The sequence below is a fragment of the Monodon monoceros genome, unplaced genomic scaffold, assembly GCF_005190385.1.
Source record: "Monodon monoceros isolate NGI ecotype Baffin Bay Population unplaced genomic scaffold, NGI_Narwhal_1 Super_Scaffold_3, whole genome shotgun sequence".
Taxonomy (NCBI): domain Eukaryota; kingdom Metazoa; phylum Chordata; class Mammalia; order Artiodactyla; family Monodontidae; genus Monodon; species Monodon monoceros.
In genome coordinates, this window is record NW_021703780.1 from 59,018,786 (window position 1) to 59,090,874 (window position 72,089).

The following is a 72,089-nucleotide window of genomic DNA, read 5'->3' on the forward strand; positions in this document are numbered from 1 at the left end:
CAAATGTAGATACTTGTACCAAACGGGGTCAGTCCCAAGGGTACGTGAACATAGGGAGCTGAGCTAGAAGGACAAGTGGTCTTGGGGTCTGAGGGAACCCCCTGAGGGCTGCCGTGATGCTCACTGTGAACCTCAGTGAATGGGAAGAACTCCAAGTCTGCAGGGCTGGCAACTGTAGCAGTCAACACAGCAGAGAGTGGAAACCATGAGGATCCAAATGGCAGAGAGAAATGAGAGTCATTAAAATCTCCCAGAGTGCTTAAAATAAACCCTCCTTTTCATAATCTAGTTTGAGCAGTTTTCTATTCCTTGCTAACCAACAACTCCAAGATAGGGTGGACTAGGAAGATGCGGAGTTTGCGTCTCCTCACAACTAGGGCACCTACCAGGCACTGGTGGGGGAACCACAGACACCTAAGGAAGTACTCCTGAGTGACGAGGTAGGACGTTTGCATGGGGGGAGGGGGAGAGGAGAAGTGGAGGCGGGACAGGACTGGTGACCCTGAGGGGTGGCTGGGGGAGGGGAGGGGTTCCCACACCCAGAGGGGCCAACCCATGGTGAGGGAATTTAACAGGGATGGGGAGAGACCCTTGGGAGATTGGAGGAAAGGAAGGAAATGGCTCTAGCATTTGCCCTGCCCACTTGGGCCCCGGGGAACCTGCTGAGGTCCTGGGCCTAATCCTCCGCCCTCTGAGGATCCCTCCAGCCGTGCTGTGCCTAAGCCCCCCCCCTGCACCCCCACCCAGAGCCTTACCTCCAATCCGAACTCCACACTTCAAGGCCCCCTCAGGCCATGCTGCCCTTTCCAGCCACAGGGATCCTGAGTCTAGGCCCTGCCCACACCCTAAATCCCGCCCCCACCTAAGCCCCACCCCTGCCTAAGCTCCATCCCCAACAGGTAAGGCCTCTTCCAGCCCCCACCTCTTTTTTAAGGTTGTGCTTCTGTTTTACCTTGTTGTTTCATTTACATTTTTTTTCTTTTTTTTGCGGTACACGGGCCTCCCACTGCCGCGGCCTCCCCCGCTGCGGAGCACAGGCTCTGGACGTGCAGGCCCAGCAGCCACGGCTCAGGGGCCCAGCCGCTCTGTGGCATGCGGGATCCTCCCAGACTGGGGCACGAACCCGTGTCCCCTGCATTGGCAGGCGGACCCCCAACCACTGTGCCACCAGGGAAGCCCTCATTTACATTTTTATTTTTCTAATAAATTTTTTATTTTTCTAACGTTATTTTACTCTTTAGTTTTCTAATATTATTTTACTCTTTATTATTATTCTGCCCCTTTTGGCTTGTTCCCCCCAACTTTTTTTTTTCTGTTGTGATTCCGTTTTACCTTGTTGTTGTTGTTTCACTTACATTTTTATTTTTTCTAATAACTTTTTTATTTTTCTAACTTTATTTTATTTTTTATTCACTGTTATTGTACTGCTCCTTTTTTTCTCTCTTTTGCCATACTGTGAGGCTTATGGATTCTTGGTTCCCAGGCCAGGGGTCGGGCCTGAGCTCCTGTGGGGGGAGCATTGAGTCCAAACCACTGGACTAACAGACAACCTCAGACCCCAGGGAATATTAATGGGAGTTAGGTCTCCCGGAGGTACTCATCTCAGCACCAAGACCCGGCTCTACCCAACTGCTTGCAAACTCCAGTGTTGGATGCCTCAGGCCAAACAATCCGTAAGATAGGAACACAGCCCCACCCATCAAAAAAAAAGAGAGATGACAAAAAAATATGTTACAGATGAAGGAGCAAGGTAAAAACCTACAAGACCAAATAAATGAAGAGAAACAGGCAACCTACCTGAAAAAGTATTCAGAGTAATGACAGTAAAGATGATCCAAATCTTGGAAATAGAATGGAGGCACAGATCAAGAAAATACAAGAAATGTTTAACAAAGACCTAGAAGAACTAAAGAACAAACAAACAGTAATGAATAACACAATAAGTGAAATGAAAAATACACTAGGAGGAAACAACACCAGAATAACTGAGGTGGAGGAGTGAATAAATGAGCTGGAAGACAGAATGGTAGAAATACCTGCTGAGGAGCAGAATAAAGAAAAAAGAATGAAAAGAAATGAAGACACTCTCAGAGACCTCTGGGACAACATTAAATGCACCAACATTCGAATTATAGGGATCCCAGAAGAAGAAGAGAAAGAGAAAGGGTCTGAGAAAATACTTCAAGAGATTATAGTCAAAAACTTCCCTAACATGGGAAAGGAAATAGCCACCCAAGTCCAGGAACCGCAGAGAGGCCTGTACAGGTTGAACCATAGGAGAAACACACCAAGATACATATTAATCAAACTAACAAAATCAAATTCAAAGAAAAAAATTAAAAGCAGCAAGGGAAAAGCAATAAATAATATACAAGGGACTCACCATGAGGTTATCAGCTGATTTTTCAGCAGAAACTGTGCAAGCCAGAAGGGAGTGGCAGGATATATTTTAAGTAATGAAAGGGAAAAAGCTACAACCAACAATACTCTACCAAGCAAGGCTCTCATTCAGATTCAACAGAGAAATAAAAAGCTTTATACACAAGCAAAAGCTAAGAGAATTCAGCACCACCAAACCAGGCCTACAACAAATGTTAAAGGAATTTCTCTAGGCAGGAAACACAAGAGAAGAAAAAGATCCACAAAAATAAACTCAAAACAATTAAGAAAATGGTAAGAGGAGCATACATATCGGTAATTACCTTAAATGTGAATGGATTAAAGGCTCCAACCAAAAGACACAGACTGGCTGAATGGATACAAAACCAAGACCAATATATATGCTGTCTACAAGAGACCCACTTCAGACCTAGGAACACATACAGACTGAAAGTGAGGGGATGGAAAAAGATATTCCATGCAAATAGAAATCAAAAGAAAGCTAGAGTAGCAATACTCATATCAGATAAAATAGACTTTAAAATAAAGACTGAGATAAGGAAGGACACTACATAATGATCAAGGGATCAATCCAATAAGAAAACATAAGAATTATAAATATGTATGCACCCAACATAGGAGCACACCTCAATACATAAGTCAAATGCTAACAGCCATAAAAGGGGAAATCGACAGTAACAAACTAATAGTTGGGGACTTTAACACCTCACTTACACCAATGGACAGATCATCCAGACAGAAAATTAATAAGGAAACACAAGCTTTAAATGACACAATAGACCAGATAGATTTTATTGATATTTATAGGACATTCCACCCGAAAGCAGAAGAATACACTTTCTTCTCAAGGGCATGTGGAACAGTCTCCAGGATGGATCACATCTTAGGTCACAAATCAAGCCTCATAAAATTTAAGAAAATTGAAATCGTATCAGGCATCTTTTCCGAACAAAACGCTATGAGATTAGAAATCGATTACAGGAAAAAAAAACTGTAAAAAGCACAAACACATGGAGGCAAACAGCACCCGGCTAAATAACCAAGAGATGACTGAAAGAGGAAATTTCAAAATACCTAGAAACAAATGACAATGAAAACACAATGATCCAAAACCTATGGGATTCAGCAAAAGCAGTTCTAAGAGGGAAGGTTATAGTAATTCAATCTCACCTCAAGAAACAAGAGAAATCTCAAATAAACAATCTAACCTTACACCTAAAGCAACTAGAAAAAGAAGAACAAACAAAACCCAAAGTTAGTATAAGGAAAGAAATCTTAAAGATCAGAGCAGAAATAAATGAAATAGAAACAAAGAAAACAACAGCAAAGATCAACAGAACTAAAAGCTGGTTCTTTGCAAAGATAAACAAAATTCATAAATCTTTAGCCAGACTTACCAAGAAAAAAAAGGGAGAGGACTCAAATCAATAAAATTAGAAACAGAAAAGGACAAGTAACAACTGACACTGCAGAAATACAAAACATCATAAGAGATTACTACAAGCAACTCTATGCCAATAAAATGGACAACCTGGAAGAAATGGACAAATTCTTGGAAAGGTACAACTTTCCAAGACTGAACCAGGAAGAATTAGAAAATATAAACAGATGAATCACAAGTAATGAAATTGAAACCATAATTAAAAACCTTCCAGGGCTTCCCTGGTGGCGCAGTGGTTGAGAGTCCGCCTGCCGATGCAGGGGACACGGGTGCGTGCCCCGGTCTGGGAAGGTCCCACATGCCGCGGAGTGGCTGGGCCCGTGAGCCATGGCCGCTGAGCCTGCGCGTCCGGAGCCTGTGCTCCGCAACGGGAGAGGCCACAACAGTGAGAGGCCCGCGTACCGCAAAAAAAAAAAAAAAAAAAAAAAAAAAACCCTTCCAATAAACAGAAGTACAGGACCAGATGCCTGCACAGGTAAATTCTATCAAACATTTAGAGAAGACCTAACACCTATGCTTCTCAAACTCTTCCACACAATTGCAGAGAGAGGAACACTCCCAAACTTGTTCTACGAGGCCACCAGCACCCTGATACCAAAACTAAACAAAGATATCACAAAAAAAAAAATTACAGGCCAATATCACTGATTAAAATAGACGCAAAAATCCTCAAAAAAATACTACCAACCAGAACCCAGCAACACAGCCAGTGTCCTTGTCCCCATGGTGAGCCACAGCCACCATCAACCTCTGCAGCAGACCCTCCAACACTAGCAGAAATCAACAGAGAACACCAGCCAATCCCCAAATGCCAAGTCTGTTCATGCCATCTCTAGTCTTCCTTATTGCCCTGGCTCAGCTACTCTGATCCAAGTAAGAAAGAAGACCACTGGCTGTGGGGATGACAGGATTTTGATGCTCCAGCCAGACATCAGGGCTGTGCCTCTGAGGTTGGAGAGCCAAGTTCAGGACACTGGTCCACAAGAGACTTACCAGCTCCACGTAATATCAAATGGCGAAAATCTCCCGGGGCTCTCCATCTCAATGCCAAGACCCAGCTCCACTCAACGACCAGCAAGCTACAGTGCTGGACACCCTATGCCAAACAACTAGCAAGACAGGAACACAACCCCACCCATTACCACAGAGGCTGCCTAAAATCATAATAAGGCCACAGGCACCCCAAAACGCTCCACCAGATGTGGACCCGCCCACCAGAGAGACAAGATCCAGCCTCATCCACCAGAACACAGGCACTACTCCCCTCCACCAGGAAGCCTACACAACCCATTGAACCAATCTTAGCCACTGGGGGCAGACACCAAAAACAACGGGAACTATGAACCTGCAGCCTACAAAACGGAGACCCCAAACGCAGTAAGTTAAGCAAAATAAGAAGACAGAGAAACACACAGCAGATGAAGGAGCAAGATAAAAACCCACCAGACCTAACAAATGAAGAGGAAATAGGCAGTCTACCTGAAAAAGAATTCAGAATAATGATAGTAAAGATGATCCAAAATCTTGGAAATAGAATAGGGAAAATACAAGAAATGTTTAATAAGGACCTAGAAGAACTAAAGAGCAAACAAACAGTGATGAACAACACAATAAATGAAATTAAAAATTCTCTGGAAGGGATCAATAGGAGAATAACTGAGGCAGAAGAATAGATAAGTGACCTGGAAGGTAAAATAGTGGAAATAACTACTGCAGAGCAGAATAAAGAAAAAAGAATGAAAATAATTGAGGACAGTCTCAGAGACCTCTGGGACAACATTAAACACACCAACATTCGAATTATAGGGGTCCCAGAAGAAGAAGAGAAAAAGAAAGGGTCTGAGAAAATATTTGAAGAGATTTATACTTGAAAACTTCCCTAATATGGAAAAGGAAATAGTTAATCAAGTCCAGGAAACACAGAGAGTCCTATACAACATAAATCGAAGGAGAAACACGCCAAGACACATATTAATCAAACTATCAAACATTAAACACAAAGAAAAAAATATTAAAAGCAGCAAGGGAAAAACAACAAATTATATACAAGGGAATCCCCATAAGGTTAACAGCTGATCTTTCAGGATGAACTCTGCAAGCCAGAAGGGAGTGGCAAAACATACTTAAAGTGATGAAGGAGAAAAACCTACAACCAAGATTACTCTACCCAGCAAGGATCTCATTCAGATTTGATGGAGAAATTAAAACCTTTACAGACAGGAAAAAGCTAAGAGAATTCAGCACCACCAAACCAGCTTTACAACAAATGCTAAAGGAACTTCTCCAGGCAGGAAAAACAAGAGAAGAAAAAGACCCACAAAAACAAACCCAAAACAATTAAGAAAATGGTAATAGGAGCATACATATCAGTAATTACCTTAAGTGTGAATGGATTAAAGGCTCCAACCAAAAGACACAGACTGGCTGAATGGATACAAAACCAAGACCAATATATATGCTGTGTACAAGAGACCCACTTCAGACCTAAGGACACATACAGACTGAAAGTGAGGGGATGGAAAAAGATATTCCATGCAAATAGAAATCAAAAGAAAGCTGGAGTAGCAATTCTCATATCAGACAAAATAGACTTTAAAACAAAGACTATTACAGGAGACAAGGACACTACATAATGATCAAGGGATCAATCCAAGAAGATACAACAATTGTAACTATTTATGCGCCCAACATTGGAGCACCTCAATACATAAGGCAAATACTAAGAGCCATAAAAGGGGAAATTGACAATAATACAGTCATAGTAGAGGACTTTAACACCCCACTTTCAGCAATGGACAGATCATCCAAAATGAAAATAAATAAGGAAACACAAGCTTTAAATGATACATTAAACAAGAGGGACTTAATTGATATTTATAGGACATTCCATCCAAAAACAACAGAATACACATTCTTCTCAAGTGCTCATGGAACATTCTCCAGGATAGATCATATCTTGGGTCACAAATCAAGCCTTGTTAAATTTAAGAAAACTGAAATCATATCAAGTATCTTTTCCTACCACAACGCTATGAGACTAGATATCATTAAAGGAAAAAATCTGTAAAAAGTAAAAACACATGGAGGCTAAAGAATACGTTACTAAATAACCAAGAGATCACTGAAGAAATCAAAGAGGAAATCAAAAAATACCTAGAGACAAATGAGAATGAAAACACGATGATCCAAAACCTGTGGGATACAGCAAAAGCAGTTCTAAGAGGGAAGTTTATAGCTATACAAGCCTACCTCAAGAAATAAGAAAAATCTCAAGTAAACAATCTAACCTTACACCTAAAGGAACTAGAGTAAGAAGAACAAACAAAACCCAAAGTTAGCAGAAGGAAAGAAATCATAAAGATCAGGGCAGAAATAAATGAAAAAGAAATGAAGGAAACGAGAGCAAAGATGAGTAAAACTAAAAGCTAGTTCTTTGAGAAGATAAACAAAATCGATAAACCATTAGCCAGACTCATCAAGAAAAAAAGGGAGAAAACTCAAATCAGTAGAATTAGAAATGAAAAGGGAGAAGTAACAACTGACACTGCAGAAATACAAAGGATCATGAGAGATTACTACAAGCAACTATATGCCAATAAAATGGACAACCTGGAAGAAATGGACAAATTCTTAGAAATGCACAACGATCTGAGGCTGAACCGTGAAAAAATAGAAAATATGAACAGACCAATCACAAGCACTGAAATTGAAACTGTGATTAAAAATCTTCCAACAAACAAAAGTCCAGGACCAGATGGCTTCACAGGCGAATTCTATCAAACATTTAGAGAAGAGCTAACACCCATCCTTCTCAAACTCTTCCAAAATATAGCAGAGGGAGGAACACTCCCAAACTCATTCTACGAGGCCACCACCACCCTCATACCAAAACCAGACAAAGATATCACAAAGAAAGAAAACTACAGGCCAATATCACTGATGACTATTGATGCAAAAATCCTCAACAAGGGCTTCCGTGGTAGTGCAGTGGTTGAGAGTCCGCCTGCCGATGCAGGGGACATGGGTTCGTGCCCCAGTCTGGGAAGATCCCAGATGCCGCAGAGTGGCTAGGCCCATAAGCCATGGCCACTAAGCCTGCGCGTCCGGAGCCTGTGCTCCACAACGGGAGAGGCCACAACAGTGAGATGCCTGCGTACTGCAAAAAAAAAAAAAAAAAACCTGAACAAAATACTAGCACACAGAATCCAACAGCACATTAAAAGGATCATACACCACGATCAAGTGGGGTTTATCCCAGGAATGCAAGGATTCTTCAATATACGCAAATCAATCAATGTGATACACCATATTAACAAATTGAAGGAGAAAAACCATATGACCATCTCAATAGATGGAGAGAAAGCTTTCGACAAAATTCAGTGCCAATTTATGATAAAAACCCTCCAGAAAGTAGGCAAAGAGGGAACTTTCCTCAACATAATAAAGGCCATATATGACAAACCCACAGCCAACATCGTCCTCAATGGTGAAAACCTGAAACCATTTCCACTAAGATCAGGAACAAGACAAGGTTGCCCACTCTCACCACTATTATTCAACATAGCTTTGGAAGTTTTGGCCACAGCAATCAGAGAAGAAAAAGAAATAAAAGGAATCCAAATAGGAAAAGAAGAAGTAAAGGTGTCACTGCAGATGACATGATACTATATATAAAGAATCCTAAAGATGCCAGTGGAAAACTACTAGAACTAATCAATGAATTTGATAAGGTTGCAGGATACAAAATTAATGCACAGAAATCTCTCACATTCTTATACACTAAAAATGAAAAATCAGACACAGAAATTAAGGAAACACTCCCATTTACCACTGCAACAAAAAGAATAAAAAACCTAGGAAGAAACCTACCTAAGGAGGCAAAAGAGCTGTACTCAGAAAACACTGATGAAAGAAATCAAAGATGACACAAACAGGTGGAAAGATATACCATGTTTCTGGATTGGAAGAATCAATATTCTGAAAATGACTATACTACCCAAAGCAATCTACAGATTCAGTGCAATCCCTATCAAATTACCAATGGCATTTTTCACAGAACTAGAACAAAAAATTTTACAGTTTGTATGGAAACACAAAAGACCCCGAATAGCCCAAGCAATCTTGAGAAAGAAAAATGGAGCTGCAGGAATCAGGGTCCCTAACTTCAGACTCTACTACAAAGCTACAGTAATCAAGACAATATGGTACTGGCACAAAAAGAGAAATACAGATCAATGGTACAGGACAGAAAGCCCAGAGATAAACCCACACACATATGGGCACCTAATTTACAACACAGGTGCAGGAACATACAATGGAGAAATGGCAGCCTCTTCAATAAGAGGCTGGGATACCTGGGCAGCTACATGTAAAAGAATGAAATTAGAACACTTCCTAACACCATACATAAAAATAAACTCAAAATGGATTAAAGACCTACATGTAAGACCAGACACTATAAAACTCTTAGAGGAAAACACAGGAAAAACACTCTTTGACATAAATGACGGCAAGGTATTTTATGACCGAGCTCCTAGAGTAACGGAAATAAAAACAAAAATAAGCAAATGGGACCTAATGAAATTTAAAAGGTTTTGCATAGCAAAGGAAACCATAAACAAGACAAAAAGACAACCCTCAGAATGGGAGAAAATATTTGCAAATGAAGCAACAAAGGATTTATCTCCAAAATATACAAACAGCTCATGCAGCTCAATATCAAAAAAACAAACAACCCAATCAAAAAATAGGCAGAAGACCTAAATAGACATTTCACCAAGGAAGACATACAGATGGCCAAGAGGCACATGAGAAGTTGCTCAGCATCACTAATTATTAGAGAAATGCAAATCCAAACCTCAATGAGGTACCACCTCACACTGATCACAATGGCCATCATCAAAAAGCCTACAAACAATAAATGCTGGAGAGGATGTGGAGAAAAGGGAACCCTCTTGCACTGTTGGTGGGAATGTAAACTGATACAGCCACTGTGGAGAACAGTATGGAGGTTCCTTAAAAAACTAGAAATAGAACTACCATGTGACCCAGCAATCCCACTACTGGGCGTATACCCTGAGAAAACCATAATTCAAAAAGAGTCATGTACCAAAATGTTCACTGCAGCTCTATTTACAATAGCCAGGACATTGAAGCAACCTAAGTGTCCATCAACAGATGAATGGATAAAGAAGATGCGACACATATATACAATGGAATATTACTCAGCCATAAAAAGAAACGAAATTGAGCTATTTGTAGTGAGGTGGATGGACCCAGAGTCTGTCATACAGTGTGAAGTAAGTCAGAAAAAGAAAAACAAATACCGTATGCTAACACATATATATGGAATCTAAGGAAAAAAGAAAAAGGTCACGAAGAACCTAGGGTAAGACGGGAATAAAGACACACACCTACTAGAGAATGGACTTGAGGATATGGGGAGAGGGAAGGGTAAGGTGTAACAAAGTGAGAGAGTGGTGTGGACATATATACACTACCAAACATAAAACAGATAGGTAGTGGGAAGAAGCTGCATGGCACAGGGAGATCAGCTCAGTTGTTTGTGACCACCTAGAAGGGTGGGATAGGGAGGGTGTGGGGGAGGGAGACACAAGAGGGAAGAGATATGGGGACAGATGTATATGTATAACTGATTTGCTTTGTTTCAAAGCAGAAACTAACACACCACTGTAAAGCAATTATACTCCAATAAAGATGTTAAAAAAAATTAGAAATAGCACTACCATATGATCCAGCAATCCCACTACTGGGCATATACCCTGAGAAGACCATAATTCAAAAAGTCACATGTACCCCAATGTTCACTGCAGCACTATTTACAATAGCAAGGACATGGAAACAACCTAAATGTCCATCGACAGATGGATGAATAAAGAAGATGTGGTACATATACATAATGGAATAGTACTCAGCCATAAAAAGGAACGAAATTGGGTCATTTGTAGTGAGGTGGATGGACCTACAGTCTGTCATACAGAGTGAAGTAAGTCAAAAAGAGAAAAACAATATCGTATATTAATGCATATATGTGGAATCTAGAAAAATGGTACAGATGAACCTATCTGCAGGGCAGGAATAGAAACACAGATGTAGAGAACGGATGTGTGGACACAGTGGGGAAGGGGAGGGTGGGATGAACTGGGAGATTAGGTTTAACATAAGTACACTACCATGTGTAAAATAGATAGCTAGTGGGAACCTGCTGTATTATACACGGAGCTCAGCTTGGTGCTCTGTGATGACCTAGATGGGTGGGATGGGGGTGGGGAGGGAGGACCAAGAGTGAGGCAATGTATGTATACATAGAGCTGTTTCACTTCATTGGACTGCAGAAACTAACACATTGTAAAGCAAACTATAATCCAATAAAAAATAAATTCAAAATAAAAAAAGGAAGTAGCAGCACAGGTCATATGATTTCCTGCCAAGATTCTTAACTTCACTCCTGGTTAAGAACTGTACCAATGTCTTGGATGAGGGCAGAGGTGATATCCTGAGGAAAACTGTGGAGAATGTGAAAGTAACGGGATCAGCAAGAACAAAGTGAAAGAATCAGTAGCCAAATAACTGGAAATCTGGTAAATCTAACCAGAAAAAGATCAATACGGAGGAAGGTGAAGACCCATGCTTGAACTGTGGAAAAGACAAAAAATTAAGCAGACATTTCAGGATGAGTAGCAGAAGTGGAGAACTGATCTAAGAGTAACACACATTGAAATAACTGAGGGCATTTATTTGAAAAACATGTCCAATACGTGCAAGCTCATGAATTCAGCAACCACTATATGCCCCTACTGTATTAGGTGCTATACGACCATACATCAAACTTTTACTGTGGCCTTCCTAATATCTAATAAATATAGAAGGCCTCCTTTTCAGCAAAGTGCTCCACAACTGTACTCTTTTGGCTCGGTATAAGGTTCAAAAGAAGGGCTGATTCTTTTATAGCAAGCAGAAGATGGCAGAATCAGGAGTCTGTGAGAAAGGAAGAGGAAAGAGAGTGTGCTGTACAAAGTTCTTGCCACCATGTGGCAGGAGAAACACGTCTGGCAGAATCCTAAGGTGCATCTCTTCACTAAATGTGCACAAGCATCCCAGGGTCTGAGCATCTAAAACTCCCAGCACAGCAGCAAATTCTAAGCAGGATATTCATTTTCTAATGTGACCCAGTAAGTCAACAGGGCCCCAAGACACTGAATAAGTTGGATGAAAGTGAAATTCTTTCTTTCTTCATAAAGTCCTTGACTTTGTTCTCTTTTGCACTTGAAATTAGAGAATTATGACAAACCAACTTACAACAAGGAAAGTATATGGTTTTACAGGAGAAGCAAAACCTAAAGAGAAGCTCAGAACTAGACGGAAATTCAGAGATGAACTAGGGTAGCCCCTTCATTTGACGCCAAGCTATCCAAATTCAAAATGCTTAACATAGCTTAGAATTGTTGAGCTGGCTCCAGAACATTCTAGAATATGTCTCCTGCCTCATCACCCTTCATCCCCCACACCCCTACCTTCCCCTCCACCATGCTTACCACATACCTTACCATTACTCACAGAGAAACCTAGAACAAGGGTATCAAATTCTAATGGCGGAGGGGCCACGCAGAGGATATACATGAGTAAAGTGAGCCAGATGGGGCCTGCGGTGATCTAGGGAAGGTTCCCCCAACACGGGAGAACAGCCACCACTTAGCCAATTCTACTATACAGATATGCAGTCCACCATGGCCAGATGTTCTTCAAGAGAAGCCCAAAACCTAGCTTTTTATGTGAAATCTCCTGGCTTTTATTTTTTTTATTTTTTTATACAGCAGGTTCTTATTAGTCATCAATTTTAAACACATCAGTGTATACATGTCAATACCAATCGCTCATTTCAACACACCACCATCCCCACCCCCACGTGGCTTTCCCCCCTTGCTGTCCATGCATTTGTTCTCTACATCTGTCTCTTAACTTCTGCCCTGCAAACCAGTTCATCTGCACCATTTTTCTAGGTTCCACATACATGCGTTAATATACGATATTTGTTTATCTCTTTCTGACTTACTTCACTCTGTATGACAGTCTCTAGATCCATTCACATCTCTACAAATGACTCAATTTCGTTCCTTTTTATGGCTGAGTAATACTCCATTGTATATACGTACCACATCTTCTTTATCCATTCGTCTGCCAATAGGCATTTAGGTTGCTTCCATGACCTGGCTATTGTAAATAGTGCTGCAATGAACATTGGGGTGCATGTGTCTTTTTGAATTATGGTTTTCTCTGGGTATATGCTCAGTAGTGGGATTTCTGGATCATATGGTAATTCCATTTTTAGTTTTTTAAGGAACCTCCATACTGTTCTCCATAGTGGCTGTATCAATTTACATTCCCACCAACAGTGCAAGAGGGTTCCCTTTTCTCCACACCCTCTCCAGCATTTGTTGTTTGTAGATTTTCTGAAAATGCCCATTCTAACTGGTGTGAGGTGATACCTCATTGTAGCTTTGATTTGCATTTCTCTAATAATTAGTGATGTTGACCAGCTTTTCATGAGCTTCTTGGCCATCTGTATGTCTTCTTTGGAGAAATGTCTATTTAGGGTCTTCTGCCCATTTTTGGATTGGGTTGTTTGTTTCTTTAATATTGAGCTGCATGAGCTGTTTATATATTTTGGAGATTAATCCTTTGTTGATTCGTTTACAAATATTTTCTCCCATTCTGAGGGTTTTTTGTCTTGTTTATGGTTTCCTGTGCTGTGCAAAAGCTTTTAAGTTTCATTAGGTCCCATTAGTTTATTTTTATTTCCATTACTCTAGGTGGATCAAAAAAGATCTTGCTGTGATTTATGTCAGAGTGTTCTTCCTATGTTTTCCTCTAAGAGTTTTATAGTGTCCAGTCTTACATTTAGGTCTTTAATCCATTTTGAGTTTATTGTTGTGTATGGTGCTAGGGAGTGTTCTAATTTCATTCTTTTACATGTAGCTGTCCAGTTTTCCCAGCACCACTTATTGAAGAGACTGTCTTTTCTCCATTGTATATCCTTGCCTCCTTTCTCATAGATTAGTTGACCATAGGTGCGTGGGTTTACCTCTGGGCTTTCTATCTTGTTCCATGGATCTATGTTTCTGTTTTTGTGCCAGTCCCATATTGTCTTGATTACTGTAGCTTTGTAGTATAGCCTGAAGTCAGGGAGTCTGATTCCTCCAGCTCTGTTTTTATTCCCTCAAGACTGCTTTGGCTATTCAGGGTCTTTTGTGTCTCCATACAAATTTTAAGATTTTTTGTTCTAGTTCCATAAAAAATGCCACTGGTAATTTGATTGGGATTGCATTGAATCTCTAGATTGCTTTGGGTAGTATAGTCATTTTCATAATATTGATTCTTCCAATCCAAGAAGATGGTATATCTCTCCATCAGTTGGTATCACCTTTAATTTCTTTCATCAGTGTCTTATAGTTTTCTGCATACAGGTCTTTTGTCTCCCTAGGTAGGTTTATTCCTAGGTATTTTATTCTTTTTGTTGCTATGGTAAATGGGAGTGTTTCCTTAATTTCTTTTTCAGATTTTTCATCATTAGTGTATAGGAATGCAAGAGATTTCTGTGCATTAATTTTGTATCCTACAACTTTACCAAATTCATTGATTACCTCTAGTAGTTTTCTGACAGCATCTTTAGGATTCTCTATGTATAGTATCATGGCATCTGCAAACAGTGACACTTTTACTTCTTTTTCTCCAATGTGTATTCCTTTTATTTCTTTTTCTTCTCTGATTTCTGTGGCTAGGACTTCCAAAACTATGTTGAATAATAATGGTGTGAGTGGACATCCTTGTCTTGTTCCTGATCTTAGAGGAAACGCTTTCAGTTTTTCACCAACCACTGAGAATGATGTTTGCTGTGGGTTTGTCATATATGGCCTTTATTATATTGAGGTAGGTTCCCTCTTTGCCCACTTTCTGGAGAGTTTTTATCATAAACCGGTGTTGAATTTTGTGAAAAGCTTTTTCTGCATCTACTGAGATGATCATATGGTTTTTCTTCTTCAATTTGTTAATATGGTGTATCACACTGATTGATTTGCATATACTGAAGAATCCTTGCATCCCTGGGATAAATCCCACTTGATCATGGTGTATGATCCTTTTAATGTGTTGTTGGATTCTGTGTGCTAGTATTTTGTTGAGGATTTTTGCATCTATATTCATCAGTAATGTTGGTCTGTAATTTTCTTTTTTTGTAGTATCTTTGTCTGGTTTTGGTATCAGGATGATGGTGGCCTCATAGAATGAGTTTGGGAGTGTTCCTCCCTCTGTAGGTTTTTGGAAGATTTTGAGAAGGATGGGTGTCAGCTCTTCTCTAAATGTTTGATAGAATTCACCTGTGAAGCCATCTGGTCCTGGAGTTTTGTTTGTTGGAACATTTTTAATCACAGTTTCACTTTCATTACTCGTGATTGGTCTGTTCATATTTTCTATTTCTTCCTGGTTCAATCTTGGAAGGTTATACCTTTCTAAGAATTTGTCCATTTCTTCCAGGTTGTCCATTTTGTTGGCACAGAGTTGCTTGTAGTAGTCTCTTAGGATGCTTTGTATTTCTGCGGTGTCCGATGTAACTTCTCCTTTTTCATTTCTAATTTTATTGATTTGAGTCCTCTCCATCTTTTTCTGGATGAGTCTGGCAAATGGTTTATCAATTTTGTTTATCTTCTCAAAGAAGGAGCTTTTAGTTTTATTGATCTTTGTTATTATTTTCTTTGTTTCTATTTCATTTATTTCTGCTCTGGTCTTTATGATTTCTTTCCTTCTGCTAACTTTGGGTTTTGTTTGTTCTTCTTACTCTAGTTCCTTTAGGTGTAAGGTTAGATTGTTTATTTGAGATTTTTCTTGTTTCTTGAGGTAAGCTTGTATAGCTATAAACTTCCCTCTTAGAACTGCTTTTCCTGCATATCATAGGTTTTGGATTGTCGTGTTTTCATTCTCATTTGTCTCTAGGTATTTTTTGATTTCCTCTTTGATTTCTTCAGTGATCTCTTGGTTATTTAGTAACGTATTCTTTAGCCTCCATGTGTGTGTGTTTTTTACATTTTCTTTTTCCTGTAATTCATTTCTAATCTCATAGCATTGTGGTCAGAAAAGATGCTTGATATGATTTCAATTTGCTTAAATTTACTGACGCTTGATTTGTGACCCAAGACGTGATCTATCCTGGAGAATGTTCTGTGCGCACTTGAGAAGAAAGTGTAATCTGTTGTTTTTGGATGGAATGTCCTATAAATATCAATTAAATCTATCTGGTCTATTGTGTCATTTAAAGCTTCTATTTCCTTATTTATTTTCACTTTGGATGATCTGTCCATTGGTGTAAGTGAGGTGCTAAAGTCCCCCATTATTACTGTGTTACTGTCGACTTCCTCTTTTACAGCTGTTAGCAGTTGCCTTATGTATTGAGGTGCTCCTATGCTGGGTGCATATATATTTATAATTGTTATATCTTCTTCTTGGATTGATCCCTTGATCATTATGTAGTGTCCTGCATTGTCTCCTGTAACATTCTTTATTTTACAGTCTATTTTATCTGATATGAGTATTGTTATTCCAGCTTTCTTCTGATTTCCATTTCCATGGAATATCTTTTTCCATCCCCTCACTTTCAGTCTGTATGTGTCCCTAGGTCTGAAGTGGGTCTCTTGTAGACAGCATATATATGGGCCTTGTTTTTGTGTCCATTCAGCAAGCCTGTGTCTTTTGATTGGAGCATTTAATCCATTCATGTTTAAGGTAATTATCGATATGTATGTTCCTATGACCATTTTCTTAATTGTTTGGTGTTTGTTTTTGTAGGTCCTTTTCTTCTCTTGTGTTTCCCGCTTAGAGAAGTTCCTTTAGCATTTGTTGTAGAGCTGGTTTGGTGGTGCTGAATTCTCTTAGCTTTTGCTTGTCTGTAAAGCTTTTGATTCCTCCATTGAATCTGAATGAGATCCTTGCCTGGTAGAGTAATCTTGGTTGTAGGTTCTTCCCTTTCATCACTTTAAGTATATTATGTCACTCCCTTCTGGCTTGTAGAGTTTCTGCTGAGGAATCAGCTGTTGACCTTATGGGAGTTCCCTTGTATGGTATTTGTCATTTTCCCCTTGCTGCTTTCAATAATTTTTCTTTGTCTTTAATTTTTGCCAATTTGATTACTATGTGTCTTGGCGTGTTTCTCCTTGGGTTTATCCTGTATGGGACTCGCTGTGCTTCCTGGACTTGGGTGGCTATTTCCTTTCCCATGTTAGGGAAGTTTTCGACTATAATCTCTTCAATTATTTTCTCTGGCACTTTCTCTCTCTCTTCTCCTTCTGGGACCCCTATAATGCGAATGTTGTTGCGTTTAACGTTGTCCCGGAGGTCTCTTAGGCTGTCTTCATTTCTTTTCATTCTTTTTTCTTTATTCTTTTCCTCAGCAGTGCATTCCACCATTCTGTCCTCCAGGTCACTTATCCATTTCTCTGCCTCAGTTATTCCGCTACTGATTCCTTCCAGTGTAGTTTTCATTTTAGTTATTGTATTGTTCATCTCTGTTTGTTTGTTCTTTAATTCTTCTAGGTCTTTGTTATACATTTCTGGCATCTTCTCGATCTTTGCCTCCATTCTTTTTCCGAGGTCCTGGATCATCTTCACTATCATTATTCTGAATTCTTTTTCTGGAAGGTTGCCTATCTCCACTTCATTTAGTTGTTTTTCTGGGGTTTTATCTTGTTCCCTCATCTGGTACATAGCCCTCTGCCTTTTCATCTTGTCTATCTTACTGTGAATGTGGTTTTTGTTCCTCACTCAGGCTGCAGGATTGTAGTTCTTTCTTCTGCTGTCTGCCCTCTGCTCTCCTGGCTTTTCAATGAAGAAAATTAAGTTGGATTGTTTTTAAACACTGTACACCAAGCAAAGCCAGATATGGCCCACAGTCTGCTGTATCTGTTTTGGATGATAGACCCCATGAAGGAATCGACAACCCCTCATTGCTCACCACTGGGTGGCCTGTGATGAGTCGGTGTCTCTGAGCCTTGGTCTCTTCATCTATAAAAAGGCTGTTGTAAGGACTAGGTTTATATAGATAAACTAAACAGCACGGTGGCTGGCTCAGGCAATTCTCAGTGAGAGACAGCTGCTCACTTCCCTGTACTGTGGAGACACCTGCATGTGGGTGTTGGGAGAATTCTCCACAGCCTTCCACCTGTTCCTTTCCCTACTGTTATGAAAAAGTGGCCACTGCTCAAGGCAGTGGAGTGGGATGGTCTTTAATCAATCATCTTTACCCTAAATCAGGATTTTTACCAATCAACAAATTTGGTTTTACATGTTTCCTGGCCTAAGGACAATAAGAATATACACATACATAATCAAAATAAACAAGGTTTTATCCTTACGAGTAGCATTTAAACAGAAAACATCACAGTTTTGGACAATGAAGGCAGGGTGCTCACTTCAGGCCATGGCTGCAGAAGTTTACACTACAACACATGTGCTCAGATCCAATTTACCACGTCCTGCTGGGTGGCCAAGGGCAGAAAGCAGTTGGAAGCTGAGAACATACTCATGTCTTCTCTGCAAAGGTGAGTGGGTCACTGCCTTCAAAAGGACTGAGCTGGGCTGCATTTAGCTGTTGACAACGTAACAGCAGGAAGTAGGGCTAGGGCTTAGGGTCAGGGCAGATGCCACTGGAACTGGGGGAGTCCTTGGAGCACCAGGCTTGTTCACAGGCTCCCCGCCTGTCCCCTCCTCACCCGTGACATGGGATGTCTCATAGCAGTGGGACGCTTGAGGTCAGATTCAGGCCTGGGTTATTGGTTGGAATTTCTGTGTTTCATTCTCATTTCTATTTGGTGACGATTTCATATCTGAATCATAACAGGCAGAAAATATTCAAAGATGCATTTTCTGAAGTCCATAAGGATTCTTGTGCAAAGTCATTACAGAGTCAAACAACTGGGGACATCTCAATTCCTGCCAGGCAAAAACATTCTCTAATTTAAAATTTAATAAGTGACACAGAGAACTGATGACCCCTGTAGGCCCACCAGCCCCTAGCACTAGGTCTTCACACAGTAAGCACTCACTTCATACCGGTTATTGAATAAAACTCTTGGCCAGAGGAAATAATGACCCACGATGTAGAGCCAACAGTACAATGAAAACTGAAACTCTCCAAAAGCATGAATTTACTCTTGTATTCTATTTCTTAGTCACCAAAGGTCTTTCTCCATTGGCTTACTCATTCATTCATTCATTTATTCATTCAATAAATGTTTATTGAGCACCCACTATCCTTCAAGCACACCGTTAAATCCTCAGGATAAAAAAGATGATCTTCTACACGCACCCCAATGTTCATAGCAGCACTACTTACAATAACCAAGACATGGAAGCAACCTAAATGTCCATCAACAGATGAATGGATAAAGAAGATGTGGTGTATATATACAATGGAATATTACTCAGCCATAAAAAAGAATGAAATAATGCCATTTGCAGCAACATGGATGGACCTAGAGATTATCATACTAAGTGAAGTAAGTCAGAGAAAGACAAATATCATACGACTATCACTTACATGTGGAATCTAAAAAAAATGATACAAATGAAATTATTTCCAAAACAGAAAGAGACTCACAGACACAGAAAATAAACTTACGGTTACCAAAGGGGATAATGGCGGCAGGGGTGCGGGGGGGATAAATTAGGCATTTTGGAATAACAGATACACACTACTATATATAAAACAGATAAACAACAAGGACCTACTGTATAGCACAGGGAACTATATTCAATATCTTGTAATAATCTATAATGGAAAAGAATCTGAAAAAGAACATATATGTGTGTGTTGTGTGTGTGTGTGTGTGTGTGTGTGTAGATACACACACACACACACGTATATGTATAACTGAATCACCCTGCTGTACACCTGAAACTAACAAAACATTGTAAATTAACTATACTTCAATTTTTTAATGGCTTAAAAAATATTCATTGGGGGAAAAAAAGATGATCTTCAATTAAATCATTATAGCTACTCTGTGAAAGTGACGTGGCCTCAGAATGTAACGGCAGCCAGATCATCCACTGTGGACACCAATCCATAAAGCCCATCTGTCTAAAGCAGCAGGTGTGCTAGAAACTGTTTTGCTCTCAATTTTCCTCTGCACTGCACTGACACAGCATAAATGTCACTTGGTTTGCCCAAATTGAAAAACAGCTTAAAAGAGGGAGGGCACGTTTATGAATTCATCATTCTTTGGGGTTATGAGTTTATTTCATGTCTGAGCTGATGACTCTCAAACCAAAAGCCCTCACCTGCAATATAGCAGTACTGTCCCAGATCAGTCTGTCATTAAGAAGAGTTGATCAGAGGAGTAAATGTGACAAAAACAGGGAACTTTCAGGTATACTATAAACGTCATTTAACCACAGTTTGCATGAAGAGAGCTACAAGGCCAGGGGTAATGCCAGTTAGAAGAACAAATATGGAATTCCCTGGCAGTCTAATGGTTAAGACTCTGCGCTTCCGCTGCAAGGGGCATGGGTTCGATCCCTGGTCAGAGAACTAAGATGCCACATGCCACGCGGCGTGGTCAAGGAAAAAAAGAACAAATAATGCTTGCTGACTCATACAAATCATTTATCACTTTTATTTACCTTGAGTACTTTGTGCCATTCACTGTGCTAAACGTTTTACCTACATTATCTTCTATAATCTTCACAACTCTGTCATTACCTTTCACTTTATACTGAGAAAACTAAGGTCTTTCCGGGGGTTAAACACCTGCCCAAGGTCACAAAGTTAAGAAAAGATGAAGCTAAAAATCCAAACCCAAATGGTCTGATTCAGAGCCCCAGTTCTGAACCACACAGTTTCTGCAGCTCTGTCATAATCATAACTTCCCTTGAGTGTCACCACCAACCCACGGCAGTCAGAGAGCCTCTACTGCCATGGGGAATGACAACTCAGATCTCATGGGCACCGTGTTACAGGAGAACAGAGCACAGATACACCACCTCTGGCTGGCAGAGACTCTAGGAATCTGGAAAAACCATAGCTCCTACTTTGCAATGTTCTAAGATACTGCAACCGAGACTGACCTCTGGTCACATGCTCTCTGTTCAACTGAATGCTTTGACTGGTGGCAGCAGCCTCTAGAGAAATGAAATACCAAGCACTAGTCTGAATGTGCCCTGGACCCTCCTGAAACCAGATTCAAAGCGCAGGAGCAGATATCCATAAAAACTGTATCAATAAATACATTTACCTCTTGACCAAATAACCCTACTTTTAGAAATGTGTCCTGATATTCCTGCACTCATGGAAAGATTATTCTTTGCTGTACTGTCTGCAACAACAAGAGTGGAAACAACTCAAGCATCTTTCAAGAAGGTACAGGTTAAATTAATTATGGTAAAGCCCTTTAATGGAATACTGCATAACTGTGAAAAAAAATGATGAAGCCGTATACTGCTATGTACTGATATGGAAAGGTGTCTAAGATTTATTGTTAAACAAAGAATATAAAATGAGGCACGTCTGCGTATATATGCTTACACTTACCTATTAAATATATTTATTTATGTAAACATAGATAAAATTTACATTTACATAAACTCTAGAAGAATACACAAGAAACTAATAAAAATGGTGACCCGCTGGTGTGTTAGGGGAGGCACAGAATATAGGATAGATAGGGCAAGGTTGACAGTGACCACTATATATCTTTTCATAACATTCTGCTTTTTGGACCATGCGACTGGATTACCTATTCAAAAAGGATGACCATCTTGAACCCAGCTAAAGATTATCTGGATGATTTTGGAGATTCAGCTGCAGAGTCTGATCATGAACAAGTGCGTGCCAGAATATATGTACACAGATTTGGGGACCACCTTCTCTTCCCTGCCACTCCACTGGCTCAGACTGGGAGTATTCTGTATTATTCAGAGTAGACCAAGCTGCTGTGATAAAGAGATCTACACATGTAATATTCTGACAGGGTGAAAGTTTGTCTTGCTCATGTACCCAGAAGGGCACTCAAGTCTGCAGGTTGCTCCCCTCCTCATGGTCATTCAGACAGTAGGAACTTTTCCACCGGCCTCATTCCCTCAGGCCTTGGTATCACATATATCCAATTGGCAGAAGGGGAACAAGTGTGGAGAGGGCGCACATGGTCCAGTAGCAACAAACATCACTTCTCACATTCTATTGGTGAGAACAAGTCACATGACTACACTCAAGTACAAGGCAAGTTAGGAAATACTCTTTACCTGGGCAACCTCTTTCCAGCTCAATATCTCCTATGGAAGGGGGGAGTGGACAGTTACCCATCTCCAATGCCATCGCTTTCTCCATCACTGAAGGAATTCTGGGAGGGTTACTAGGTGTCATTCACCCAACAAACCTTTCCCAGGAACCCCTGTGTCAGTCCTGCCAATATAAAGGAGAATTTGATGCGGTTTGTGGTTTGTAGAGATGAAAAAGCTTATCGCCAGTTGGAATGATGAAGAGAGCCACAGGAACTAGTTAGAGACCCCACTTACCCTGAGCCTCCATGTATTGCAGGATAGAAATCAGTCACTGTCTTTCCCATCCCCCATCTCTGATTCTCTCACCAATGTTTCCTTGCTCCCCTCTGACTTTTTCTGTTTAGTTTATCACCTACTTCATGGCAAGAGGACCCTTCAGTGACCTATTTTGTGTCTTCTTCTTGATCCACCTGACTCCGGTTCCAGCCCTCATTTCCACTGGAGTGGCTTCTTTGCTCCCCAGGAGATCCCCCTCCTAGCCCTGTCTGCCCAGTGCCTTCACATATGCCTACAATTGTGTGCGCACACACACATGCACTGAGGCTGTGAGGCAGCTATTACTGTGCCCGGCCCGAAGGAAGCAGAAGCAAGATGGCACAGGGGACAACCCTACCCACAGCCTGTAGGAAGGAAGACAGAACACACTGACAGCTATCTGAGGGGCAACAATTAGGGATGGATTTTTAGCTGAAATACCTCTGCCAAGAACCTAAAGTGACATAGATGTGATCTAGTCCATGGAATTCACCAGGTGGAAGCAACAGATGCAGATTGCAAAGGCTGCTGCATTAAACCAGAGCAAACAAAAGTAAAATTTAACCAGACCATGCAACTCTAGGAGTTACTCACGTTTTCACCACCAAGGGCCCATTTAATTATTTCTATACATCACATGGGCTCATGTTTGCAAAGACTCTTCCTCCCAGAGAAACTACATTTATTAGAGTGATGTCTTCATTTCCCCTGTGTCTTATTAAGCAAAGACATATGCAACTACCAAGCGGGGTTTGTGATCACTTATTTGTTCATTCAACAAACATTTACTGAACCTTTGCCACATGCCAGGCACTAGGAATACAGTAGAGAATATAGCAGACAAGGTCCCTGCCTTCAGATTCTTACTGTGGGGCAGACGTTCATCAAATGACCATAAACAAGTAAGTACAAGTTAGAAAGGAGAATAAAGGAGGCCAGGAGAGAGCATGAGGTGAGCTTTGCATGAGGTACAGCTTCATGGAAGGCATCTCGCCTAAGGGACACCCAAGCTGGGACCAGATTCTCAAGAGGTGTGACTGCCCTAAACTCAGTAATTCCCTCTAAAAGAGAAGAAAACACAACTTTAAAAGGAAGCTGATACTGTCTACATGTCTGCTCTGTGAGAGATACAGGGCTGGGCCATTTCTTGGCACTGTTTCATCTCCTCCTCTGCCCAGTGCATCCATGGTGGGTGACCTGCTCCCTAATTTTTACAGATTAAGAATCAAGGCTCCAAAAGGTTTAGCAGACTGACTGCATCTCCTGGGTAGTAAGAGGCAGATCAGGGAGTCCAACCTGGATCCAAAGCTCTAAGGAGGCAGTAAGGAGGGATGCTTGAGGGGACTCCACTCCAGTAGTGGAAGGCAAGACATGAAGAGGCACCCACATGTGCTGTGAAGGAAGGGTGGATCCACCCAGGTGACACCTAGGTGCTTAAACCCCTAGAGGGGGCATGTCAAGAAACCATAACCACACAGGCCCCTTGGACCGCCACATCTCCTTCCCAGGCTGTGCAAACGGGTCACCCATGAGAGCAGCCCTGCCGTTAACAGAGAGTTGTCCTTTTGTACAGATTTCTATAAATGAACTCTGTAATTTGACAGAATTTGACCTCTCATGCTGAGTCCTTTGCAGCGTCCCATCATCATTCCTGGCAGGACTCCCAACCTCCCATAAAAAGGAACGTGTGACCTATTTTAAAATTCCTCCAGGGAAGGAGTCAGCATGTTGCCTTGGCAACCGATGCGGGCCATTCTAGGATTCCTGCTCGGTTCTTCCTTCAGTCTAACCTACTTCCGCCCTGATGTAATTCAAAGCCCACTCATCCTGTACTGGACTCCCAGGGGTGGAGGAGTGGACAGGATGATTCCCCATGGCCACACCCTCCCACCTCTCCCCTGCTCTGTGAGAGTTCTGGGGGACAGAGAAAGGGAAGGAGTGTGAAAAGGAGGGGAACTGGAGGACCACAGGAGGATCCTCTGACCCAGAAATGGAGTTTGTCAGAGTTTTGCTGACCCTGTCCCTCTGCCTTCCCCTCTACTGACCACTCTCACCCCCCGACCCAACAGTTTTAAGAAACCTGCCTCTCCACCAGCCACTCTGCCCTTCGTGAACTCCTGCAACCCTGACTGTCTACGTCTCCCTGCAGGGTTTACCCTGTGCCTGTAGCTTCACCTACACGTGCATCCATCGCCCTTTCTCAAAACCAAAGTTCCTGGAGTCAAGAGCCCATGTCTGGTGTTTCTCTTCAGCCACCACATCCCAGCACTGTAATACACATTTCTACTGACTTCAAAGAGAGTTCCAAGACTTCTTTCCCCTGCTCTGGGTTGTTGAGCACACGCCCCAACTCCCCTTCACCCACTGTCGCTGTGGAGGAGAAATACCTGCACCAATAGGTATCAAGACCTTAATGGGACCCCCACAAGGCAAAGTCCTCTGTCCTGCTTCTATTTGGAAGGCGGGAAGCAGATCTTTGGTGGAAGGAGTAAGGGACTGGCACAATTACTTTCCAGGATTATTTCAGCTGCCAATGGTAAAAGCCCAATTCAAACTGGCTAAAGCAAAAACAAAGGAGGAGAGAAGAAATTTGTGGACTCACTTCACTGAAAAGGCCGGATCCAGTGGCTCCAACAATGTGGTCTCCGTCTCTTAACTTCATCCTCTATTTTGGCCGCACTCTCAGTGGGTCTTCCCCATGAGGTAGCAACGAAGACCACCAGCAGAACAGGTATCTACCCTCCCAGGCTTGTGACTCCAGCAGAAAGAAAATACCACCCTGCCCAGAGTTTCAACCAAGTCCCAGGATGGATGCTTCCAGGGTCATGTGCCAGCCCTGAACCAGCCCCCCACGCCTGGCCTGAGTCTTGTGTCTGCTCCCTGCAGCTGGGTGGAGTCACCCTCACAAACCTTGTGGCCCTGAGTAGGGGAGCAGTGGCATCCCAAAGCAAAATCGAAGTGCTGTTAGCAGAAGAAGGGTACAGGGAGGCTGGCTGACAGGCGTAACAGATGTCCACTGCCATCTGCAAATTCTTTTCTCTTCTTTTGCGTGTTCAGAATAGTAACACATGGAGTTGAAGTATCTACCCCTTAAGTAACATCTTTAGTTCTGAAGGACTGGGCAGAGCCAGAGAAGAAAAGAGTTGAGGGGAAAAAAAAAAAAAAAGTGAGTCACCTAAAATTGGCACTGACACTAAGTTTACAGAGAGGGGACTGAATGGAGGTATTTTTTCATTTTCTCATTGAAATCCCCAGCTGTTCCACCTTGAGGCCTTTCTCACTGGCTGTTCATTGCCAGCCAGACTTCGCAGACATCAGAACATTTTTCTTAATTATATGTCTGTATTTAAAAAAAAAAACAACAGTGGTGCTCATCACTCTGCCTGCACATGGGAACCCGGACGAGCCCGCTGACACAAAGCAGTTTCTAAGCAACTTGCGGAGCTGGTGCCTAATGCAACAGCCGCAAGAGCTGGAGGAAAAACAAAATAAAGTCCATGGAAACTCAAAGTGGAACCAATTGTGATTGGTTCATCAAGGCTGCACAGGGTCCTATGGGAGGTTAATTCCATCTCAGGCTGATGGGAAGGGGCTTGTTTCCGGAGGCCCGGGACCTCTCTGGTGTGGGATACTTGATAAGTGGTTTCTGGAAGATTCCAATAAGCACTCTGTCCCAGGGACACCTGCCGCTGATAACGTGTGATAACAGAAATGCTGATGTTCAGAACTATGAGAGGCTCCAAGCATTGCCAGCAACTCCAGGGAAGACGGCGAGGTGAGGAGGAGGGGCAGGGCGAGGTTTCCTTGTGCCTCCGCTGCCCTTATCCCAGTGTGGCCTTAGTGCCCCAGAGAGGGGATAGGCATCCTGACCGAGAGGAGTAAAGATTCCCATCTATAGGACTGACCTTCCAGTGTACAAAGAGAGTGCATCATTACAAGCAAACTGGTGTCTCAAAAAAGTGCGTGGGCTTTCCCATCAATGACATTAACATTTGCAGCTGGTTACAGGACTCACCATCTGTATGACTCCGGAAGAGTCATTTAACTCCTCTTTGCCTAAGTTTTCTTGTTTTTCTAGCGGGAATACTAAGAGGATCGTCATGAGGATTAAACAAAGTAATGATAGCAAAGCTCCCCGTTCCTTGTAGGTGCTTAGCAGATACCTATTTGTTCCCTTTGGGACCTTCCAGGTATAGACCCCCTCCCTATGTCCTCCACCTCTTGTCTGTAGAAAAACTTTAGCCTCCTAGGCCTTCCCTGGGTTCCAAAGAGTAAATGTAATCAGAAGTGAGAACATGCACAAAGAAAGGAAAACAGTCAAGCAAGACAAAATAATAATAGTTTAGGCATTAAACAAAGTCAAGGACCTTTAGTTCCTCCTCAAGGACTATAGGTAATATTCTGAGCCATGTCCTTTGAGCTGTTTTGCAGATACTGAAACCCCATCAGGTGGAAGAAGTGAACTGTATGCTGACCACAAGCACATAGACCCCAGACCGGTTGGAACCAGAGGTTGGTGATGTTGACTCCTGATTACCTCACCACTAACCAATCAGGAGAACATCCACGATCTGATCACACACACTGCAACCTCCCTCCCTCACCCTGTCTTTCCCAGAAAGCCTTCAGGGAGTTTGGGTCTTTGGGACACTAGCTACCTGGACTCCTTGCTCGGTGCCCTGCAGTAAACACCGCACTTTCCTTCACCACAGCCCGCTGTCAGTAGATTGGCTTTACTGCATGCAGGCAAGAGAACCCAACTTTGGTTTGGTAACAGTAGGTGCTTAGCAAATACCTATTTGTTCCCTTTCCCTCAAAATCTTCTCTTACCTGCTCTGATGTTTTTCTTTCCATCAATTAAATTCGCGTATCCATTCTACAGTAGCACTTGAGGGCCTGTAGCACACCAGGCACCTGGGGCTGTGCATACAGAAGCCACATGGGCCTACCTGGCCCTGGAGGTGCTCACAGCAGCTGGAGCAGCCCAGAGACCAGTCAAGGTGGGCAGACAATCACAAGTTGATGAGGTGAGTGCCAGACAGGCCAGTGCAGCAGGGAGCACCGCCGGGCGGGTGGGCAAGGGATGAATGGGGGCCACAGATGCATCCGGTTTGAAACCTGCAGGGCTAGGGGGCAGCTGTGAGCCACCAGCCTAGAGAGCTGGATCACCCAGGACCTTGTGAGCCTTGCTAAAGGGTTGGTGCTTCATCTTAAGTATAGGCAAGTGAATGGATCAGATTTTCATTTTAGAAAGGTCACTCTGGCTGTTGGGAGGAAAACGGGTTGGAGGAATGGGGTGGGTCAGATTGGACACAAAGCTACAGGAGAAATGGCTGGAGCAGAAGATTTCAGTGCCCTGCCCACACCCCTCACCCCAACCACCTGGAGCACCCACTGGCCTGTCTCTCTGCTGCCAACACTGGCATCTCTTTGCCAGAGGGCCTTCCCTTGCCCCTGTTTTGCCGCTACTTTGTAAACTCCACAGCAGGTCAAAAGCGATGACTGGTTGGAGTTAGGGTACAAACACCTCTGCTTTCTCACCCCTTGGGTGGGATAGCTCTGAGACATGGGTCTACTGTGGCTTCCCAAGCCTCTCCCATGGGGTTAAGAGCCAGTTGCCCAAAGCAGTAGCTAGAGTGCCATGCATTCTACATTGGCTTCCTCGCCTTCTTTGACTCACTTTCCCTTCTGCCCATTTCACTTTCCAAATGAATAGCTTATACAGGAATCCTTGTCTCAGAGTCAGCTGCTGGAGAAACCCAAACCAAGGTTACCAATAGCGAAACCTTTCCTAGAAGTGGTTTTGATGTTGGGGAAGAGAAAAAAGGCGCTGGAGTTCACAGGAGAACAGGCTCAGGGGATAAAGTTTGCCCGTACCTCCCGTTTCACTCCATTCTGCTACAGTAACATGAAGGACCAAGTGGGAATTGAGAGACATCTCAGACACCATACATGTCACCATTTAGCTCTACATGGAATCCCAGAGCCCTGGGATTGTGTGGAGGATCTTTGGGCCTTCCTTAAGCATCCTTTGGCATTCTCCTCCAGCTGATGTAGCAGAAGAATACTTAATGCCTACACTACCAACACCCAAGACCCTGCTGTGGAACCATTTGCAGAGGCAGAAACCAAGTCCTGGAAGGAATTCAGCATCGCAAAAAAAAAAAAGAAAAAGAAAAGAAAAGAAAACCCAAAGCTCCAAGCTCCAGCATTTGGCAATCATTCATTTGCTAGTAAGAAATTCAGTAAATATTTATTAAGCACTTCTTGTGTGCCAGGACTCATGGTAGGTCCTATGGATGTGACCTTGAACAAAGATAGAGTTTCCTTTGTTCTCCTCATGACCAGATGTATTGGCAATGGTTACTTTCCTGGCTGAGCTCTCTGAGTTATGTGCTCAGTTGAGAGCAGATTCCCTCTACCTCTCAACCTGAACCTCATCTATTTCAACAACTCAAAGCAACGGAAAAAGACCAACAACCCAATAGCACATAAAAATGGGCAAATGACAAAGACAGTTCACCAAAAGCAAACCAACAACTCAAACATATGGAAAGATTCACAGTGTGCTCCTAATAGAGGAGTCATCAGCTCATGAAAGATCAAAACACTGATTATCATATTGTGTTGGAGAGGGTGTAGAAAAATAGGCACTTTCATATACTGCTGATAGAAGCATAAATTGTAAAATTTCTATAAAGGAAATTTGGAAACCTCCTACAATAATACAAATGATTCCAATTCTGGTCATTTTTCTTTAACGTAAACTCACATTTTTGTGAGCAATGGCATATATATAAGGATGGGGTCATTGCAGCATTTAGCTTGCAAACAAGCTAAATGGTAACCAACTTGGAGGTGGTTAAATTAATTATAATATGTCCATCAGCGTAATAGTACACAGTTGGGGAAAAAAGAAGCTGTTTATGTACTATAAGGAAGGTTCTCCATTAGTGTTAATTTTTGTTTAAGGAAACAACAGTATGTAAAATATGCTACCATTTGCAAAATACATATATATATATGTATATATATTATACATTTGGAATATATATATTCACTTACTTGCACATGCACAAAATATCTCTGAAGGAAACAAAGGAAATATCTAACATTGCCTTGAAAGAAAAGATTCAATGTCTAGAGGATAGATGAGGAGATTTTTTTTCATTCCAAATCTTATTATATCTTTTTAATTTTGAAGCATGTGAATTATCTAATTTTTAAATTTATTTACAATAAATAATAAATAAATTGAATCTCTTGGAAATAAACTCCCTCAGAGCCCTAAGGCATTAATTGTGCCTTGTCTCTAACTAGGTATTAGTCAGGGTAATCAATGCCAGCTGCTGTAACAAACAATTCCAAATCTCAGTAGCTTCAAATACCATAAATAACTTACCTCAATGATGGATACAGGTGAGGTACCCTGTTCAAAGCAGCCTGATTCCATCTCGAAGCTCTACCATCATGGTCTCTGATGTCACTCTGGTTTCATCCAGCTGGCAAATGAAGTAAAGAAAGAGTCTGAGTAATGTATACTGAACACTCAATCACTCCAGCTCAGAAATGACACTCATTACTTCTGCTCACATGACATTTGGAAGTAGGCTTGGAGATTTAGTATTCCTATATGGCCAGGAAGAAAATGAAATGGTTTACAGAGCACAAAGCATTCTCTGCCATAAAGGGTCATACTGAGCCTCCAAGGCAACTGCACTAAGATTCTGGAGATGCTGTTGGTCACTTTCTTGATCAACTCTTTATATCTGTTAACTTAAAAAAAAAAAAAAAGACTTTTTCTTTTAGAGCGGTTATAGATTTACAGCAAAACTGAGAGGAAGGTACAGCAATTTCCCATATACTCCCTGCCCCCACACATGCATAAACCAAAGTGATGAGTTTGTTACAACTGATGAACCTACAACACAAATCATAATCACCCGAAGTGCATATTTTACATTAGGGTTTACTCTTGGCTTTGTACATTCTATGGGTTTTACCTGTTAACTTTTGCTATGTTAACGAATCATCTAAAATGTAGTGACTTAAAATGACAACAATTTATTTAGCTCATGATGCTTTGTTTTGACCATTTGAACTGGGCTCAGATGGATGGTTCTTCTAGTCTCAACTCACTCATGCCTCTGCAGACAGGTGCCAGGTCAGCTGGGAACTAACTGACCAAGGACGGCATCAGCTAAGCTGGCTTGTCTCTATTCAACATGATCTCCATTCTCTAACCTGAGTTGTCACATGATGGCTGATCATACTCAAAACAGGCACCATGTCACTGCCACCGCATTCCATTGGTCAAATTAAATTACAGAGCCATCTCAGACTCAGAGCATAAGGAAATAAACTCCACATCCTGATGAAAGGAATTGCCAAGTCACACTGTAAATATGGGGAGGGGAGTAACCATGGCCATGTTTGCCATATACCATAGTTCTCCTCAAAGACCTCTGAGAAAAAAGCAATTCGTTCACATCCATACCAAGGCCTTGCTGGGAATAATTCTTGCTGAAGTTGCTGACCAAGGACAGTCTTCTGCAAGAAAAGGCCATGGAACGGCCATTACACAATCCCTGACATCCAAACCTATACAGGTATCTATACCTCTAAACCATAGGTGCTAAAGCAAACCAAGGAGAGATAAAACACAGGATAATTTATGAAGAATTCTGCTAATAATACAAATCATTGACTCAGAGTTAGAATTGGCTTTAGAGATCATTTAATCTAGTGTTTTCTAAACCTGTGTGACATGAAACCAAGGGAGTTCCAAGAAGGTGATTCATGAGTTCACTGAGGGGAAAATCAAATAACAAATAGCCATGCAGAGGAACTCTGGGTCTCCGCACCCCTACTTCTACCAGGGTGTCCAGAATTTTTTTTTATAATGAAGAAGCCATTAACCACCTTATTGCAAAGATCCCTCTACTCATTATACAAATGTTCACCTAGAATACCCCTGTGTTTATTTGGATTCATTCGATTTTTACTACCCAACATCTTTTGAGGAGCCAAGATATGTTGAAGGCCTACTACACACAAAGCATTGTGTTAGAGCCTTCAATATAGAGTCTCATTCTCTCTGCCATAAGACTTGAGAGTCTTTCAAATGTCTTCTCTACATCTGCCTTCATTCTAGACAGATGCTTGTCAATTCACCTTCCAAGTCAAGCCTTTATTCCAAGCCACGTTTCCAGTCTTCCGCACTGCCCCATTCAAGGGTCCTTTCCTGCTATAGTGAACATCAACCTGCTTTTTAAATCCAACCACCACCCAGTTTTATGCTGTCTCAGACAGCTCTAGCCCACTCAGGTCTCCAAGTGCTCTCTCAGTCTGAGTAGCAGGAGATCCTCAGTAGCCCCCCACACTCCCACTTTCCACCTACAGCCATGGCTCTCCTTTGATAACACCTGCTCCAGGCCAACCTGGTATTAAAATCATATACCAAGCCAGGAATCATTTCTCCATTTCTCTTCAAGCCTGGTCCTTATATGCCATCATCTCATTTCTGCAAACTCCATTGCTACATGATAAATAATAAAAAGATTAACAGGAAATGACTGAAATCTTTATTTTGAAATAAGAATCTCACATTGCAACATGAGGTCAGTTGCTATTAGACAAATGTGTACCATCTGATCATCTAGAATTCTATTCTTGGCTCTGCCATCTATTCTGGACCCAGCCAGAAGCATTAATTGAGTCACTTTATCTCTTTGGGTCTTTTACTCCTTCACTCCCTCCTGTTGGTGAAAGGGCCACCAACGACCTACTATCTCCCTAAATTTCCAGCTCCCAGGCCAGCTCTTTGGAAGTGCTGGTGAACAAGGATGCTAAGAGTTAATGGGAATGTCCCCATCCCAAGAGAATTCTGGGACTGCCTGGCTAATTCTATCTGTTGAGGCTCCATAAATGTCAGAAGTTAGTGGGGTAGTGTGTCTAGCTGGTAATTGCAATGGGATTTCCTGTGTGCATTAATAATATCTACCTCCTAAATGGTGCAACCACTACAGAAAACAGTATGGGAGTGTTACCAAATGCAAGTCCGTGTGCCCAACACACAGTGAGACCAAACAATACTGAAAAGTCAGAGTCTAGAGCAGAGAAAGGTTTATTGCATGCAAGGAGATGGGTGGCTCACGCATTAAGAACCCCGAACTCCCTGAAGCCTTTCAGCAAAGCCCTTTTATAGAAAAAGTGAGGGAGGGGCATGGTTAGTTGTTGGAAACTCTTAGTGTGGGACCCTTTGTTCTTGCAGCTGTCCGCGTAGGTCAGGTCACAGTCAGGTCACAATGTTCCTATAAACCTCCATCAAAACAAAGGTTATTCCCTGTTCTGCAACATTTATTTATTCATTCATTCATTCATCCATTCATTCATTCATTCATTCATTTATGGTTGCATTGGGTCTTCATTGCTGCATGCGGTCTTTCTCTAGTTGAGGCGAGTGGGGGCTACTCTTTGTTGTGGTGCGTGGGCTTCTCATTGTGGTGGCTTCTCTTGTTGCAGAGCACGGGCTCTAGGCGCATGGGCTTCAGTAGTTGTGGCACGTGGGCTCAGTAGCTGCGGCTCGCAGGCTCAGTAGTTGTGGCACACAGGCTTAGTTGCTCCGTGCATGTGGGATCTTCCCAGACCAGGGCTCAAACCCGTGTCCCCTGCCCCCTGCACTGGCAGGCGGATTCTTAACCACTGTGCCACCAGGGAAGTCCCACAACTTTTTATCTAAAGGTGTAATACTCTTAAAAGTCATGGCCTTGAGAATTATACAAGAAATGGAAGGGGAGGCATTGAGTTCTTTCTCCATGCCTCCTTTCAGCTTTTAACACTTAACAAATGCATAAGCAAAGCGACATCATTACCTCTCATTTTACTTGTTCAAGGTCCCAAGGCTCAACTTTCACCCTCCAAGGTCCAGGCCCTGGCTAAAAGGAGAGGGTCTCTACACAGGCCAGTCACCCTGCCCGGGAGCACTCATCCAACATCCAATCTGGGTCCTCCCGCCAGTGCCCAGGCCCAGCTGAGGAAGCAGATCTCAGCTGGCAGCGCCCTCAGGGCCAGGTCTCCAGACCCTGCCCAGCCGTCACCACTGAGGGAGCCGGGTGCCCAGGACCCAGCCGGCTCTCAGGCTCCTCAGTCCAGACAAATGGGCCACAGCAACGCTGACCACTGGTGGAGCAGAACTGCTAAGGGCCGTGTGTTAATGGCCAGGTGTTAACGACCCTGCACCCACCCCACCCCTATTACAGAAGTTCCTCAAAACAATTAGAAATAGAACTACCATATATGATCCAGCAATCCCACTTCTGTGTATTTATCCAAGAGAATTGAAATCAGGATCTCAAAAAGATATTTGCACTCCTATGTTCATTGTAGCCCTATTCACAACTGCCAAAAGGTGGAAACAACCTAAATGTCCATCAGTGGATGAATGGATAAAGAAAATGTGGTATATACATACAATGGAACTTTATTCAACCATAAAAAAAGGACAAAAATCTTGTCATATGATACAACATGAATGCACCCTGAGGACATTATGCCAAATAAAAATAATCCAGTCACAGAAGGACAAATACTGCATGAATCCAATTATATGAGGTATCTAAAGTAGTCAGACTTATAGAAACACAAAGTAGAATGGTGGTTGACAAGGCTGTGGGGAGAGGGACAGAGTGGACTGCTGTTCAATGGGTATAGAGTGAAAAAGTTCTAGAGATTTTCTGTACAACACTGGACCTATAGTTAGCAATATTATACTACACACTTAAAACTCTGTGAAGAGGGTATATCTCATGTTATATGGCTTTTATCACAATAAAAAATGATAATGATAATATCTATCACTTACCTTTCTACTGGTGGGTGATAGGGAAAATTAATGTGAAAATGCTTGGAATAGGTACAGAGCTATACAAATGTAAGAGATTATTACTATGATTATTACGGTACCCCCACCTTCTTTTTTTTTTTCTATTTCAGAATGCAAGATTATTCTCTAATTGAGTCTAAATTAGTGGGGGTGAGAGGAAGGCTATGTTTTACATCAGGTCCTCCAGGAGTCCTCTGGTGCCAAAGACCAGACAAAGCGGCAGCACAAATGAGCCCAGGCAGGCAAAACTCCTTAACCACAGACAGAGAGGAGCTTATAGTGTAAAGCTGAGAAAACACTGCCTTATGGAACTTTCCTCAGCTCATGTGTATATCCAAAGGCAGAGCTATGCTCTCCAGCTAGGAAAGCAAAGATATTTCTCACACCCTGGCCAGAAATGTTTCAAAGTCCTGGGAAATCAGAGATGGGAGCATACAAATAAAACACCATTGCATCCCCAGATTAAAAGGAAAAAAAAATACCAATTCATCTCCAGAAGCTAGCACAGTACCCAGAACACAGTATTCATCAGCCTAAGTACGCAGAAAATATTGGATGGATGGAGGATGGATGGAAGGAAGGAAGAAGGGGAACAGGAATGAATGAACAAGCAAAAAATGTTCCCAAGTTGGGCTTCTATCTTTAGGAAGAGATGTCTCTCCACCAAAATGAACATAAACTGCTATTTCAACAAGTACCAAAGCAGGCTTTGCTCATGAACAGCTTTTCATGACCCAATGTTCACCACAATGCTTCTGTAGGCTTAAAGGATAACTTCCTACAAAATTATAAAAATTATCCCCTCTTATCATACACCATGATCAAGGGGATTTATTCCAGAGATGCAAGGATGGTTCATATTCTGCAAATCAATCAGTGTGATACACCACATTAACAAAAGGAAAGATAAAAATCATATCATCATCTCAACAGATGCAGAAAAGGCACCTGACAAAATTCAACGTTCATTTATGATTAAAAACTCTCAATAGAGTGGTATAGAGGAAACATACATCAACATAATAAAGCCCATATATGACAAACCAAAAACTAACATCATACTGAATATTGAAAAGCTGAAAGCTTTTCCTCTAACTTCAGGAACAAGACAAGGATGCCCACTCCCACCACTCTTATTCAACATAGTACTGGAAGTCCTAACCACAGCAATTAGGCAAGAAAAGGAAATAAAAGGCATCCAAACTGGAAAAGAAGAAGTAAAACTGTCACTGTTTGCAGATAATATGATGCTACGTAGAGAAAACCTTAACAACAAGACCAAAAAACTTAGAACTAATAACTGAATTCAGCAAAGTTACAGGATGCAAAATCATACAGTATGTTCTCCTTTTTGTCTGGCTTCTTTAACTCAACATAATGTGTTTGAAGTTAGTCTGTTACTGTGAATAGCAGTATCTCATTCCTTTGGGCACTGAGGAAGATATTCCAATGGCCAGATCACCTATGGAAAGGTGTTCAAAGTCACTAATCATCGAGGAAAGGAAAATCAAAACCACAGTGCAAGACCTCTACACACTCACCGGAATAGCTACAAGCAAAGGCTGACAACACCAGGGGTTGGTGAGGATATGTGGAAGCTGGAACTCTTGGACACCTCTTGTAGGAGTGTAAACTGGTAAAATCACTGTGGAAGACTGTTTAGCTTTCTACTGAAATTGAAACATTCACCTCTTCCATGACCTGGCGATTCCACCCCTACATATTTACTCAAGAGAAATGAAAACATAAATTCACAATAAGACCTGTACAAGAATGTCCATAGTAGCTCTATTTATAAAAGTCCCAAGTGGAAACAGCTGAAATGTCCATCAATAAGAGAATGGATAAATAAATTGTAGTATGTCCATAAAATGGGCATAAGTCTCTGGGGCTTCAGTTTATGGGAAGAATAATGTTTATGCCATACACAGAATTGTTAGTGGAATAATGTGGAAAGTGGCTTACAAACATAGGATTTTTGTTTCTGTTTTTGGTTTTTTGTTACATAAATAAGAGAAAGACAAAGAAAAGTAGGTGAAAAAAGAAAAAAAACCAATGTGCTGTTGGCTGCCAACTCCTAAGCCTACTTAAATTTCTCATCTGCCTGGATCCAGCTGCCATCTCTCTGACCTACTGCAAGCAGAAAGTAGGAGTCAGGAAATAAAACCATTTTTGCCAAAAACAAACAAACAAACAAGGTAACCATAAGGCTCTGTTGTAGAGCCTTAACTTTCAAGAAACAGCCGAATTTCCTGCACACGTTTAATCTGTTCAACTCAGAAATCTTGAAGTACCTACTTCTGCATCCCTTCCATTATCTTTATTCCATTTTATTATCAAATGATTCATTTGCTATTCTGTTTTCATCACCAAACCACCTCAAAACTCTTTGGAAAGAAGCAGGAAGATAATCACATGCACTCATACAGACACACAGATGCACACACACAGGTACTCAAATACAGACACACACACATGTTGCCTTCTCTACCCATGTACACAGGGAAGTCTTCATATTTCTACGCTGATGTACAATAAACATCATATCAAACAATGAGTCACTTGATAGCAAACATACCAGAACATATACACCTGAGTGAGGTTCCCCAAAGGGCAGAGCCTCTATTCTTATTCTGACGATGCCGTTCTTGCTCAAAACATTTTTGGATTTTTGCAAGTTACATAACATAGCTGAAGAACTGTGAAAATAGCAGAGCCTGTTGAGCCTAGAGGAGAAAACCTGCCCTTAAATATTCAAAGAGCCACTGTTCGAAAGAAGAACTACATTTATTATCCCCAATTTACAGATGAGGAAACTGAGGTTATATCACTTGTCCAAGGTCACTTGCCAATAAGGGGTGATGGCTCAAGTCTGCCCCTGATCTGCTTTACTGCTGGCCCCCTTAGAACAGAATGGAACAGACTAATGATGAAGAATGATAAAGCACCCCAGGTGCCTCCACTCTCTGGTGGAAGAACACTGGGGTACAGTGGGTGCTTCAAGGGGAAAATGCTCAATCAAGCCCCAGGGCTAGGGCTGGGGGAGTGGTAGGTATCAGGAAGAACCTCGTGGAAGAGCTGCTATTCACAGGAAGGGACTTTAAAAAGGTGATTTAGCTCTTTGCAGACTGACGGGTTTTTATTTTCTCACCTTTTTCCAAGGTCAGTTCAGAAAAAGCCAGGAGGGACTTGTAACATCCCATTCCTCAGTCACTATTAATACTCTTGTCTGGTCCTCAAAGGGCATTTGACCCCTCTCGTGTGGATGGGATCTTGAGACAGCCTTGGAAAATGGGACCACTGTGCAGATTTAAGCGGGCTCCCAATGCCTTCTCCAATCTGCCTCCCAGACTCCAGATACCCATCCTCAGATCTCCCTTAGCAGTCAGGTGATGGCCCGAGAAGTGTACGTGCGTGTGTGCATGTGTGCATGCGTGTGCTTGTGTGTGTGGGGCATGAGGTGGGGAGGGGGGCCAAGGCCTGGGGGCCGTCTCTCCCCCAGCCTCAGAGCATCCAGCTGCTGCACACATGAAGCTGAAGCTGCCTGGCCCTTTGATCGGGACCCCATGCTGTGCCTTGTTCAGGGAATTTTTAAATTCTCTTTCATTTTATTGCACGGCTTCCCTCCCCACCTCCCATCCCCGAGCCAGGTCTCAGGATTATTGGGTCCTTTTTTCATTGATTTGTTTTTCTGACCTTTGTAGTAGATACAGAAATATACGGATGAAAGAAGAAAGGAAGGAAGAAAGACAAGGGGAGGGGGCCCGGGCAGCCTCCAGAAGGGAGGGTGCGTGGCGAGGGCCTTGTGTCTGGCCACATTTCACAGAAAAGAGGCAAGCAGGGTGGCAGCTGCCTGGTGCCCAGGAAGGGGAAGCCCCTGGCTCATGGGGGCAGCCACTGAAGACCAGGCAAGGCCACCACCTCATGTCCCCCATAAGCACCAGAGACTGACACCAGACCTCTGTTTCTCTATATGCTTTGCTTTCTGTTGAAAAGGCTCCTGAATCAGCTCCATGAATACCCACTCCACGTGAGACTCTGCACTTGGAGCAGGAACGCACACGTTCTTTCCTTTCCCTCCCTCTGTGAGCCCCGTTTTTGTATTAAACCCAGGTCCTCAGGCCAACCACACTGCTGCATGTTCCGTCCTTGACACTGAGAAGGAGGAAAATGAATATCTGTGGAGTACCCACTGCTCAGCACTGAGAAGGGGGTTTTATGTGTATTACTGGGTGTTGGGCAAGACTTTTCCTCCAGAAACAGAAGCTAGGACCCACGGCGCAGCCACAAACTGGAAGGCCATGCTGGATATGAGAGTGTGATTCCTCCCCCCACCCCACCTCAAAGCCACGTGAGAAGGCATTAAGAGTCAGCCGTAAGGATCTGGGATTCCTGCAAGATGGGGAGTCTGGCCCCTCACCTCCCCAGGGATGTGCTGTGCCCACCTAAGCAGGGACACACCTAGAGAGGAGGCACATGGCAGAAAAGGAGCACCTGGAACAGCCCGATTAGTGAGGCTGATGCTGCAAGTCCCCCAAAGGTCAAGCTGACATCACAGACTGGACTGGACCTGTCTTTCCTGTACTCCACTCAACAGGGCTGCCCACCAGGCACAGGAAGGCAGGCAGCAGAAGGCTGCGGAATAGACTCCAAGGTGAAAGCCAAGTGGGGAGTGGGAGAGGTCAGTCTCCATCAGGGAATGACCACAGGGCCCTTCAGGACCTAAACATGCACCTCACAAGCAAGCCTCGCCTTTGGACTTGTGTCACAGAGAGCATCGACAACCAGTCATCGGCAAAAGAAACACCAGCACCCATCAAAGGGACCACCCAAGAGGGGTCAATTATGGAAAGAGATGCTTGACTTCTCTTCCTTCTACCAGGGACATCCTGGAGGAACCAGACTCTGAAAAGGAAGTAGGGGCTCCAAGTTTGCCTGGGAGGAGGGAAGTAATAGAGATGAGATTTAAATTGACTTTGAGAGTTAGCAGGCCCTGGGAACCCCCCTACTCATATCTCCTCACCTCTACCTTTGAGTACACACAGGACTGACTTCCAACTGCCAGGTCCTGCACCTCTTTGCCTGCAGGCTTTCTCTGGCCACTAAAGCCCTGTCTGCCCACAAATCCATGCAGGTGAATTAACACGCCCTCAAAGCAGCCCTCATCCACTGGCAGATGGGTATCTCTCATTTGGGTAGAATAACTGAGTCACTTGTCCTACACTGTATTAGTTATCTGCTACTGCATAAGAATTTCTTCCCAAAACACAGCAGCTTGAGACAACAATAAATATTTATTACCTCACGATGTTTGTTGATCAGGAATTCAGAAGATGCTTGATTGGGTGGTCTGGCTCCAGGTGACTCATGAGACTGTAGTCAAGATGTCGGCTGGGGCTGCAGTTAGTCCAAGGCTTGACTGGGGCTGAATGATCTGCTTCTAAGTTGGCTCATCGGGCTATCGGCAGGAGGCCTCAGTTCATCACCACACACACTTGCCTGTGTGGCTTCTTGAGCGTCCTCACAATCTGTGACTGGCTTCCCCCAGGGCTGTAATCCAAGAGAGTCCAAAGTATAAACAGCAAAGTCTTTTATGACCTCGCTTCTAAAGTCAGATGCTGCGTTAATTATCTACGGCTGCATAACAAATTACCCCAAGACTCAGCAGCTTAAAAAAATGTATTAACTCACAGTTTCTATGGGTTAGGAATCTGGGTACAGCTTAGTGGGCGGCCTCTTGGTGCCTCTGACTCAGAGTCTCTCTCAAGGCTACAGCCAGGGCTGCAGTCATCTCAAGGCTCAACTGGGGAAGGTTCCCCTTCCAGGCTCACTTGTGAGGCTGTTGGCAGACCTTAGGGCCTCAGGGGCTGTTGGCTGGAGACAGTACGGGGGCCTCTCTGTTAAGGTAGCTCACAACACGGGGGCTGGTTTGTCCTCAGAGCCAGTGAAGGAAAGAGCAAGAGAACACAAGCAAGGCAAAAGCCACAGTCTTTTTGTGACCTAATATTGGAAGTGAGATGCATCACCTTTGTTATTTTCTCTTGGTTAGGACTGAGTCACTTCTCGTTGGTTATAAGTGGCCCTACTCTAGGAGAGGGGATTACACAGGGCATGAACACCAGGAGGTAGAGATAACGGGCTATCTCAGATGCTGCCTGCCGTGGACAGCATCATTTCTTCCTGCCGTGTTCTACTGGACACACAGGCCACATGCATAGTTCAGTGTGGGAGGGAATTATACAAGGACATGAACACAGGAGGCGAGGATCACTGGGGGCCAACTTGAAGTGTGGCTCCCACAAAAACTGTCGCCAGGGCACCCCAGTGAGATTAAGCACCTGTTGATAATACACTCTCGGACATCTTCCTTCCTTTCCCTGGTCACCTGCCCACTCCCCTACTGGTCTATCCTGGCATCAGCTCCCAAATAAACCACTTGCACATGAATCCTTACCTTGAGGCCTACTTCTGGGGGAACCCAGGTTAAGACAAAGAGAGAAACTTTAAACTAGACTCATATAAAAGTGTATGCGTGTGTGTTAAGAACTGATGCAAAATTTAATTTTTACTGTGGGACACAGCAAACATTTTGAAAGCCATTTTAGTAAGCACTACAGGATTTCAGAGCATGAGTGGTTTCATTTAACCCTGATGAAATCCTGAAAGACTAGGCCTTAGAGAAGATTCAAAGCGGGTAGAGAGAAGGCAAAGAAATAAGAAAAGTCGGAAAGCACGTTGTGTGTCCAGAAATTATGTGTGAAACTGGGCTATTACTTCTTGAGCTCATCTCCCACTTGTCTTTCGGAGTTACAACATTATGTCTACCTGCTCATCACCTTCCTTCAACAGGGGCCTTGTGTCAAGGTGCCTATATTTTGCTTGGGCTCCAACCAAGCCTCACGCGCAGCAAATCTTTCATACATTCGTGAGGGAGAACTGCTCTGTAACCAAATTTGAAAGATGAAATGCAAAACACTTCAGAGCATGTGAGGGGAGTGGGGGAGGTTCCCAGGAGTAAACTAAGTCACTTGAAACAACTGTACATTTTCATACATTTTTCAGAACTCACTTTGAGACTGACTGTAGGTAGACAGGTATCAAATGACTCTTGACCTCTAAGTACCCAAAACATGCCCAGGAGAAATCAAGGTCTTCCAATGCACTCAGTCGTGGGTCTATCAAGCGCTGGCTAGAGGAGCTTAAATCCAAATTAATTACCCAGACATCTCCAGCTCAGAAGTTGGGCCACAGACAAACTCATCAGCATGCAATAGCAGCACCATTCCCACAGTGAGAAGAAAAGGAAGCAGGATAATGAGGACAGTAGATAAAAGGGAGGCCATGGAGGAGGATCTTAATTGCATCTTAATTGAGTCACACACTTTCTCCTTCAGGCAGATCCCAGCCCTCAAGTCAGAAAGACAGTAGCCTTTCTGCTAGGGTGCTTCCCATGTCCCAGCCCTGTGTGATGTCCAAGGTCAATATACTGTGTCACTTGATTAGAAAACAAGTGAATCTGTTAACTGTTGCTGCAATAATGCTATATAGCAAACCACCTCAAGTCTTAGTAATAATCACTCATTTTTACTCATGTATCCGCAAGTCTGTGGGTCCCCAGGTCAGCTGGAGGTTGGCAGATCCAGGCTGGGCTTGGCTGAGTGGTGCTGCCTCAAACTTTGGACGTAGCCTGTCTTGGCCCTCTCTGAGGTATGGCTCATATCTACTCCACATGTGTTCATTCCAGGACCAAGACTAAGAGGGATGCAGATAGCTAGAAGGTCTTCTCTGAGCATAAGAGAAAAATCAGACACATCTGAGACCTCTCAAGGCCTGGGCTTAGAACTGGTACCCACTCATTTCTGCCAATACACCACTGGAAGTCACACAGCAGAGCCCGAAGTCAAGGGGTGGAGACTACACCCCACCCACAATGAGCCATGGCAAGGATGAGGATGTAGGGAAGGTAAAGGACGCAGAGCCAATAATCCCATCTGCCAAAGACAGGGTCTTGCCTCCAAACTGGAGTTCTGATCAATTTATTGTATTTCCGATAATTAGGAAGCATGAAGGTGAGCGTGGCACGCTCACACACCTGCCAACCACAAATCCTGGAGGACAGTGGTGGGGGACACTACCCACTTCATTTGCACTGCAGGACTGGTCAGTGTAGACCATTGCGCTCAGGAGACTGTATTGTCAGAATTGGTTATTACCATTGTCCAGAGAGGTGTGGCGCTTCCTCTGACTTTGGAATGTGAGGGTAATTATGGGTTATGTGGTCATTCCCAGGGAAAGAAGAAGAAGGCCTTTCTTCAAAGACAGATGGGCTACTCTACAATTATGAATGTTTTGTAACCATCTTGTTCCTTTTACATTGGCTTTAGACTATGTGGTTGGCTGGCAAGGCTATTTCTGGGAAGGAAAAGGCTTCACTTCTTTCCTGAAGGTAGGGTCAAAAAAAGAAAAAAAAAACAAGCTTTTTGGCCTGGATTGACAACTATAGAAAACTACCCCCAGACCACACAGCATAGCTTGGACTCAGTTGTGACAGAAGTGCTTTCTCAGAAACCATAACTCAAAAAGAGTCATGTACCACAATGTTCATTGGAGCTCTATTTACAACAGCCAGGACATGGAAGCAACCTACGCGTCCATCGACAGATGAATGGATAAGGAAGATGTGGCACATATATACAATGGAGTATTACTCAGCCGTAAAAGAAACAAAATTGAGTTATTTGTAGTGAGGTGGATGGACCTACAGTCTGTCATACAGAGTGAAGTAAGTCAGAAAGAGAAAAACAAATACCGTATGCGAACACATATATATGGAACCTAAAAAAAAAAAAAATGGTTCTGAAGAACCTAGGGGTAGGACAGGAATAAAGAAACAGACATAGAGAATGGACTTGAGGACATGGGGAGGGGGAAGGGTAGGCTGGGACGAAGTGAGAGAGTGGCACGGACATATATACACTACCAAATGTAAAACAGATAGCTGGTGGGAAGCAGCCGCATAGCACAGGGAGATCAGTTCGGTGCTTTCTGATCACCCAGAGGGGTGGGATAGGGAGGGTGGGAGGAAGACGCAAGAGGGAGGGGATATGGGGATATATGTATATGTATAGCTGATTCACTTTGTTATACAGCAGAAACTAACACACCATCATAAAGCAATTATACTCCAATAAAGATGTTAAAAAATTTTAAAAAAGTGCTTTCTCAGGCCCTGTGAGCCACCCCCAGGGTGTGCCCAGGGTCACAGCATACAGACCTGTCGGTTGACCTGGCACTAGGTGCCTCCCCAGGGAGCAAGTGGGGGCTGAATTCCAGCCCATCCTCCACTTGCCAAGCCAAGCACCCAGACTAGGGGTGTATCATCCTAAAGGAAGAAGCACCTTTGCTCACTGATCTGCCCACAAGGGGCATCTTTTGGTAATTCACAGAAAGACAACTCACCACCAAAGGGGAATGAATCTCCTTGGATGGGAGATGTATGGCTCTACCAGACTGCCCAGGGGTGGCCCAGAGCATGGGGCCTGACACAAATGTGGCAAACTGGATTACTCTTTCCAACTCTTCAGTACCCCCACAATAGCATTATGTATCCACGTCCTTTGCCACGTGACTCTGCAGTGCCCCCCCCCCACTAGACAAGGGGGGATGTACATCTCCATCCCACTCACAAGGGTCTTGGCCATAGGAGCATGCTCTGCTCAGTGGAATGTCAGTGGAGGTGAGGTGAGCAGAGGTTTTAAATGCACCTGCTTCATCAGACTTGGCCTCTTGAGCCTCTGCCACCTGCCAGGAGAAGGGGATGCTCCCAAGGGCCTCTGGCACCAGATGAAGGAGCCCCATGGAGAACCACAGTGTGAAGCAGAACCACCTTCAATGTCCCACAGACCAATAAGCAAAAATAATAAATGTATGCTGTTCGTTATGCTGCATTATTGCAATAACAACTGACTAATATACATGGTGATTCATGGAGTGAAATAAACTCCCTCAAAACAAAAAGCCTGGGTAGTCCAGCTAAAAGAAAGCACCCAGGGGTGAAAAGAAAACAGAAAAAACAAATCTATATTCTACCTGAGGAATGAGCAGGGAGGCTGACTCCAGCTGGAATGGAAACTGAGGACACCAGGCAAAAGTAAGTGAATTCAAAAGAGGACTTGGAAGTGATGCCTTGCCAGGTTCTGGAACTGAGCTTCCAGGACTTTACATGGCAAGCCTGAGGCTTCCACTGTGGGTGAGGAGGGGCTCCTGAGAGTTCTGAGTGTGTCCAGATACTGTGATGTCAATCTAGGTGGGCCCAAAGTGAGTGCCATCCATAGGAGCAAAGGCCACCATGCTAGGCACCACGGGGGAGAGGGGGGGACAGGATGCCTAGAACACCTTGCTTTCAGCACGAAAGCTGCAACACACTCCAAGAGAAGCCCTTCTGAGGATGGCAGACATTTTGCCTGCGAGAATCTTTCCACTGAGTCAGCCAGTTTTTAATGAGTGCTGTACACCAGGCAGTGTAGCCACCTCGCTGCCTTTTTTACCACCTTGACTGAAGCTCTATCCAGCTGCAGTTGATTTGGCTTTTGCTAATACAGATGCATTTCTCACCACTTGTAGCAATGAGCTACAGAACATTCAGGTTCTACTGACATGTAGGGAGAAACGCTGGAAAGGAGAAAGGAAGGAAATTCCTCTGCTACACTGCTTCCAACCCCAAAACAAATACCAAAGCCAAATGCTTAATTCCCAAAGGTCAGCTGGGAAATCAAGCCCACGTGTAATGTGTGTCATATTTGGGCAGAAAGAAGGACAAGACGGCCACTGTCCAAGTGGCCTGCGTCCCAGGTACAATCCTGCCAGACTCCAGGGCCACGAGGTCAATGACATCAGGGTTCACCCCATTTAAATCTGTTTACAACAGTACCCAGAAGGAATAGCTTTGCTAAGAACTTTTTGAATAACAAGAAGAAGATTCTGTTGAGAATAAGTGGACCAACAGCAGGTAACGGAGCTTTAGTAAAAATATAGAACTGTAAACTGTTTTCATGTAAAACTGAGCTTTAGTAAAGTGATACATATTGAAAACCCATCATCGGAGCTTTCACATGAATCACTGTTAATCCCCCAACCACCTTCAAGGTAAGTGTCATCATTCCTGGTTTGACACATGCAGGAATGAAGGTTAGAAAGGTAATACAACTGGGACTTCCCTGGCGGTCCAGCGGTTAAGACTCTGCACTGCAGGGGGCATGGGTTCGACCCCTGGTCCCCAGTCAGGTGGTTGGGGAACTAGGATCCAATATGCTTCTAGGCCAAAAAAGTAAATAAAGAAAAGAAAAAAACACAATTAACCCACAGTCACCCAGCAACTAAGTGATAGGACCTGAATTCGAATCCAATGCCAATCTCGCTCTAAAATTTATTTTCTTTCCATTATACGAAACTGACATTAACTTTATTATTTTATATAAAGCACATATAAAATCTCAGTCTACAAACACACATGTCTAACGGATATAATTTTCTTTGGTTTTCTATTACCCAACTTAATTTCTCTTTCAATTTCATTCCACCAGGGCCATGGTAACTTAAACTCAGGCAACTGCTTGCCCCTGTCCTTCCCAGGTTGCACAGCAGGCCCTCGGGAAGCTCCATACCACGTCCCCTCGGGCATCTGGTTTTAGCCCATTTGCGGGTAACAGGTCCACAAAGGTCCACATACACTGCCAGCGCCTACGTCAAGCACGAGCCACCATGCCTCTCTGCTTTGCTGCCTGAGTGGGGAGGCGCCCCAGCCTCCATGTCATCAAAGAAGACAATTTTGAGACCCAATCTTCCCGGGGTCTCCAGAGAAACTGAGCCCCAGGTCTTGCGGGGGTTAAGTTGTTCATTACTGCCCCCTTTATTGGCTTCTCCTCCTTTCCTGACTCACTCCTCCCACACCCTCACTTCTGCTTCCTGGGATCTCCTCCCAAATAAACTACGTGCACATGAATCCTTGTCTCAGGCTCTGCTCTCAGGGAAACTTACATAACGTGGTTTAAGTCCAAGTTCCTGGGAATTTCTACAGGGTCAAGGCATAGCAGGACGGATGGGATGGAACAACCAATGGGCCAGTCACCTGCTCCCTTAAGTATCAGCTAAGGCATTCCCATCCCATCATCCCAGTCACCAGGCTGCACAGTGCTGCTGAGTTGTCCCTTGTTCCTGTCCTCTGGTCCCTCAGGCCCCACAGCTCTCTTTCCTATTTCTATGCCAGGCCACGTAGGGGTGACAGAATCCCTTGATCAGGCTCTCAAAACATTCCATATAGCCGTTCCCAGAAGCCCAGGGCTCTACCAAGGGAAGAACACAGAAGCCCACTCTCAGGTCTCGTCTGCCTGTGTTGGCTTTGGCTGCTTCCCTGATGCTCCATGGAGAAAGCAGAGCTGGCGACCTTCTCTCTAGGACCATCAGAGTTTCTGCTTTCATCACTTTCCTTCTGGCTCCCTTTATCCCCACCCTGGGAGAAGCTCTCTCCCCTCAAACATTCTTCCCTCCCTCATACTATGTCCCCTGAGCATTTTATCTATGCCCGAGTTCCCTCCATCCCCTGAGGGCCCCTGTTTGTGAAGCCCAAAGCCAGGAAGAAACTTGGCAGGCAAGCTTTCTGCTTGTCACTTTTGTCTCCTGAAACAATTATCTCAGGTTCGTCCCCTAGATCCTTGAAAGATTTGGGGGGAGGGGGATCACTGTGGTAAAAATAAGGGAACTGAAAATATAAACATGAGTTTCTATTGTTTTAATACCATCCTTCCACCTTTATGAGACAAATTAAGAATAATCCATGGTATGATGCAGTCCTAGGATGGAATTCCAGTATTTCTTCACCAAGTAATTGGAAGAGAACCCTTCATTTCCTCCAGATCTTTCCTGTGTCCCCCACCATTCTGGACCGGTGTCATCATTTCCTGATGTCAGGGTTTCTGCACCATGAGAAGGGGCTGTCCGGTCCTTCTACTCACACTCTGAGTTCAGGCCTGACTACAATTCTGGAGACGCTGGTTTTCCCTCCTGTCAGCTTTTCTGTAAAATGACTGTTGTAACTGGCAGTTGCCCCAGAACCATCACTCCTCCCTCCGCTCCTGTTTTTCTGTCCCCCTCCCCCCAGGGCGGCATAGTGCTGGGACCGGTACTTTCTGCTTGTGTGGCACCGGTCCCCACACCCACCAGTCCCTCCCCTCCTCCAGGTCCAGCAAGTGCATGGCTGTCCCAGGCTTGTGTCCAAACCCAGCAGACAACCATTCCATCAGCTCTCAGGAGAAACTGAGGCACAGTTCCTGATGGAGATGGCTTCTGACACTCACAGAATCACGTGAGGCCCAAGCCTTTGACTGTCTTAGAAAGTAGAATCCCCTGGTTAAAAGGAAACATTCATCTACTGTTTCCACAAGTGCCCTGACCTTGCTGCCCAGTTGGGTGGTTTCTGGCTGCTGCTTTTAAATACCAGCTCAAACTCTCTTTTTCTTTTTTTTTCTTTTAGAATATATATCCTTTATTTTCTCCCTACTATTTATTTATTTATTTTTTTTTGGCTGCGCCGGGTCTCAGTTGCAGCACACAGGATCTTCATTGTGGCATGTGGGATCTTCAGTTGCCGCATGCGGACTTCTTAGATGTGGCATGTGGGCATCTTTAGTTGTGGCATGCATACTTCTTAGTTGTGACATGCATGCGGGATCTAGTTCCCCAACCAGGGATCGAACCCGGGCCTCCTGCACTGGGGGCACAGAGTCATACCCACTGGACTACCAGGGAAGTCCCTCAAGCTCTCTTTCTTTAAGAACCATTCCTAACTCTGGTTCTGGGAAGAAATATCACCAAAACCCACAAAACATGCTATATCCCATACAAAATGTACTGTACTGCCATTTTTAAAAATGAGGAAGATCTCAATATGTTGATTTGAAACCACAGCCAAGATATATTGCATGGGAAAGAAAGCAAGTGACAGAACAATGTATTTAGGATACCACTATTTGTGGATTTTAAAGGGGTTTTTTATAAATATATATGTAAAGAATATCTCTCGAAAGATACATTAAAAAAACTGAAAAATGTAGGAGTCCCTGAGGAGGGAGTCTGGGGACTAAGGATTATTTTTCCTTTTCATTGAACCAGCTTCACCATATCCCTATATGACTTTTAAAAGGGGGGAAGAAAAAGGAAAAGCACTATTAAATTAAACAAAGAGGCTCATGAAAAATAATCTATGTGTATTATAATTACTTGAGGAACCTGTTAAAAATGGCAGCTCCAATCGGTCAGGGGACTCCAGGATCTGCATCTCTAATCAGTCCCCAAGTGATTCTCACATCAGTGGACTGTGCTCTGAGAAAACCTACCACAAAATGCTAGCCCATCGTAGGGCTGCAGGGCAGGCTGCTGAAGGCTCTGGAGGAACTGGTGGAATGGAGACAGACAGTGCTGAGGGCATCTGGGCATTACCGAGGGCTGTCCCGAGGAGGGCCGCATCTCTGCTCACCCTGACACGACACTGAATAAGAAAGTAAGGTACAAGCCATTTCACCTCTCAGATCCATGACAACAATGTCACTGGATAGCGTACTTGGCAGCAGCTTACTTTGTTTGCTTGCTCCTTTCCCTTTGTAGAGGATGCTCCCCTAACCTGAATGGTAAGCAAAATTAGAAGCAGCATAATTTTAAAAGAAAGGGGAAGCTGAGATTCACAAGCATGAATCTAAATTTGAAATCTAAACTTGAGCCCAACAAACCTTTGTAACAATCTTAAAAAAAAAAAAAAAAAAAAGCAGAGACAAAGAAAGCAATGGCAAACAATCTCCAGAATGATTTAAAATTAACTGACATCTGGTCATAAAGGGAAAGAGTCACCAGGCACCCAAACTTGAGGCAATGGTGGACGCCTAATGAATCTTGAAGACTCACAAAATTGCAGTGACCACTGGGAAATAAAGAAGTCCCCATTAAATGGTGGTGGTGATGCAAAAAGCACTATTTGGTCCTTTAGGTTGGTTTCCTGGGACTGTGTAGGCAAGAGAAACAGGTGCAGAAGAAAAGCAGAGGAACCGATTGTTTGCAGGCCAATCTGGAATTTTAATTCACACAGGCTCCAGCTGCCTGGGCCAACAGAGTTCTCAGGTGCTCTTAAGTGCTTCACAAACTAAAGCAGGCACTGGTGATGGGATGAATCCTAGGCAAAGGCTCCAGGAGCCCTGCCCAGCCCCATCCTCCTGCATCTTTCCCCTAGAAGACCAGGGAAGGAGGGTGGGGTAACCAAACAAAAGACACATGCTGGGAGTCTGTGATCCAGCTTGGAGCTGGACCTGGGGATCCCATTGGACCCCAGGCCCACAGTAAAAAGGAGAGAAAAGCCAACGTTGTCTCAACCTGATAATGAGCCAGCTTCATTATAAGATTAGCTGCCGGGATGAACAACACTCTCTTAATAATGCACACATCGCTATGACAACCACTCACTTTGGTACCTAAAGATAACTTCATGGTGTGGCCATGCTTCTGAGACCGGAAGGAAGGGGGCAGGGCGCAACCATTAAAAGAATGACACAACCATTAAGAACAGGATTTGACAAAAACTGGTTAGAACCTAGGAAGCCCAAGACGGCAGAAGATTCGACTTCGGGTAGACCTTGAGCCCCATTCTGTGCTCACTGTAATACATTAGTATATGCTAAACGACACACTCACAGGCACCATGACAGTTCTGAGGCTGCCAGTAAAAGGCCAAAAAGTGGGTGGTACCCCAACTCCTGGAAATCCCTGCTGCTTCTCCAAGATAGCTAGAACATTCCTCCCACTCATCAGCCTATGAAATTTCCTAGCCCACGAAAACTAGCCACCACCACAACTCAATGCCGATCTCACCTTTGAGCAGGTCCAAATGCTGTCTATGGAGTGTGTATCTCCCAGGGCCGGGGCCGCTCTCGCCTTCTGAGACGGCCCACACTCTGTCTGTGGAGTCTCTCTCTACATAAACCTGTTTTCACTTTACTACCACTGGCTCTTGAACTCTTTCCTGTGGGAAGCCAAGGACCCTCGCTTGGCAGCCTGTCCCAGAGACTGACGGAGACCAGGGACATGCCCATCCTCTCGCCCCACTTTTTCCTACAGCACTTCCTTGTTGGAAAAGAAATGCTGTTTCCTGTGGTCTCCATCATTCCGCTCCTCACAGCGCCTCCGGCTTCGCGCACAGCCTGTGCCTGTTAAGTGTATATATCAGCCGACCCGCGTGCACGTCTGTGCGTGCACGTCTGTGCGTGCACGTCTTGCGTGCACGTCTGTGCGTGCGGGGAGGGGTAAGTAAGGAGCCCGGGGGTCGTGGCAGTCTTGGTTGTAGGGGTACCGTCCAGTGCTCAAAGTTGGTCAGATTTCTTTTGGGCTCAGGCACCCAAGCGCGTTGACATAATTATTCAGGAAGTCAGGCTTGGCCAGGATTAATACTGTGATTAATTACGGTGAGAGCCTCAACAAGAGAGGGCGTGCAAGGAAGGGTCGGGGAGGGATGTGACAGCCCCTGTCTCGCCAGCTTGCCGGCAGGACGGCAGAGGAAAGTGTTGAGTGGAGAGCCGCATGGGCCTGACTGAAATGAGAAATGAGAAAAGTGCTGAAAAATTGATGGCGCCTGCAGATGGCGCAGGCTGGCGCACAGCGGGATCCCTGCAGCCCGCAGCCCGCGCCGGGCTCCGTATGCTAATGCGGGCGCCCGGGCCATGGACGGGGAGGAAGAAAAGCTGGCACAAAGGAGAGAAATGCAAATGACAGGCACGGGGATCGGTGCCGAGAATCCCGGATTAACTGCGTGAAGCTGCTGCTCGCCTGCGTTTAACCCTTTCTGAACTGTGTTGGAGCTGCAGGAGGTTGCTGCTGGGAGGTCTGGTCTGGATCTGGGTCCAGGCCGGAGTGGGGATGCAGGAAGAAGGAGATGGGAAGAACCCAGAAACTGGCTGGTTCTTCCAGAGTGGTGACTTCTTTGGAAAAGGTCCTGGGGGGAGGGGATGGTGAGGAAGTGACCTCTGGGGTGAGAAATGCAGTGGCCCAGCTTTGCGCATCCTGGTACTGTTGGCTCCACAGGCAGCCAGAAGAGCTTCTAAGACTCGAGCAGTGGAAAAGGAGGCCACGAGGAGAAAGCACCGGGACGCTGCCACGTCCAGCACCTCGACCTGGGCGGTGGATATGCGGATGGTTCCAGTATCATTTGATATTGTAAATATCAGATGTGTGCACTTTCCTGTGTCTCAGTTATACTCCAATCAAAAGTGAAACGAGGAAGAAAAAAAAAAAATGAGGCCAGAGCAGAAGAGCAGAGATCTGGTTTAAAGCTTTGCAGACTTACCTTCTCTGGGAGAGAACAGCAGAGGAAATATTTCATGAATAGTGGGGGGCCCCAAACACAAGTCAGGGTCGTGGTGCTGTTGGGACCCTCCTACTTTGGGGTACACTCTCTCTCAGAGTATCACCGTGGTTGGTACTCATGGAGAGGAAAACATGCTAAAACACTGATTCATCCCCAACCTTCCTTCCTGGGGAACATGTTAGGATGAGAAGTCAGCAAGAATGCCCCAAGGAGTCCACAGGTATGTGATGTCAGGTCTGTAGACCAGCCAGGAGGAAGAAGGGGGTTCAGAATTCCAGACAATAGAATTCCGTGTAAATATAGGCAGACCTGGGAAGATACAGGTGCTGGTGATACAAGATGTTGGTGATACAGGGTTACTCAGACACGGGGGAGAACATACATATATACGCTTCAAGAGAGAATAGAATCAGAGATTACATCTATGTAATAAAATTTAAGTTATTCACATTTCTATAATATTGATTTTTTAGGTCTGAACGACTATATATCCAGCTATTAACAATAGTTCCCTCCATGGGATAGGAGGACTTGGACTATCTCTGTAGTGCTTGAATTTTTTTATACTATTCAAGTATTAGGAAAAAGTGCATAAATATAGTTTCATTTTGAAAGGAAAAAATGACAAAGCCAATGGGAACCATGGGAGTAATAAGCTCTGCCTTTCTGGTGGCCTAATTCCGCAAGATAGACTTCTGGGTGAAGAGTCTTCCCCAAAGTTCTTCCCGTTTATGAGCAGCACTGCTGAAATCCCTGCCTGTGAGTCCAGAGCGTTCCCGTCTGCTTCCCCAAGAAGCATTCCACTTGATCCCCACCATTTTACATATGGAGGCACAGAACTGCAGATCTAGAGATTTTCGGGTTGCCATTGTCGGGGGCAGGCTGAGTGGGGAGGCGATGTCTACTGACTGCCTATTTGGTGCCCACACTGTGCGGGACACTGCAACACAGGACTTCTGCCAAGTTGCACCCTGTCGTTTTCCTGATAAGGAGACCCTTTGTGAGCAATTTGGCTTTGCCTACAGAAACTCTCCCGGGGGAGAGTGTGGAAATAACTGTCCACCCCGGATTGTGGCCACACTATCTTTGTCCAGTCTCCACAGCTCTCGGGTCCAGCCCAGGGTCCAGGACAGCAGCAGAGGGCCCACATCTGTGTGGAGAAAGGAATTAAATCTACAGCCAAGGAGAGGTAGGTGAATGTATACATATACGCACACACACCAGGAAAGGAGGCCACTTCGGGTGTTAGTTGTATTTTTTCCCCTGGGACAAACAAAATAAGGCAGATTGTCTATGCTAGAGTTCCTTTGAACCAGAAATTACAATCTTTGCTTGAAGAGACAAGAGGATTAGAAAACATTTTAAATGTCCTCCTTTTCTCCTTTTACTGCAAAGCTCCAATGAACTCCAAACCCAGGGGTATTCACTGCAACACAGCAGATTAACCATATAGGACTGGAGAGTCATTAGGGATCTTTTTTCCTTTAACTCAAGCCCCCATGTGAGGACAGGGCTTAGGGGTGGGGGTGGAGTTCCGGGAGGAGGCCACCTTTGCTAAGACGGACACAGCTTCGCTGGGCACAGCAATTATTCTAAAAACACCTGGAGCATGAAGTTTTAAAATGCCAGAATGACGGTGGGTTAAGCTGGTGCCGAAGGTATTCTCTGTGTGATGCCCCAGGAGAGGCCGGGAAGCTTTTCCAGGAGTTGAGATCTGTCCTCTTTCTCTACCTGTCCTGAAGCAATGGCTAGGGATTTGAATCCATTGGTGCCAGGATTCTCCCTGTCCTGATTCTCACACAAGAAGAAATCCGGAAATCACAGTGGATTGCTTATGCATCAACCCCATGGAAGGGTAGCCAGGTGTTCTTTGCTTTCTGTTTCACAGATACATTCAACTGACATTTAAAGACAAAAACAAGACAACAACAAAAAACCTGACCTGTGATGCTTTCACCAACTCCTTACACTGAAAATTGTTACAAGAGAAGAATTAAGCAATCCTCTGCTTTTTAGGAATAGCAGTTTACACATAGTTGATGATTTTTTTAAAATCTTCTTTGCAGAAGAATGCCAGCTAAAAGATGTAGGAGTGAGCACATTTAAAAATCTCCCAGTTTGCAGCTCTGAATGAAGTGATTCAGACAATGATTATCAATGAGAGTTAAAGCCATTAGGAATTAGAGTAGAATCAAGTCATTTTTAGTTATGTGGAAGTGAGAAAATCTACGTCCCATCTGTACTTTCTCAGGAATTCACCAAGATGTGAGCCCCACCCCCACCAAATAAGGGAGCAGACATGGTCCCCATGAAACAGTAGAGTCAGCAGAAACGGTGAGAAGAAGTCGGAGAGACGGGCAATCAGCTCAAACAGGAACAGAGGCCGGAAGGCTGGAGTCTGGGGGCGAGATTTGAGAGATCTTATACTGTCCAGAGTTCAGACTGAAGGCAAATAATCTAAAAACAAATGAAAAGATCTTTTTTAACTCCAGGAATAATTTAAAAACAAATGGAAAGATCTTCTTTAACTAAAAACCAGCCTGTTCAAGGAAGGTGCCGTGATCACAGCACACTAGCTGGCTCTGCAAGGAACAGTGTTTACGTAGTCACAACAATGCAGTCACTGTTTAATGATTTTCCACTTTAGAAATTTACCTAGAGTCAAGCAAGAAGACTCAGGATGATAGGATACATGAACATCCTCCGCCTTGACAGTGTAGACATTTAAGTACAGATACTGGAGTGGAAACGGGTAGGAGATCTGTAAGGGATGTTAACACCTTCATCTTACCAAATGAGGAGGCAGAAGACACTATTATTGACCTTACAAGAAACAGAGTTTTGGGAGTTCCCGGGTGGTCTAGTGGTTAGGATTTAGTGCCTTCACTGCCAAGGGCCCTGGTTCAATCCCTGGTTGGGGAACTGAGATCCCACAGGATGTGCAGCACGGCCAAAAAGAAAAATAGTGTAAGCAAATCTCCAAAAGTGACAAATTTAACCCATAGAAACTGTAAAGAATGATACTAATGTATTGGGCCATTGGAGAGAGATGGAGAGGTAGTGGAAGGGAACTAAGTCCCCATCTGTCATAGCAGGAGGTCAACAATGAATGTCCAAAATTGATCAATCTCTACTTTAAAATATGGAGGTAATTTTCAGAAGAAATAGCTAAACGTGTTGATAAGGGCCATCTCTGAAGAGTGGGGCTCGGAGGGAAAGATGAAGGAAGAAACAGTTTATACACCTTTATAAACCTTTTTGAACAATTTGAGTTTTTAACCAAGAACATATAGTATGCCTCTTAAAAGACCTATATTAAAAATATAAGGAATTCCCTGGAGGCCCAGTGGTTAAGACTCAGTACTTTGACTGCCATGGGCCTGAGTTCAATCCCTGGTCAGGGAACTAAGATCCCAAAAGGTACATGGCACAGCCCAAAGTAAAAAAAAAAAAAAATATATATATATATATATATATATACATATATATATATATATATATATACAGTTATATATATAATATACAGTTAAAAGAAATGTACACCACCATTAATTTGGGAATTATTGTCACCCCATGGATAAGTATTATGTCAATTTTTTAAAAACATACATAGAATTTACAGAATTGCAACTCAGCAATTAATATGGTAATTACTGACACCCATAATGACTGGGTCTTCCCACTCTTGAGTAGGTATGTCTCTTAAATTATTCGTGTTTTCCTTTACGTCTCTGAGTAAAATTTTTGTCGTCTGTTTATATATTGTTTCTGTGTATTTCTTGTTGAGTTTATCCCTAAGATCTTTACATTTGTATTCCTATTTTGAATGGGATTTTTAAAGTAAAATCTATAAATGATTATTGCTGACATAGAAAAACCATTGATTCTGCTATTTTTAAATATGACCCTCATACTGTAATCTTAAATTATTGTAAATGGTTTTTCAGTCTAGTCTCTTGGGTTTTTTTTTTTAAATAGGTGATAATAATACCATCCATGAGTAATGGTTAGCTCAGCCTTACTTCTGCTTATTCCTTTGCTCTATTTACTGTATTTTGTAAGTTGTTAAGTAACAGCAGCAAAGGTGAGCATCCTTGTTTCCTCCCTGATGGTAATGGGAGCCCATCTAATGTTCCACCCAAGCAGGTTTTGAGCTGGCTGCTATCGGAAGGTAACAGTTCGTGGTGGTCAAGCAGATGGGCTTTCAGATCAGACTACCTGGGTCCTGGGTCAGATGGGATCCACCGTTTACTTAGCAGGGTGACTTTAACCAATTACTTAACCTCTCTGCACCTGTTTTCTTGTCTGTAAAATGGGATAACAGTGCCTACTTCATTGGGTAGCAGTGCTCATTAAATGAGATTATATGTGCAAAGCACCTATACAATGCATGGGCAGCTCTAGTCCACAGCACTTTCAAGAATCTAATATATAACACTTGTGCTGTATCATCTTGTTAGATTTGGCCTTTTGTTAGTCCTTTGAGACTATTTTGGACCCGACTCTGTCATTAGTTTTCATGGTTTCCATTAGTTCAGCAGTTTGAATCTTGCTTATTCCCTGGGGATTGGGTGGAACTTTGAGGCGCTGTATCCATTTTACACAAGGAATCCTCAGTGCCACCCTAGCTCCCTGTGGATCTTCTGTCCTCTCTTCTTTGCATGTGATTGAGAAAGGAGCATAGGCTTTAAAATCAGACAGCGGGGAGATCACAGCTCTGGACTCACTGCATGGTCTTAGGCAAGCTCTTAGCATCTCTTGGTTTCCAGCTCCTCGTTTCTAAGCAGAATGAGAATGTCTCCCTCACGGGGCTACTTTGAACATCAAAGATGAGCAAAAGCTCACACCTAGCCTGGCACCTGTACCACCACACACTCTTCACTGCTTTCTGCTTCTCCACCCAGGACCTCTTTGTCCAAAGTCAGAAGTAGTGAGTGGCCTGGAAGGTGGGAGGAAACCAAGCTCCCTGTGATTAAGCCTGGCTCCACCTCAGGTGGCTGTATCAGTAATTTGGTCTTTCCAGGCTCAGCTCGGGTGGGAATCAGAGGTGCTGGCTCCTAGTCCCGGTACAGCAGCTACACATCTCAGGATGCTCTCGCCTCTGCAAAAGCCTCGAGAGGCCTCTCCCTTCACAGTCAGCAGCTCTGAAATCCTCAGCTGAGGGACCTGGTATGCAACACAGAGATACAGCTCCCTCCCCTACAGAGGTCAATTCTTCCTCAGCAAGAGCCTGCTCAAAGCCTCTAGACCTTCCAGAAAGGCTCCCACAGCTCTTCGCAAAATATTTTTTATTAATATTCGGACGAGACAAAGGAATGCATTACCATGCAGCCACATCTGCAAGCAGCGGAGACGTTCAAATCGCTCTGAGTCACCCCAAGCAAATGCCACAAAACACAGACAAAAGCCCTCCTGCTGCCTGTCTTGGTTGACAGAATACCAATTATCAGCATCTGTGGATTCATCCACTTGGCACATGTGTGAGCCTCTGCTTTGTCCTGTTTGCCAAGCCACCTTCACCAAGGACACAGAGAGGAGCACAGAGATTCTGAGCCACAGCGACACTCCAGCCTCACATCCAGATTTTCATGAAAGTCATCCTTGGGAGGTTTTCCTGAGTGGCATCTGGATCTATTAGACCCCTGTTACGTGGTCAGCATCCTTTAGTTGGTTCTTCCTCCTGCCTTCCCTGTCTCTCTGGCTCTAGCCACTCACCCAAACCAGAGACCTGGTGACCCCCTCAGGTCCCTCTCTGTCACCCCTCTATCCAGTTGGTCACCAAGCCCTGTTGATTTGATTTCCTAAATCAAACCCAAATATGTCCATTTCTCTTCCCCTTCCTCTTCAATGCTTCTTGAATTACTGCACAGCTTCCTCCCTGGTCTCGGAGCTCCAGCCTCTCCCTCTTCAATCCGTTTTCCACAAAGTAGCTAAGTTGATTCCTAGTCCAATGTTCTTACTACAAGACTACTGAGTTTGTTTCAGCCATCCAGAAACAGTTTTGGAATGAGGAACATCATAAGGATCTTCTTCTGAATATAATTTACCCACTGCCACAGTACCAAGTATCCACCCATGGTTCCATTTCAAGTTAAAACCATAGAATTTCCACGTTAAGACAACATAGCAGCTCACAGATCCATTTCCCCCACTGTAGCATAGCACGTACCAGGGCAGCTATCAATTCTTAGTTAGCTCTGGTTGGTAGCCTGGTGGGCCCCAAGAGACTAGGACACAGGATGGGGTAGTGAGCCACGGCAGTGCTGCTGGGGTGAAGGGACAGGCCCAGTTTGGAGACAGGACGGTCATGACAGATCCTATCATCTTCAAGGTCAGCTGAGCCCATAAAGAGGAGGTGAGAGGACACAAGAGACTGGACACATCACAGTCTTCCTCAGTCTAAAGAGCAGCCAGTCCCTTCTCCTCCTCTGGAGTACAGAAGCAAAGCCTGGAGCAGCTGCAACCATACTAGCACCATGAGGGAAGCCCATATGAGGATGAAGCCCACACAGAGGAAGATCTAGCCAGAGTTATTTCAGAGGCACAGTGCCAGAGCCACCATGATGACACCTACCTTCCTCTCTAATACCCACCTCCTCTGGACTGTTGTCCAAGGGTGTGAGGTGTCATATTTCCTGACGGCTTAAGCCAGATAGAGACATGGACTAAGGTATTTGCTGCAGTAAGCATTCTAACAGATGCAATCCCTTTACCAGTTCAAGGATTGGGAAAGAGCCTTATCGGAATGTCATGGGAACATGAGAAAAACATAATGAAACCTTGGCATTTTGGTTAAAGACATGGACTCAAACTGTATTCAAATCCCAGCTATGATATTCACCAGCTCTGCTGCTGGGCACATTGCTTCACCTTTTTCAACGGTTTCATCTGCAAACTAGGGACAATAAGTCTTACCTCATTGGATGGTTGTGAAGATTAAATGAGATAATGCACAAAAAGAACTTTGCACAGTGTCTGATGCATAGTAACAATAGTTGCTATCGTTTGGTAATAGTAGTAGAATGTTAGTGGTCGTGATGGTGGAGAGTAGGAATAATTATTCCATGTACATAAAGTGCCCCATAAGACCTTCAAAGTCATCCCATGCATGGCTCTGCCCTAGAGGTGCTGATGGAATTTAGAGTGTCTGTGACTCAGAGTTTGAGCTCATTGCACCTAACCGTCATTGTACCTAACGGTTGAAAATTCAGCTCTTTGCAAATAGATATTAATCTCCAATGAAATATTGGAGAGCTTTAATTAAGGTGATCGGGCTGATTAATGATCCCCTCTGGGCGAATGCTGAGGCGCCCAGAAGTGGACCAAGAGCTTTCTGAAACAGGCAGAGCAATCCATCCAGCAATTTACAAATGACGTCAGCTTTTCCCAGGCTGTGGGCTCTCAGGGCTGTACCCCATCCAGGCTTCCCGTGGCTACTTTTACAAACATAAACACACCTGCTCATCAAAAGGAAAGACTGGGTCACCAAGCCTTCGTGATTTTTTTAATTCTACTTTTAATTCTTCCCCTGTAAGAATTGAGTGAATGGACCAAGATGAGAAGTGGCTGCAGGGCTCTGGGGTAAGGAACTCCAGATTCTTGCTCCGTTCCACTGTTAATTTGAATTTGAGAAAGCCCCAGGACTCGGGCGTTCAACCTCCCTTAAACCCTGTGGACCCTCCCTAGATATGATATTGCCCTCGGTGGGCCTCTCCCCACTTCCAGATGGAAAAAGGAGCCAAATGTGTATTTATTCGGGGCCAACACCTCAGGCCAGCCCTTGTACTGGGTATTAGGGCTCCAAGACTGGGTGATGGCTCTGGAGTCAGGATTTGAATCAAAGAGTTGTTTCAAGGGTTAAATAAATTAATTCATGTGCTTAGATCAGTGTTCCTCTCGTGGTAATGTGCATACGAATTATGTGGTGGTCTCCTTAAAAATGCAGATTCAGATTTATCAGGTCTGGAGTGGGGCCTGAGATACTGCCTCTCCTACAAACTCCTGGATTATGCCACTCGTGCTTGTCCGAAGACCACACTTCGAGCTTAGAAGGCCGCTTCACTTAGCAAGTGTTATATGTGGTAGCTACAACTGTATGTGTCCAATAATTGTTCTATGAACAGAATTGAGCTGAAATGTTTATAGTCTGCTGATGATATAATCACTATTTTCATATCTCTCATCTTATTTAACACCCATAATTCAGCAAGGTAAAGAGTCATGACCCCATTTACAGGGAAGGAATTTGAGGGGATTCCTGAATATGAAAATAGGTGTCTTTCATCTATTCTGGAAAGTTTTCATCAGTTATTTCTTTGGCCATTGCCCCTCCCCATTCTCCCAATCAAATTAGAACCCAAACTAGAATATACATAACTTTACACTCTGTATATCTTCTCCTCATACCACAGTCTCTGTGCTTCCTGTTTTTTTCTAGGTTACTAGTTCTTGCCTCAACTGTCCTGAATCAGCTACTGAACACTTCCATTGGGTTTCAAATTTTCATTATTAATTTCCACTGGCTTTTAATTTCCATAGTTATGCTTTTCATTTCCAGAAGTACGAGTTGGTTCTTTTTCAATTCTTTCACTCTCTTCCTCTTTGTTATGTTTTCAATTCCTTCTTTTATTTCTTTAAAAACAGTGGGAATATTTATTTTATATTCCATATTGGATAATTCTGATCTCTGAGGCTTTACTGCATCTTTTTCTAAAGTATGTTGTTATGATATTGTTATTTATAAGAAATATATTTGGCCTTTATCCCTTCCTGGCACAGAGTTCCTAAAACCCTTGGAATTTCCTCAGTGATAAGAACCAGCTTATAGGTGTCTTTTGTTGTTCTTTATCAAGTCCCCTTCAACCACACCTGAGTTTATGTTAATGAAATGACTTTTAGAAAGCCCTGAGGAAGGGGCTGGTTGCTAGAGGAACCAACCACGTGACCAAAAGGTTGACCCTTTCAGATATACCCCCTACCCTCCCCTCCTTACCTCCAACCTCCAGGGAGGGAAGAGGAGTTGAATCACCAATGGCCATGATTTAATCAATCATGCCTATGTAATGAAGCCTCAATAGAAAACCCTCACCAAAGGAGTAGGAGAGCTTCTGGGTTGGTGAACATGTAGAGGTGCTGGGAGGGTGGCACACCTGGAGAGGGCATAGAAGTTCCACGGCCTTTTCCACATACCTGGCCCTATATATCCCTTCCATCTACCTGTTGCTGAGTTGTGTCCTTTGATAATAAACCAGTGATCTAGTAAGTAAACTGTTTTTCTGAGTTCCGTGAGCCACTCTAACAAATTACTGAAACCTAGGAGGGGGTTGTGGGAACCTCCATTTTATAGTCGGTCTGTCAGAAGCACAGGTGACAGCCTGGACTTGTGATTGGCATCTGAAGTGGGGCCAGTCTTATGGGACTGAGCCCTTCACCTGTGGGATCTGATGCTATCTCCAAGTAGATAAGGTTAGAACTGAGTTGAATTGTAGGACAGCCAGTTGGTGTCAGAGAATTGCTAAGTATAAGGGAAAAACTCACATTTGATGGCCAGAAGTGAAGTACTGAGAGCACTAATAGTACAGAGAAACGGAAGAGTTTTTCCTGTACAATTGTTTCTACTGAAACAACTTTCTCAAGCTGCCTTGTTTCTTTGTAAGTTTTATAATCCGTGAGTGTGTGTGAGCCCATAATCATTGGAATTCTATCGGGGGAATTCTTTGAGTCTAGAGAGGATCTCCACTTGCTTCTTTAAAGTACTGGGGGGCTTGACCATCCTAGGCCCGTGTTAGATTAAAATTGTCAGCTTGTTTACTTCAAATCTTGCAAATACTGGCATTCAGACACCAACCCCACACAAGGGCCAGCCCAGGTCCACAGATTCACGGAGGATAATTTTCCCCTCTTCCTCAGAATCAAGACCGCGCTGAGACAGGTGTGTTTCCTTGCATTTTTCCTTGGCAAGGAGGGTTTCTCCTGGTTTACTTTTTTACTAAATGTGTAGCGCTTTGTGAATCATAGCTTTGTATGGAGTGGAGAGAAGACTCTCTCTAACTCTCCCCAGGCCTGATGTCTTGTCTGCCTCATATCTATGGTTGCAGGCGCCCCTGACGGCCAGCAATGTCAGCTCTCACTCACATTCCTGCGCTTCTTCCCACCCTCACTCCACCCCCGGTCTCTGAGGACTTCCTTCATTTTCTTACAAGGGTGTGCACGCATTTAAAATTATGCTCCTTACATAAGCATTTTTATCTAGCATTTTCAGTTGTTTCATAATAGAAGGGTTTTAGAATTTCTAATCTTCCATTTTGCCAGAAACAGAAATCGCATCTTTTTCTGAACTCCTCACAGAGCTAAGTAAAGATGATAAAGTATCACATACACCCCCCAGCAAGCAAACTACCAAGATTGTTTGCCTCTTTAAAGGGAATAAGAGGTTGGATATTATCCACATTAAGGTGTCTTGGAGATAATATTGCTCTGGAGAGCTTCACCAATAAACACTTGGAGGAAAACAGCATCATCAGGAAAAGATTCCATAAACTACATTCCTGGGAGAATTTTCTTCTTGGAACAGGGACAAGAACTTGCATCCAACTGTCAGGGGAGGTTTCTCTAAATACTCCATTGGAGATGAAAAAAACGCTCCATTGAAGAGCATAATGGTAATAATTGTTACAACAGCTTAAAGTTTCTCGTAAAGGGCATTGTTTACAAAGTACTTCTATGATGCTTATTTTGTGCTCCTTTTGACGGATGTTCCAAAAAGACCCCTGGGTTAAGGAGCTATAGGTGGGAGCACTAGGGCACCTCCTCTGGGGTCAGAAGCCCTGCACCACCAACAACAGTACAATGAAGCATTTTTGAGGAAGGCTTTAACAAGCCACCTGGAATTCAAGAACCTCAGCTTTCTCCCTTGGCTGCGTTTAGCTTCATCATATAAACTGAGCTCTATGGGGAGACTGGGACTCTTTCAGGGTCACTGGTATTTGCTAACCTCGGAGTTCCCATGGTCCTGACCATCCAGTACATCAACCAAAGTTCATCAGAGTTCATGTCCAGCACCCTCCCATTCCCAGTAACAGCCCATCCCCCAGGCTCTTAAAGCAGAAGTGGGTTGTAGGGAGAAACCGTCCAACTGGGAATGCTGTGAACCTCCCCCAGTCCCTCCACGATCCTACCACACAGTGGAGGACTTTCAAACAGCAGGCTCTCCACAGCCTGGGACACCTCTGGTGCAGGGACAATGGCCTTGTTGGATGAAACTCTAGCTCTAAGCAGAACCATCCGAGGCACCTGGTCATCAGTGGGCTCCACCATTGCTCTTTCTGAGCAGGTTTGGGTAGAATCAGTATTTGCAAGATTGTTGAGAATGAGCTATTGCCATGCTGCATGCTCCACATGGCATGGGATTTTTTTTTTTTCCTAGTTGAAGTATAGTTGATTTTATAATGTGTGTTAGTTTCCGGTGTACAGCAAAGTGATTCGGTTTTATATATATATATATATATATATATATATTCTTTTTCATATTCTTTTCTGTTATGGTTTATTATAAGATATTGAATATAGTTCCCTGTGCTATACAGTAGGACCTTGTTGTTTATCTATTCTGTATATAATAGTTTGCATCTACTAATCCCAAACTCCCAATCCATCCTTCCCCCATCCCCCCTCCTCCTTGGCAACCACAAGTCTGTTCTCTACATCCGTGAGTCTGTTTCTGTTTTGTAGATAAGTTCATTTGTGTCATATTTTAGATTCCACATATAAGTGATATCTTATGATATTTGTCTTTCTTTTTCTGACTTACTTCACTTAGTATGATAATCTCTAGGTCCATCCATGTTGTTGCAAATGGCATTATTTCATTCTTTTTTATGGCTGAGTAGTATTCCATTGTTTATATACACCACATCTTCTTTATCCATTCATCTGTCAATGGACATTTAGGTTGCTTCTATGTCTTGGCTATTGTGAATAGTGCTGCTAATAACATAGGGGTGCATGTGTCTTTTTGAATTACAGTTTTCTCCAGATATACACCCAGGAGTGGGCTTGCTGGATTATATGATAACTCTATTTTTAGTTTTTTAAGGATCTTTATTCCTTCAGTGCTCTGATTCTTGACATCAAAAATGAGGGACATTCATTTATCTGTCCTTATTCAAAATCTTCAGTTCTTCTCAATCTTGCCCAATATAATAAAACCTCAGGGAATTTTTGGCCTTTTTCCTGACACCCTGACATGATCCAGAGGTGGATATAATCCAAGGCATGATTATAAATAATCACCTAAAATTTTGATGTTCAGTTCTTATTTAACTTCTAAACTTATCACAATTCCAGTTTCGAACAGAACACAAATATTACAAAAAAGTGAGGCACATACAAAAGTAAGCAAACCAATGATACCCACTACTGTATATAAAATAAACAACAAGGATTACTGTATAGCCCAGTAATACTGAAGAAGTATATTCAGTGTCTTGTAATAACCTATAATGGAAAAGAATCTGAAAACATGTATATATATACATATATATATATATATCTGAATCACTTTGCTGTACACCTGAAACTAACACGATATTGTAAATCAACTATACTGCAATTCAAAAAAAAGTAAAAAACTGTAAAAGCAACCTAAACATCTACCGACTCATGAATGAATAAATAAAATGTGGTATATCCATACAATGGAATATTACCCAGCAATAATAAGGAATAAAGTACTGATACATGCTACAACATGGATGAAACCTGAAACATTATAAAATAATGTTAAATAAAAAGACCACATATTCTATGATTCCATTTATATGACATGTCCAGAATAGACAAAAAGACAGAAAATAGATCAGTGGTTGCCTAGAGCCAGGGAATGGGAGAGGGTGGAGTCAAAAGGATAGAGAGTGACTGTTAATGAGTCTTTTCTCTGGAGGATGGTAAAAATGTTCTAAAATTATATTATGAGATGGTTGCACAACTCTTAAGTATGCTTAAAACCATTGAAATATACAATTTAAATAGATGAACTTTATGGTGTGTAAATTATATCTCAATAAAGCTGTTTAAAAATAAAAAGATTTTTTTTTTAAGTAAGCAGACCAAGATCATTTACACATATGAGGAAGCTAGGGCTCAGAGCAGGTAAGTAATTTACTCCAGGTCACACAGACCCAGAGTCACAGGTCAGGACACAAACTCAGGCCAACTGTACCCAAATCCTCTGACTTTGCCAGTACACCATGCTGCTTCCTCACTTTGGGTAGCTCAGTTCTTCCATATAACTTATCTTGTGAGGGAAAATGACCCTGATATAACCTTCCTGGATAGTATGGAAAGGCCAAGATTTCACCACGATGCAACAGCTGGGGTTAGCATCATGTTTATCAAAAGAAGGGTGACATGGCAGTGTGGGGCAGCGGGGGGGAGAGGTCTCTTCGTGAAGTGATTATTTGTCTTTGATTCATTTTCCTTTTGGACTTTTATCACCTTTCAGACTTCCTATTAATCTGAATTAGGACACACACACACATACACACACACACACACACACACACACACACACACACACATACACACCCCTGAATAATCTAAGAGAAATGTGTTCTAAGGAGGCCAGAGAAGTCGCCCTAAACAGAGCCTCAGCATCTCAGGGGTCAGTGCCTATCCTGAGGGGCATGTGGGAGAAACACAGGCAGCCAGCTGAGGACTCTGTCCAGATAAACCCACAGCCTAGATAAGCAGAGGTCAGATAAACCAGGCTTCCCCGTGCTCAGCTGCCTCTCCCAGGCAAGGTGGCCAAGGGTCAGAGAACAAAACCCACACCTGTCCCCAGGGCTGATCCAGTTCCTCCAATCATTCAGGCAATGGCTAATCAAGAATCAGGCCTGGATATACCATGAGAAAACCATAATTCAAAAAGAGTTATGTACCACAATGTTCATTGCAGCTCTATTTACAATAGCCAGGACATGGAAGCAACCTATGTGTCCACTGACAGAAGAGTGGATAAAGAAGATGTGGCACATATATACAATGGAATATTACTCAGCCATAAAAAGAAATGAAATTGAGTTATTTGTAGTGAGGTGGATGGATTTAGAGTCTGTCATACAGAATGAAGTAAGTCAGAAAGAGAAAAACAAATACCATATGCTAACACATATATATGGAATCTAAAAAAAAAAAAGGTGCTGAAGAACCTAGGGGCAGGACAGGAATAAAGACACAGACATAGGGCTTCCCTGGTGGCGCAGTGGTTGAGAGTTCACCTGCCGATGCAGGGGACACGGGTTCGAGCCCCGGTCCGGGAAGATCCCACATGCCGCAGAGTGGCTAGGCCCGTGAGCCATGGCCGCTGAGCCTGTGCATCCGGAGGCTGTGCTCCACAACAGGAGAGGCCACAACAGTGAGGGGCCCACGTACCACAAAAAAAAAAAAAAAAAAAAAGACACAGACATAGAGAATGGACTTGAGGACACAGGGAGGGGGAAGGGTAAGCTTGGACGAAGTGAGAGAGTGGCATGGACATATATACACTACCAAATGTAAAATAGCACAGGGAGATCAGCTCGGTGCTTTGTGACCACCTAGAGGGGTGGGAGGGAGACGCAAGAGGGAGGGGATATGGGTATGCATGTATACGTATAGCTGATTCACTTTGTTATAAAGCAGAAACTAACACACCATTGTAAAGCAATTATACTCCAATAAAGATGTTAAAAAAAAAAAAGTACAGTGACAGATGGACTTTCAAAACCTAAAAAAAAAAAAAAAAAACAAAGAAAAGAATCAGGCCTGGATGGTGGCGCAGTGGTTAAGAATCTGCCTGCCAATGCAGGGGTTCGAGCCCTGGTCCAGGAAGATCCCACATTCCTCAGAGCAACCAGCCCGTGCGCCACAACTACTGAGCCTGTGCTCTAGAGCCCGTGAGCCACAACTACTGAGCCCACGCACCACAACTACTGAAGCCTGTGCACCTAGAGCCCGGGCTCCGCAACAAGGGAAGCCACCACAATGAGAAGCCTGTGCACCGCAAAGAAGAGTAGCCCAGGCTCGCCGTAACTAGAGAAAGCCTGCACGCAGCAACAAAGACCCAACGCAGCCAAAAATAAATAAACAAATTTATTTAAAAAAAAAAAAGAATCAGGCCTTTTAATTAGATTGAGCCTCGACCAGGAGCCAAGAATTCAACTCTCAGCCCCACCCTCCACTGACTCACCAGCCACAGGACGTCTTCTCTCTTCTGTCTCGCTTCCCCACGGCCCTCCCAGAAGGTAGACATGGTGCCCAGAGGCCTTCCTCACAAGGCCACAATAAGGTGTGTGATAAAAGTAAAAGCTGCAACTGGCATTCATGAATACCTACTACGTGCCATATTCTTCGCATTCATGATCTTAGCCTGCGAACAACTTTCTGAGGTGTTATTACCCTCTTTGTACACATAAGGAAGCTAAAGCTCAGGGCTTTGGATAACTTGCCTCTGGTCACAAGGACTTGGATTTGAACCCGGGTATATTTGGCTCAAAAACCTCTATGCTGCGGTGGCTATTATTCCCACCTTCCTCACATCAGTTTCTTTCCCCAGATAAGAGCTGCAGGTCCACTGGGTGACTGGCTTTCTCACTTTTCTCTCCCTTCTCTCTCCTTTCTCCATTCACCCCTCCACCCTTTCCCCCACTAGTGGGCTTTTAATGTTGGAATTGGGGGTTGAGATCCAACTTTGGTGGGAGGTCAAGCCCATCAGTCCCTCATTCATCCCATTGTGGGTTTGGAAGACCATGTGATTATTTATTTTTCAGATGGTGCCCATGTTCTCTGCAGAGGCACAGATGGAAAAGGATTCATAAGAGGATTTTCCGAGCATGTGTTTGTGATGTGTTTTGTTACGTCCACAGCATGCAGAATTTAGGAGCATTTGAGAAGTCAGCCCCCACAGCAAAGCACCTTCAGTGCTTCTCCGCTGCCAGCTCCCCGTGATGCCCAGGTGCTTCTGCCAAATCCAGGGATATTTAGCACGAACACTCCCTGCAATATTTGCAAAATAATGTGAAAGGAAGAGGGGCATCCTGGCCTCAGCCGCTGTGAACACACAGAGCCTAGGGTGCCGGCCATGCTCTCGCGCTTCCTCCCCTTTTCCCAGTCTGGCTACTGAGATCTTTCTCATGTGTTCTCAGGGATCTGAGTCAGATCTGTGTGTCAGTGGTGCCATTTGTACAAAACTGAGAATTTCCAGGACACACAGAGCCTCCCACTTCTGAGACTCAAAGACTTGAGTGTAAATTCTGGGAGGTTCAATGAGACAAAATGGCCCCAAATATTCTTATGTCTGCACCATCCCTCTTATTGGGTTTGGCCTGAATCAAACCTGCCTCAGAGCCCAGGACAGTTTCAGAAAATAAATAGTGCTTAGGGAAGGTCTAAATCTTTTGGGGGCATAACTACAAAGACCCTCTAAAAGTCTGTGGCAGGGTGAACTGACTTCTTTTACCCTAGTCCTACCCTTTCACTACCCCATTCAACCCACCAGGAGAAAAACCTAGGGGTTACAGGACACTTATCTGGAGCCAAGACCCTTCATAGTCAGTTAATTCCAGAAATCTCCATAGTGCACCTCAAAATGAGAAGGGATGGAATCCTAAGAATAGAGTTATAATGGACAAGAAATAAAGGTAACATTTTGTTTATGTGAGGATTAGTCATATTTTCATGTAAAACTGAAGGAAATGAATTCTCTCCGTGGTGAAATGTATTTGTTCTTAAGTTACCTTAAAAGGAAACAAGCAACAACCCAGGTTGAAGCCCTTTCCCCACTAACATTCTGTATTAGTCAGGGTTCTGCAGAGAAACAGAACCAACAGGGTGTGTGGTATGTGTGTGTGTGTGTGTGTGTGTGTTTGTACAGAGAGAGAGAGAGAGATTTTACTTTAAGAAATTAGCTCAGGGCTTCCCTGGTGGCACAGTGGTTGGGAGTCCGCCTGCCGATGCGGGGGGCATGGGTTCGTGCCCCGGTCTGGGAGGATCCCACGTGCCGCGGAGCGGCTGGGCCCGTGAGCCATGGCCGCTGGGCTTGCGCTTCCGGAGCCTGTGCTCCACAGCGGTAGAGGCCACGGCAGTGAGAGGCCCGCGTACCGCAAAAAAAAAAAAAAAAAATTAACTTATGCAATTGTGGCGGCTTGGAAAGTCCAGAATCTGCAGGGGGCACTGCCAGGCTGGAGACCCAGGGAAGAGTTGCAGTTTGAGTCCAGATGTAGTCTGCTGGCAGGAATCCCTCTTCCCCTGGGGAGCTTAGCCTTCTTCTATTAAGGTCAACATTACTACTTCCATTTTCTACCCCACCGCATGGTTCATGCAGAACCAGACTACATTCCCATCTTTGACAGAACCAAAGGACCCAGCCAGCTAGAAGCAAAACTCCTTACTGACATTGAGCAGACCCCTGAGACTGGAGTGCTGGGAATGGGTCATCAGGGGATGAGAGGGGTCCAGAGGAACAATAGGATGTATGGGTCTAAGGGGGACACAGCCCCCCACCACCATAAACCTAGCAGTGAGGACTCATGCATGAGCAGCAGTTGGACAAAGAGCACAGCATCCAATACACACACTGTTTTACACTTATGGGATCACACTCTCTGTATGGCTCTATAACCACATAGCCAAAAATAATCTAGACCAGTTGATAGCTAACCAAACCCTCAGATATATGAGTGAGCCCACCTAACATCAGCACAGCCACCAAGCCAACCACCCCTGATGCAAGAGCAGTAAATGCTCAGTGTCATAGGCCATGCAGTTTTGTGATTGTCATGCTTGTGACGTGGCAGTTTTGTGGCAATAGATAACTGATACACCTACATTCCAAGTCAAGGAATGGGCTGACAAATTCAAATGTTGACAGGGAAAGACAGGTACTATAATCCAGTGAAGAGGGAAAGTGGAGTCTGTATTAAACTGGAAAAAAACACACCCATCTAAGGTGGACAGCTGGTACTAAGTTCCAACCAGCCACGCCAGGTGGAAATGTTGATTTAGCGTGGCTAAATTAATTTTTCAAGAGAGAAGGGGATTCAGATTTATTATGAAATGTATTAGTTTAAATGTTATCAATACATTTTATTTTCCTTGAAAAGTTGGGCAATAATAACAGAAATGCAAATTAAAACTATACTGAGATATAATTTCTCACCTATCCAAAAGATTAGCAAAAATCAAAAAGTTCAGCAATACACTCTGTTGGTGAAGCTTTGGGAAAAACAGCACCTTTACATATTGCTAGAAGGAATGCAAAATGGTATAACCCCCACAGAAGAGAATTTGGAGATATTTAGCAAAATTACATATTCATTTACCCTTTGATCCAATAATCATACTTCTTGGAATATATTTCAAATATATACTGGCAAAACTACAAAAGAGATATATGCACAAGGCCACTAACTATAATAGCTAAGACAGTAAACAACTGAAATGCCACAATCTGGGACTGGTTGAATAAATTACGTGCATCCTTTTGATAGAGTAATATATAACTATGATAAGAAATGAGGAATATCTCCATCTTCTACTATGGAGTAAGTTCCAAGATACATCATTAAAGTGATTTTTAAAAATTAATTTATTATTTATTTTTGGCTGCATTGGGTCTTTGTTGCTGCGTGCGGGCTTTCTCTAGTTGTGGCCGGCAGGGGCTACTCTTTGTTGCAATGCGCAGGCTTCTCATTTTGGTGGCTTCTCTTGTTGCGGTGTGTGGGCTCTAGGCCCGCAGGCTTCAGTAGTTGTGGCATGCAGGCTCAGTAGTTGTGGCGCACGGGCTTAGTTGCTCTGCAGCATGTGCGATCTTCCCGGACCAGGGCTCGAACCCGTGTCCCCTGCATTGGCAGGCGGATTCTTAACCACTGTGCCACCAGAGAAGCCCTAAAGTGATTTTTTTTAAGTGCAGAAAAATGTGTATCATATTCTACTATTTCTATAATAAAGGAAGAGATATATAGACATAAATATATACAGATTTAATTCTATTTTTCAGTGGAAGAATAAACCACAAAAAGTTTTAAGGGTTTTCTATAGGAGAAAGGAAGGTATAGAGTGGGTGAGACAGGGACAGAAGCTAGACTTACTTGCATGTATTTTGTTTTTTAGATATGTCTTTGATGCTATGTAATTCTTTTACATATATTAAGACAAAATTAATTTTTTTTTTTTTTTGGCCACGCTGCACAGCATGTAGGATCTTAGCTACCGCACCCAGGGATTGAACCTGGGCCCCTTGCAGTGGAAGCATGGAGTCTTAACCACTGGACCACCAGGGAAGTCCCAGACAAAATTAAATTTTAAAATATTAATCCCAAATATAAAAAATAAAATGAAATAAATGAACCTAACTGTGTATCCATTTTGGTAGCAAAACTACACAGAGAGAAGCTATAAGTAATTTGGCTGCACACTCCTAGTTCCTGTGGGATACGTCCCTAAAAAAAAAAAAAAGGACTGTAAAAACAACAACAAAGTAACTGTCTTCAGTAATGATATTGGTGGTGATAGTGTGTGGTTCTGCTGTTCTAAAACTGTCATTATGGGTAATGTAATATGGGATAAAACAATTGAATAATTACATGATATTTTATCATCCATGGTGTTTTTGAGAACAAAGATTCTGGGTGTGGGAAGAAGGAAATGCAGGTGTTAAGAAGAGTTGAGTAAAAACCATATAATCCTGAAACTGAAAAGGAAGTATTGGTTCAAATTCATAATGTATTTCATGATTGATTAACTAGATAGCTAAATAGACAGGCGGATAGATAGGTACTCCCTATATTTCCTAGTTCTGTCCACTTAAGAGGACTGGAAACAGTGACAATGCTGATAGCACTGAGCACCCTTAGCACTCATATCAGGGTCTCTATATACCATTTCCCAAGAAAAGGAACCAAAGCTGCCTGGAGAAATAGCTAATTCCAGGTCTGGAACCAGAAATAAATAAAGAGGAGCGTAAACATCTAATTGTATCAGAAAGAAAATTATCAAAGACTACTGAGGTTATGCCAACTTGAAAAAAAACTCCCACTGGCCAAAGATGGGACAATTTGAGCGCCAGTAATAATAATCTTAAAAATAAATAATAAAATGAATCATAATAATCATTGCAAGTGAATTCAAACATGTCAACTATGATTAAATGCATGGACTCATAATGATTCTTTAATAAGGGAATTGAAAATGTGAATTTTGATGGATATTACATAATATTAAGGAGTCTAGAAGCAATAATGGTAATTGAGGTTATGTTTTTAGAAGAGTTCTTATATTCTAGAGATGAATACAGTCAATCCTCATTATTCACAGATTCTATATTTGTGAATTTC